Source organism: Falco biarmicus, chromosome 3 (genome assembly GCF_023638135.1).
Source record: "Falco biarmicus isolate bFalBia1 chromosome 3, bFalBia1.pri, whole genome shotgun sequence".
Lineage (NCBI taxonomy): Eukaryota > Metazoa > Chordata > Aves > Falconiformes > Falconidae > Falco > Falco biarmicus.
Window position 1 is genome coordinate 110,359,233 of NC_079290.1, and position 55,592 is coordinate 110,414,824.

At 54.1% G+C, this 55,592-nt stretch overlaps 2 protein-coding genes across 3 annotated transcripts; both read left to right on the forward strand.

Annotated features, from left to right (window-relative positions):
* The first annotated feature begins 4,490 nt into the window (after positions 1–4,490).
* Positions 4,491–47,123, forward strand: IGSF21 (immunoglobin superfamily member 21). 2 transcript variants are annotated; one of them, XM_056333366.1, is made up of 10 exons: positions 4,491–4,739; positions 26,276–26,388; positions 34,231–34,352; positions 38,507–38,625; positions 39,019–39,134; positions 39,393–39,840; positions 43,111–43,196; positions 43,413–43,605; positions 43,705–43,743; positions 45,745–47,123. In XM_056333366.1, exons 1-10 carry the CDS (start codon positions 4,676–4,678, stop codon positions 45,756–45,758), a joined length of 1,314 nt encoding a protein of 437 aa, XP_056189341.1. In that variant the 5' UTR covers positions 4,491–4,675; the 3' UTR covers positions 45,759–47,123. The 2 variants fall into 2 exon arrangements, with proteins under 2 accessions (XP_056189341.1, XP_056189340.1); XM_056333365.1 differs by lacking the exon at positions 45,745–47,123 and adding an exon at positions 44,184–44,442 and having other exon boundaries at positions 4,493–4,739.
* A 21-nt stretch (positions 47,124–47,144) lies between these two features.
* Positions 47,145–55,276, forward strand: KLHDC7A (kelch domain containing 7A). The gene has a single exon (XM_056333364.1). It carries the CDS (start codon positions 49,599–49,601, stop codon positions 51,966–51,968), a length of 2,370 nt encoding a protein of 789 aa, XP_056189339.1. The 5' UTR covers positions 47,145–49,598; the 3' UTR covers positions 51,969–55,276.
* The last annotated feature ends 316 nt before the right edge of the window (positions 55,277–55,592 follow it).

The window sequence follows — 55,592 nt, forward strand, 5'->3', positions numbered from 1 at the left end:
ACTGGGATGGATGGGAGGGCCACGGCAGGGCACGTTTTCAAACAGGGGTAATTAGCCAAGGGTAATGCTAATGGGAATGATCTGAGGCCAATTACCCCTTCGCACCATGGCTTTGGTAATGGGGAAGCAGATGGGAGAAGAGGAGGCTTAGCTTTCCAGGCGGGAAATAGCTCCGCTCCCTCCCGGTGGCTCTGCAGTAGGGACCGTGGGATGTGGGCACTGGGATGCTGAGGGATGTGATGTTCATTGATGTTGCTTTAGCTCATTAAGCAACGGGGTTTTGCAGATGGAGGACCAGAGATGAGCACCCTCTGCATCATCCTTCACCGCACAAGTTAACTTCTTATTTTAACTATAAGCAAGTATTTTCCAGCGCCAGGGATGGTGCAGGATCCAGGCATCAGGGACCAGGTGAGGTCCTGACTGCGTTACGGAGAGTTTTCCCACCTACAGGGAAAATTTAGGTTATCCCAGGGATAATGGAGACTTTCTCCATCAACTCGCTTTGCTGAGGAGCATTCCCCCAGTTTGGGATTCACCCCATTTTGGGAGGTGCTCAGCTCCCCGTGAAGGGCAGGGGGGAGCCGCATGTTGCTCTTTGCCTGTTTCCTCATTAATCTTGATTAGGGAGCCCTCGCGCCCGACTTAATTTTCTTGTAGATGCATATCAGTCATGTAGCTGGGAATCTCTCAAAAGCTAATGAGGAATCGCATCCTCGCCACATTATTACTTGGCTAATTAGTACACAGGCTTCTTCTGGAAAGGTCAGGAGAGAGGAGCTGAGAAATTTTGCCTTTTGGATCTTTTTTTTTTGTGCCAAATCGGGGCCACCGAGGACAGATGGAGGAGACTTGCCCACAATACGCTGCCCTGGATTTAAGCTGCTCCCAAAGGATGTCAGGGATGAGGCTTTGGAACTAGTTTTCCAGGCTGGGTCCATCCCTTGTGAGGATGGGAAGGACAGGAGGACGACAGCTCCATGCCAAAAATAGCGTTTTGGGTTGGGTTTTTTTTTTAGGGTGGGATGCTTGGAGGAAGGATCCGGCCTTTGGCAATGAGATGGGGCTGTGGGAGAATGCTTAATGATTAAAAAAAAAATGGAACAACCACCCTCGTGGTCTGGATGGCCGTGTTTGGCCAGGAAAGGAGCATCGCTCCGCACTGGCCTGGCTCATTTTGTGCCTTTCCAGGGGACCGAAGCCCTCGGGGCTGTCGATCGAGTTGCTTTTACCAGCCGCTGCATTCACATGCAATTAAAACCCAGGCAAAACCCAAGTGAGCCAGACACCCCATCCAAACGGCAATATTTTTTTATCCAACAATTTCCATCACTTACTGTCTCCTTCAATGTCCCAAGAGCCGGCTGACGGCCCACGTGCTTCTCTCTGGGTTCCCCAGCACTCGAATGCTAAAGCTGGAGGCTGCCAAGGAGGCTTCATCGCAGGGAGACGGGTCCTGCTCAAAATGTTCCAGGATATTTAGTTTCTGCTTCTCCCACCAGGTCATCGCTTTCGCATGAGGGGAAGGTTGCGCAGCCAAAAGGCAGAGCTGCAAGAGGCTAAAATTCAGGTTGAAAAGGCATGGGGAATTTTTTTTTAGTAGTATTTATTTTACAAGGGAATGCTTGCAATTTAATAGCAAATGCAAATTTTTTATTTATAAATAAAATATTTATTTATTAAAAAAAAAAAAATGCAAAGAGGGCAGCTATTAAACCTCTTCCTTCCCTGGGTTTCTCCACTTCCCAGCCTAAAATCTTCACCTCTTTACACCCCTCACCTATGGGTTACCGAATCAGAGGGTGGAAAAAAACTGCTCTGTGCACATCCGAAGAAAACCAGTCGTATTGCTGGGGATGGGAGCGAAAAAGGGGATGGGGAGTGATGGAGCCGGCGGTGTGTGGCTCGGGAAAGGAAGAGGAGGATAAAAAAAACCCCCGTCTCAGCAGAGGCATCGGGGAGCAGCGGCTCTTACAGGAGCTGACAGCACCGTTTGGGTCGAGCATGGGCTGTTAACCTGGCTAAAACGCCAGCAGCACGCTGGGCTGGGCTGAACAGGGCTTCACTCGGGGCCGCCCGGTTAGGCTGGAGCTTTGTTGGGGTTTGCTGGGCTATGGCACCGCCAGCTCCGGTTCTTCCCATCCCTATCCATTATATTCCCAGGAGAGTAAAGAAAAGGCGATGTCTTATGGGGGCGAGGGTCGATCAAATCCACGATCAAATAAAGCGAGATCCAATTTCCAGACATCTCCTTGCGAGGACAAACCCTGGCTCTTCCCAGCGGACACGAGGCAGGGGGAGAAGGGAGAGAAAATCCAGCTTGCTCAAAGGAATTTCAGCAATTGATTTTATTTAATTTTTATAAATTTTTTTTGCACTGATCTAAGCAGAGCCTGATTGCTTTCTGGGTGGTTATTTAAGAAACAAGTTGTTATCAGCCTGGTGTCGCTGGCTGTGCTGAAATCTCGGCACAGGGTCTGTTCCCTATCCCCATCCCAGGAAAACCTTTCGTCCTGATGGTTGTTTTTTTTTTTTTTTCTTTTTTGCAAATACAAGCCCCAAGAGAGGATGCTGAGCTGTTTTGGGGTGCGTTTTTTTCATATGGATCCGACGGTGTGTGGACATGAGGCATGTTTGTGTGGTTTCGGGAAGTGGCAGGGTTAAGCTGGGCTTTGAGGGTTCTGAGAAAAAGCATCGGGGAGACAGGGCGACCACGCTAGACTGGGGAAAAAATGAAAAGCAATTGCAAAAAAGGTGATTTTGCATAGGAGGGAGGCGTGGGTTTGGGAAGCACTGCTTCTAAGGTGGAATAGTGACAGAAAGAAGCCTCCAACCTGGAGGAAAAGCTTCCTCCAGCCTCCTGATCCCTTCTGCCGTGGGGCTGCTGCCGGCTCCCTGCCTGGGTTCTCCCTGAGGAATTCTGGCGTCTTCTCCGGGGCCCAGGCACTCCTGAAATCTGGGGGCCTGGAGGGAAACAAGGGCGGGTGTGAAGCAGCGAAGCTGGGCCATGGAGGGATGCGCATCCCCAGCCGGCCAGACCTTCTGGGGCTGGATCCTGCTGCCGGGGGGCTGCAGGGAGTGGGAATTGCTGAAGGAAGGGGCGTCAGGTGGAAACGGCTGCCCTGGGGCTCCCTCTGCCTACCTGCGCCTGCACCCCACATCCCTGACTGCATCCTGCCGGCTCCTGGACCCCACATCCCTGACTGCATCCCAGCCCCCTGCTGGCTCCCGGACCCCACATCCCTGCCTGCATCCCGTCCTCCTGCCTACGTCCTGCCAGCTCCTGGACCCCACATTCCTGCCTGTATCCTGGCCCACTGCCTGCATCCTGCCGGCTCCTGGACCCCACATCCCTGACTGTATCCCAGCCTCCTGCCTGCATCCCACCCACTCCTGCACCCCACATCCCTGCCTGCATGCAGCATCCTTCCTGTGCCCCCCTGCCTGGGTCGCACATCCCCTCCTGCACCCCCTTCCTAAGCCACCCTTCCCCTCCCGCCCCCTTCCCTGCGCCCCCCAGGCAATGTCCCCCTCCTCCCCGCCACCCCCCCAATACACCGTGCACCCCCTCCATATACCGTGTTAACCCCCCAACACCATCCTGCACACCCTATACCGTGTTAAACCCCCCGACACTGTCCTGCACCCCCTCCATATACTGCGCATCCCTTATTCCTTCCTGCCTCCCCCCGTATACCGCACACTCCCTCCTGCATCCCCCTTCGTATCCCCCCCCCATATATCGCGCACCCATCCTGTCCCCCCTGTATATCGCACGCTCCCTCCTGCATCCCGCTCTGTATCCCCCCGATACACCGCGCACCCCATCCCGCGCCCCTCCCCGGTACAGCGCTCCCCCCCGGTACAGCGCTCCCGCCTCCGCTCCCCGCCCTCCCCCCGATACAGCGCTCCCGCCCGCACTGCCCCGTGCCGCGCTCCCCACCCGGTACATTGGCTCCCACCCCACCCCGGTACAGCGCTCCCCCCCGGTACTGCTCTCCCCGCTGCTCCCCGCGCCCGTATAGAGCTCACACACACACCCCCCTCCGGTGCCGCGCTCCCCCTTGCTCTCCCCCCCCCCCCCCCCGGTACAGCGCTCCCCTCCGGTGCCGCGCTCCCCCTTGCTCTCCCCCCCCCCCCCCCCCGGTACAGCGCTCCCCTCCGGTGCCGCGCTCCCCCTTGCTCCGCCCCCCCCTGCTCCGCCACCCCCTCCCCGGTACAGCGCTGCCCCCCTGCCCGCCACCCCCCGGTACAGCGCTCCCCCCTCCCCGGTACAGAGCTCCACTCCGGTGCCGCGCTCCCCCCTGCTTCCCCTCCCCTCCCCGGTACAGCGCTCTCCGCTGCTCCCCCCCTCCCCGGTACAGCGCTCCCTCCCCCCCGGTACAGCGCTCCCCCCCGCTCCCCCCGGTGCCGCGCTCCCGCCCTCCAGCGCCTGCCGGGGGCCGGGCCGGGGCGGGCTCAGCGGCGGGGGCCGGCGGGGGCCGGGGGCGGGCAGCCGCCAGCTCGCTCCGCTCTCGCTGCAATAAATCGGCTTAGGGCGGCAGCGCGGCGGGTGCGGGCCGAGAGCTGGGGGGTGGGGGGGGCACGGAGCCCCCCGCCGCGATGGCCGCCTGCCCCCCGGGCAGGGGGCTGGGGCGCCGGTGAGCCCCATGGGGCTGCCCCCCCCGCGGGCATCATGCGGACGATGAGCCCCCTGCCCCTCTGCCTGCTGCTCTGGGACCTCCTCGACCTGGCCCTGGGTGAGTGTCATCCCCCCCCACGCCCGGGGACGGGACCCCCCCCCCCCCAAATGAAATAACGGGGTGCCCAGCTGCACCCCAGCGTGCGTGCGGAGGCTCTGGGCTGCACACACCCCCCCCACCTCGGGGATGGGGGGCGATGGGGGGGTCTGGAAGATGCAGGGTGGCGGGCACTTATGAATAAGAGACTGGATTTGGAGCTGGTACTGGGGTGCTTGCTAATGGAGCCCCTAGTCTGGACCCGTTACCGGGGCACCCCTACAAGGGTACTGGTTTTCAACCATTAATAGGGTACTGGTGTTGGACCCGTTACTGGGGCAGCCATTAGTAGGGGAGCCAGTACTGGGGCAGCCATCATGGGGCACTGGCTTTGGAGCCAGTAACTGGGGCTGGGAGACGGGGTGAGAAGATGGGGGGCTGCTCATCCCTGCCCCCCTGAGCCAGCATCAACGGGGGGGCTCCCGTATCCCTTCCCCGCTGCTCCGTACCAGGGCTCCATCTGCGAGTCCCAGCCCCGCTCGCTCTGTACGGGGGGGGTGGTGGGGGGTCTGTGCTAAGCTACGGCTTTGATTTGGGGGTGTCGCAGCAACCTGGGGTACCCCAGCCCACCCTGCCCCTTGGGCGTGCAAGGGGGTGCCCCAAAACCCATCGGTGGGAGGGAGGGGTACCCAACGGGGAGAAGCAGCCCCCCAATCTGCGCTGTCCGGGGGGGGGGGTTGCAGGGGGCTGAGCTCCAAAATGAACATCCTGACTCCCCAGTTTGCTCTGCAGAGGTTTTAATAAAAGCACACACACACACACCCCCAACCCGACAGGGGGGTCCCAGGAGGTAAAAATTAACGGGGCAAGAAACTTTCCCCTCCTGGCATGCCGGCAGTGGAGGGGGAGCCGAGCGATTTAATTCCGTGTGCATTTGCAAGCGTTCTCCCTCCTCTCTCCCCCTAATTCCCCGCACGCCCTGCTCCCCATGCCCCCCCAAATGACCCGCTGTGGGGTCTCCTGCTCTTCCCTCAGCACAGCAAGCCCCAGCTGCTCCCCGCAGGGACAGCGGGGGGGGTGAGCAGAGCTCGCTCCATATCTCCTTTTTCTTGAATTTTGTGAATATTTTTACTTTTTTTTAATTTTATTTTATTTATAATGTACTTTTTCCTCTCCGGAAAGCCGGCGTCAGCTGCTGCAGGGCGCGGGGAGGGGGAGCGGCGGCTGTTCTGCGGGGTTGAGCGGGGAGAGGTTGACACAAAGGAGTCAATTCTTCCCCGGCATCGTTGAGCAGCTCCCAAAATGTTCCCTCGGGGATCACGGACCACTGAGGTTAGCCAGAGCCCGGCTTGGATTTGGCCAAACCAGGCTTGGGCAGGCAACGTGCATCTCCTGCATCCCTCCTCGCCATCCCCCTGATGGGTTTTATGAGCTGCCAGGCTGCGGCTGCTGCTCTTTTCCCCCTCCCAGCTTTGCTGCCTGCATCCCGAGCATCCCACCGGCATCGTGCAGCTGAACACGTGGTCGAGAATAAAACCTGCACGGCTCAGGGTTTGGGGGGGTGGGGGTGGAAACTTGTGCCAAATCCAGTCCTGCCTCCATCCTGGATCTCCTCTCCACCTCCACCACGTTTTAAGGTCAGGGGGAGATAATTTTCAAGGAACAACGCATCCCCCCAGCTTTTCCCCAGCGGCAAGCTGTCCTTCACTGGCCCATGGATCATTTTTCCTCCCTTTCTCCCGTTTTTTTATTGCTGCAAATTGGGTGATTGCTCTGCTGCTGCTGCTTTGTGAGAGCAGGTGAGCGCCTGTGGGTAAATCTGTTAGTGATGTGTATTTTTCTTTTGGGGGTGGGGGAAGGGGGAAGACCTAAAAGTTGGTTTATGGTGGATCTAGAGGAAGCCGGTGGCCCCGGGGGGGGGGTTGTGGGTTACAAAGTGATGCGGGAGGAGGATCCCGGTGTCTGACAAGGTCTGGGGGGCAGGTTGGATGGGCAGCGCTTGGCTTTGGGCACCCACGAGCTGCTTTTAGCACTTAAAACCACGCTGGAACTTTGCTGCTTTCCCATATCCTGAAGGATCAGCTGCATGAAGTACCTTCTAGCCCTCGGCAGAGAAACGCTTGTCCCAAAAAAAGCTGTTTTGCGCTCTGCTTTCTCAGCGAAGTGCTGAAAATCGTTGCGACAAGCCTGGTTTTGGGGGGGAGGGGGCGGGGTGCACCCCGCCTGATGCCCCTCTTTGCTCTGGGCGGCAGGAGGCTGCGGAGGCCGAGCGCTGCTCCTGGAATTTGGTGGGCAGATGGCTTTTCTGTGGCTGCCGGCTTCCTTGGCTGGAGCTGCCAGCGTCGTGGCGGCGAGGGAGGACGTGCCCGCGGCGATCCATCCCCTCGCCATCCCGGTGCTGTGCTTGTAACGGGTCAGGCAGGATCCGGCCGTGTCGCCGGGGGTGATGCAGGGGGACACATCACGCCAACCCCCACTGCTCTTCCCTACAAGTGCATTTGCCCTCGGTGTCTGCCATATGTCCCCGAAGCCATTTTGGGGGGGAATGTCGCCTATTTTTATTATCCCCTTATATATTGCCCGGTGCTGGTGTGGCGGACAGCTGCCCCCAGCGCTGCCGCATACAGGAGGAGTAAAAGTCCCGCTGCCAGCATGGAGGGAGCTCCGAGGATCCATCAGAAACGCTTCCCGTTCTGCAAAGCATCTGCACTTTCGCAGAAGCCTTTTGGGGGGTTTCCATCCATCGCCTCGTAATGAAAAGCCTTTTTGTTCACCTGCCCGAAGCCGCTCGCTTCCGTGCTGCGCAGTAGGTCAGCTGGAGCCTTCCCAACGTGTTATACATCCCTTCAGGGAGCATCGCCCCTTGTAATCCAGTTGGTTTTTTTTCTCCTTTATAACAAGCTCAATCTCTCCTCTTGGCCAGAAAAAGCTGCCTAGGGCAGGGCTAAGTGGGTTAAGGAGCCGTCAAGATGAAAAAACGAGGGCATGCAGAGGCAGTGGGCGGCTGGACCATGGATAACGATCGAGCCGTAGCCTGAGGGCCCCCCTTTCCCAGGTTTTGGAAGCTGGGAAGCCCCATCTGCAAGCACGGGCGATGGCTTCTTGGCATCGCCAGAGTCAGGGCTGGCTGATTAGCTGGCGCTCAGCTTGTCGCCTGAAATATGTTGCCATAAAATGTTCATCGGGGTTTGTTTTACAGCTGTGTAAAATCAGAGCTGTGCTTTGCAAACATGAAAGGGAGGGCTAAATATGTCGAGTTTTGATCTTGATGAGATATTTCTATAGTCCTTATCTGAGCAGTTGGTTTAGCTTCTATATTCCCCCACCCTGTGGCACCTCCTGCAATGAGAAAAAGGGGGAAAATTCAAGCGCAGCATCTTGTTTGAAGCTGCTTGTGGGTTTTCTGGGCTTTGCCCCCAAAGGGCAGGTTTGCTGGGGCTCAGCTTTGCAGGGAATTGCCCTTAGGGATATCCCCGTGCCAAAACACTGCTTGGAAAAATCCCTTTCCAGTTATCATTTTTATCAGCAAACTGAATTTCTGTCACCTCTCCATTCCCAGGGACCCCTCCCGAGGCTTTTCCTCGCAGGGATTTTCCCAGCTTGCGTGCAACCCCCGCGGTGGCTCCTCCTTGTAAGCCTGGAAAAGCTCCTTTTTTTCCTTTCCGTGGGAAAATAATGGCGTGTGGCTTTTACCAGGGTGATGGGAGCCACCTGCTCGTGTCTCTGCTGAGCTCATTTAAAGAAAAGAGGAGTTTGGTGGGAGTTTGTGTGCTGGGGGGGTGAGGGGAAAGGAGGAGCATCCTCTGTGCCACGTGGGAGCAAAAACCTGCTTTAACTCACCTGCAAATGAATGGCAGTGGCCTGAAAAGCCAGCCCATGCTCCCTCCGTCCTTTTCTACTCATGCATTTCCCTGGCAAATCTCGCATTTCCATGTATTCTGCATTTCCGTGAATTCTGCGTTTCCATGAAGCCTGTGCTTTGCTCTCCGGGTAAATCCAGGCCACGCAGGCGGCTGAAGCCCCTGCTGGAAATCCTCCTGACCATGCTAATTGCCCTTCCCCAATTAGCCCAATTTTTCTCTTCCCACCAGCTGCATCTTGTAGCAGTTTAGAGCTGCCAGTTTGAATCCAGAGTTCTTAAAAAAAGGCTTTAACACGGGCAAGACTCTTCCCCTCGCCTTGTACCTTTCCAAGCTAATAAGCATCTCTGTGGTGCAGAGATACTCCGGGCTTCATTCCTCTGTGGAAACCCTCATCTGTTAAATTGTGGCTGAGCCCTGGCTGTCACTGAGCGTTTCTGCAGCTCTGGGGCGTGTGTTGGAGCACAGTTTTGGGGTATTTACCTTCCAAAATTCCCTTGCTGCAATGAGTATCCCTTGGTATTGCCCTCTCCCCCCAAAAAAAAACCCCAAAAAACAGCTTAGGGATGCTGTAGGGTTTGGGTTGAGGATGTTGGTCCTGAAATAAGGAATTGTGTTGCAGGTCCTGGGTTTGGTGCTAAGCAGCCCCTGCTAAGTGCTTTATGTGATGTGCTATATGCTAAATGTGATGTGCAGCATGCTACATGCTAAATGCAAGGTGCTACGGTCTATAAGCTATGTGCTAAATGCAAGGTGCTACGTGCAGCGTGCTAAATGCAATGCACTATATGCAACACGTTAAATACGTCACAGCCCTCATATATGCCCTGTGGCTTCTCTGGTGGCTCCAAGCCCTTCCAGGCGAGGTCTGTCCTGGCGTTGCATCCAGGCTGGAGCAACGTGGAAGGGCAGCTGGGCTCCTGCATGAATGGTTTTTTTATGGAGCATCCGGACATGGTGTTAACCATGTTCTCCCCTTCCCGTGGAGATGTTTCAGGTCTTCACGTGCCCCACCTGCCCTTTTTTTCCTGGTGGTTGTTACACAAACGGTCTTTTTCTGTCAGAAAATCCTTCACTGGGAATGCTGGACCGGCTCTCACCTTGCTCCTTTCGCCAAGTGCTTTAAGATTTGCTGATGAAAAGCTCTCTGCGATGTCGGGATAAGAGCAGGTTTTATTTAATCCAGATGTGCTAATGGCTTGGGAATTAAGCTGAGACGGGGCAAGGATCATGCTAAGGCTCCTGCAGCACTTGCCGAGGGAAAAGCCTTCCAGGGAGGTGGGGATGGAGCTGAAACCTCACCCTGACAAGGATGGAGATGGCCGGGACCTGCCTGGGACCCTGGGCAGGGAGGATGAGGGTGATGGGATTTCCTCGCTACCGTGGGGTTTTTTTCCCTGCCTTCTAAGAGAAAACCTTGATTTCAGTGACGCCAAGTCAGTCTCTTTGCTCAGACGTTGGCAAAGAAGAAAAGCAAGGGAAGGAGCCCCCAAATCCCTATTTTTCGGAGGCAGGAGGTGCAGCTCTTGCCTTGTAAACTTCCCGGCTGATAAATCCCTCTGGGAAGAGCCGAGCGGGGAGGATGCAGCTGATGTGGCTGGTTTTGTTCCCTTGCCAAGCTGCTCTCTTTGCCCTTTTGTTTGCTTTCTACCAAGGCACTTGGAGTACTGATGGGCTTGTTTTTAACTAATGACTGGCGCTCACATTATCTCTCCCTGGCATTATCTCCTTCCCACTTTTCCCCTCTCCTTCCTAAAATAAACTGTCAATCACGGGCTTGTTTTCAACGCTTTTGGGACTGGATTCACCATGAGTGCCAAGGGCAGGCGGGCTCATAGCAAAGTGCAGGCACAATAACCCACTGCTGTGGTTCCCTCTGTGGATTTGTTATATGAAATTAGGGTTTTAGGGTGTGCAAAGCCATTTGGACTGGGGAAGGCGTGTGCCCTGCTAGTTTCTCCTCTCGGCTGGCTGAGAAACGGGGTTCATCCTCCCCTAAACACTGGTCAGAGCCCTCCCAATGTGCTGGTCTGGTGGGGTGACCTCGAGCCCTTTTGGGGTGACCTGCCTTACTTCATCCCTGTGGTCTTGCAGGGTTATCACCTGGGGTATGCGGGCGTTTGTGGCAGAAGCCAGTGCTGGAGCCGGTCCTTTGAAATGCAATTAGTGCTCATTATTAGCTAGAAGCAAAACTTTATTAATAGGGTCCTACCAGCCCTGGTGAGGGAGGTTTGAAGCAGGGAAGGAGTTTTTTTTCCAGCACTGGGCTGAGTCCAAAGCAATCCTGCCTGCCAGGGACCTCCAACGAGGTTTGGGGAGCATCAGGAAAATCCCCGTTTCCCAGCAGAGGAGTGTTACAGCCCAGTGGAAGGGGGCTGCGGGAGGTGGAAACGTGGCATCGCCGAGCCCTTCCCAGCCTCCAGACCACACATTTAGTCTCTTCTGGTGCCAGGAGCGCATCTCCACCTGCAAAATCCTTCTTGGCTGAAAGACTGGGTGTCTTGGGGACATTGCAAAACAGAGCAGGGGTGGCAGGGATTTAGTTCGTCTCCTGCCCAAACCTCTGTATAATTTCCCATTTATATAATGCCTTCAACAATATACTTCAGAGGGGAGGGCGAAGGGGATTAGCAGGCGGTTATTCCAGCCCCGCTCCGCCTCCCTGTGCTTGTAGAGAAATCCTGATGCTGCATCCTATCTGGCCAGGGCACGGAAAACAGGAGCTGGAGAAGCCTCCATTGGGATGCGCCCGCTTTGCACGTGTATTTATACTTACTTGTTGAACCTTTCTTGTTCTGCAAAGGGATCTGCAGCAACGGGGATGGGCTGGAACGATGCAGAGATGCTCCGCGATGGAGGTCTGGTTCTCTCCAAAGGGAGCAACATGATGGGTGGGATGCAGGGGGATGTGGTGGGTGGCGCTTGGGATCGCTTCTAGGTGGACTGCCATCCATGGAAATGCTTTTTGGGGGGATCGGTTTCGCGGATAACCCTGGATTTGCTGGTAGGAATGTTGCTTTTGATGGTGCTCATGCTGGGGAGGACACCAGCTGGTCCCCAAGGTGTGTTTTGCTCTTGGTGCTGATAATACTTGAAAAGAGGAAGGTGATGAAAGGGATAATTTTGGCTGGTGGTTGTCATCATCATGGGTGCCAAGCAATGGCTTTGGGAGCCGCTGGCTCCTTGCGGGGGTCTGAGATGGACCATTACAGCAGGAGAGGGTGAAAAAGGCTCAAGCCCAGAAGGTACCACCAAAAGCATCACAATCACCCCAATTTTGAGGTGGGGGGGATGTGGGCAAGCTGAGCTCCTTGTACCCTGGTGAGCCCTCTTGCAGAGATGAGCACCTTCTTCATCACAAGTCGGCTGTTGGCTGCATCTGTCCTGCAAAAAAAAAAAAGACCCTGTTTGGTCAGAAATGGTCTGGGAGGGGATTTTGATGGCAAAGTGATTTAGATTTCCATCTCAGCTTTGCACCTCTGGAGAGTGGGTTTCAAAGCTTGGCTCTAGGTTGTGCTTAGGAGGATTTCCAGCCTGAATTTGGGCAGTCCTTTGACATACTGCCATCTGAGATACTTTTTCTGCTCCATCAAGCATCTTTCTCATGTTTCTAAGCCCAGAAAAGCCCCGTTCCCTGCAGATTTAGCTTTTGCACGAGCTGTCAGCAGAGGGAAATCACATGCACAGGCTTTGCCATCCCACCCCCGTGCCCCCTTTGCAGCACTGAGAACATCCTAGGAGGCGGTGGCTGAATTTGGCTGGGTTTCTTGTTGGGTTTTTTTTTTCCTAAAGATATACCTCCCAATTTGTATTGCAGAAGGACGTGGTGATTCAGAGCAGGGTGGGAGGATCTGGGCAACTTCGCCTTGCCCAGCACCCCAAAATATATACAGCAGGCTGCTGGGGAGGGGCGTTTTTTCCATGTGGGTTCACTAACTTTAGGTGCTGCTGGAGAAGCACCATATAACGAGTAGATATTGCTCCAGAAAGGAGGCAAAAGATGTATCAGCACCAGGAGCAAGGCTGGGTAGGAGTGCTGCTGGTTCAGCCTCCAGACAGACCATCATTCATGGAGACAAACCTCCAGCGTTTGGTCTCCATTTGCGCCATCCTCCCTTTGCAACTTGCTGATGAGATATTTTCCATTAGTGCTGGCTGAGGTGGCTCTTTTTAAGCTATATTTGTGTCTCGTTGTGTTATTATGGCTTTTTTCTTTCTTTTTTTTTTTTTTTTCCTTCTCTAAGGAAGTTCTTTGCAAGCAGTTGATGTATGCAAACTGGCTGGAGATAGTTGGGTTTCCTCCTGACAGAGAGTGAATTTACACCACTGTAATTATAGCAGCGGCGTGGGAGCGGAGTGATGCTCGAGGAAACGCAGGCAAGCCCAGTTTCCAAATTAAACCCTTCTGCTCCTAGAAATGTGTCTTTAATTTTTTCTTTTTTTTTTTTTTTTTTTTTTTTGAGCAGGAAAATATATCCCGGTGATTTCATGGTGGGAAATGATTTGGAGGGGGCAAGATTTGGGACTTGGATGTTAGGGATGCTTGTGCCTCTGTGGTTGTTTGCATGGACCACCCTCCTCTGTCTCCTAATCTGCTAAAAGCTCCCCGCCACAGGAAAACAACACGCTTTTTAAAATGGAAAGGGCTTATTTAAACAATGTTATCTCTCTGGTGAAGGGAGAGAGCATATTGAATGGTTATATTTAGTGCCGGGTGTAGGACAAAGCAGATGCAGAGAGATTTTTAGCACAGGAATGTTAATCACTTACGCCACGCTGCCTCAGAGATGTATATATATAAGTTTTTATATATGCAACACGCACGGGCTCAGAAGCCCGTGGACTCCCTGAGGATGAGTTGAACATCCTTCCCTGATTTGCTTTTTGACCTTTTTCCACCCCGGAGAGCCCATCCTGGCAGGACAAAACGATGCGGCTCCGGGAGCGAGGGACCCCCCAACACACGCAGCGGGAGGGATGTGCTTTGGCTCTATGGGGGAGTGCACAGCCCCCCGTCTCTCTACCCCCCCAAAATGGGATGGGAATGGGAAGGAGAGCACTTACAGGCTTGCAAATGGGCTGTTTAACAACCCCAGAGTGCTCTCCCCCTCAGCGAGCCGCGAGGAAAGCCTACCGCATTACCCAGCCTCTATTACCCACCCTCACGGGAGCACTGAATTAAAGGAAATATTTTATGATCCTATGCTTCGTTATGTTTTATTAAAAGCAGAGCATCAGCCTCCCCTGCCACATTCATCAGATCAGAGGCTGTGCCGGGCTTTTTTTTCCCTCCCTCCCAAGCTCTTGCTGCCGTCGCTGTTGTTCCCAAAGCATCTGACTGCTTGGGTTGGCTGTAGGGCTGGTCCAGGGTCTCCCAGCAGAGGAGGAAAATATGCAACAGGGTGAAAAATGTGGCTGTTTGGTTTATCTAAGGATGCTCGGTATCCAAACGGGCTTGGGGGGGGTGAAGTCATACTGCAGAAATAGCCGGTGGATGCAAAGTCATGAGGAGATGTCACCCCACGGAGGTGTTTGAGTCATGGATGGAGCTGAGCACATCCCAAGAAGATGCTCAGAAAAGCCTCCCTCTGTTTTTTGGCTTTGCTGCATCACAGGGCGAGCAAACCTGGGGAGGGGAGGACCTCTGAGATATCACCGTCTGGGGGGGAAACACCCCAAAAATGCCAGCATTCCCTCTGTACAGGTGAAGTAGCAAGCAGGGCTGCAAGTTTGCCCTATCAGCCTTTGAGATCAGTGGGAAAAAGCCAGACAAATATTGATAGCTGAGCATATCTGGAAGTGGTGAGGAGACAGAAAGGTATTAATTAGCAGTTATTTCTCAACGGTGCAGAGATGGATAGGGATTAAGGTAACAGCCATGTGCATCCTCTCCGTGAGAGCGAAGAAGTAACGGTAAATCAGTGTTATGAATCGGTGCTGTAAGAGGAAGATATTTTTTAATCTTATTAGCAGTGTGGCATTACTGGGAGAGCAAAGGGATTATTAATCACAGAGCGTAAATCGGGGAGAAGAGGGTAGCTTCAAATTAGCAATCCTGCTCTGTACAGGGGGGGCGGGGGGGTGGGGTTGGAGGGGAAAAGGCAGTGGAGGGGGGACTGAAACAAGGGAGAGGTACCGAGGGAAAGGGCAAAAAGTCTGTGCCAGCGGATGAGGATGGGGTTGGGATGCAGCTGCCCTTTGCCTTGGCCAAATCGGTGCCTGGGAGAAGCTTCTCCAGGCCAGTGCCACAGCCCAGAGCTGGAAATCCCAGTAGGTTGTGTCTGGTGTAACGCAGGGTGTGCAGGTGTCTGTCCTGTCAGCCCAGCTGCCTGCCTGTCCCTCCATCCCTCCATCCTTCCCTCCATCCTTCCCTCTATTCCTCCTTCCCTTCATCCCTCCATCTCTCCCTCCATCCTTCCCTCTATTCCTCCTTCCCTTCATCCCTCCATCCTTCCCTCCCTCCCTCTCCCTCCCTCCCTCCCATACCCCACCAGTAGAAGACACCAGCTGCCTGGGGTGTCACACCAGTGGTGGGTGAAGGAGCAGCGTGGCTTTAACTGCCCTTTAGCACCCAACCCAGCTACCGGTGGTGCCGATCTGGCTGCCCCAGGCTCTCCAGAGGTTGTTTTTGGGGTAAAAAGCTGCACATCGTGCTCTAAATTGAAAAGAAAAAAAAAAAAAGAAAAAAAAAAGTGGATTTTGTAGCACTTGGGACTTCTGCCCAACACGGGGCTTTATTTTCCCCCTTTCTCTGCCTGAGGCCGTGCCTTTGGAGAAGTTGTTCAGAAGGAAAATGGAAAAAAAATTAAAATATTAATAATAATAATAATCCCTTTCCAGTTACACAGCACAGGAATCAATGGTGCGGGCAGAGATTGCTCACGGCAGACACCCAGGGAGGGAGGGGGAGAATCGATGGCTGCCTCATTTGTCACCAATCCAAAATATGGGATAATTGGATTTCCTGCAAATAGAGAAATAAATAAGCAAATTCATCATCTGGGTCACGGTCACCTACTTCTCCTGGGCCACCTTGGCATGGCAAAACCCCGCTGGTGCCTCTCTGGGACTCTTGATGGGAAACCCAGCGGCGGCACCTAAACCTAAATCCTTGTATTTGCTCTTCAGTGAAATTAATGATTTTTCCCCTTTTTGCCCACCCCCAGCCTGCATATGTCGCGCTAAGCGGGGAGAAGAGAAGGTTTGGGGTAGATTGTGGGCTTTCAGAGGGGGACATTTAAAACTGCGCTGATTTTCTGGAGGAGCAGCATCTCTAATAACCCCTTGCTGGGACTCTGGGGTGGGATTTTTGCTACATCTCAGATGGGTTTGTAAAGGGTTTTGCTTTCCCCCTTCCGAGTGGGGAAACTGAGGCAGGGAGTGGGACTCGCTCCAAAAGGCATCCTTCAGGCAGCTCCCTGCTACTTTCAGCTCCACTAATTAGCCCTGGCTGGGATTATGCTCCATCCTAGATTAACGCCACAAACCGTGGTTTCAAATAATTAGCCGCCAGTGCTGTAATCCTCACCCCGACGGAGGGCGAAGCAGCGGCAAAACCATCGGCTGGTGCCAGCAGGTCCCTCCCCAGCTGGCCCAAGAAGCAGATCGGGCTCTGCCGGCAGCTCAGCATCTTTTTTTCTTAGGTTTCACATCTGTATCCAACCCATCAGCTTCACTTTGGGGCTCTAACAAACCAGGCTGGGTACCAGTAATTCGCTTTTTTACTCCTGAGTTGCATCTCTGGGATGGTTTTTGCTCAGCAGTGCTTTCAGCGCTGGCTGGAGACAGGACCCTTGATCCCAGGTGAGGTTTTCCATATTCCCCAGTGCTCGGGGGCAGCATCCAGATGTTGCATCTCCCTGCAGCCAGTATGGGGAGGGATGCCAGAAGGGATCCGGCTGATGGGGAATGTCAGGATGGAAAGCTGAGCCTGTTGCTGGAAAAAGGGGGTCTGGGCGTTTGCTGGTGTGGAGAAAAAACCTGTTTCCAATCCTTTGCAGCGCAGGATTATGATACGGTATCTCCTCCTGCCGCACTTAATTCCGGATTAAACCCTGCGTCTGGGTGGGGAGGGTTCTGCTGTGCAGCCAGTGGAGATTAGCAGATCCCACCACACTCGCCATGATGCTGCTTGATTAAAACTGCTGGAAAAGCAGAGGAGGATGTGAATTTTTAGCACGCACAAGGCGTGGGGCAGCTGCTGAGGTCGCAGGGCACCTGGGCATCCCGGCCCTAAGCATTAACCCAGGTCGTGCCCAGGCAGCGGGAAGGCGTCGTGCTCTGTTGCAAGGGTTGTGGGGGGATACTGCACCATTCCGGAGGCATTGCATTGAATTTGGTGATCGGCAATTGCTCCTGCTCTGCAAAAGTGGGGTTGTAGGAAAATTCCTTGTCCCGTGAGCTCAGGATTTGCTGGGGAAAGACCAGACCCCACTGCAAGTCTCCACGGAATTAGATGCAATTACTGCTCTTGGAGGAGCCGTCCGCAGTGCAGCATGGTGGAGAGCTGGTAAAGTGGTAACGGGGTAAAATGTAAAAGAATTGGGGTTTTTTAGCAGGTCTTGAGGTTAATTGGGAACTGCAAGGAGGCACTACTAGGAAAAGGAGAAAGCAAATCTCTCCTGGGAGTTAGTAGCAGAAGTGGCACGCAGAAGGGAGTTATTGCTCAGTAGTTGGGGGGTGGCAGCAGTTTTGGGTGGAAAGCTTGAAGGAAAATCCGGCTGCCATGGGGGAAATCTGCAGGAGAGCAAGAAATCCTTCAGGAACTGTGTTTGCTTAATTGGGGAAGGGGAAATGTGGGGCACGAGGGGAGGGGTGCATACATGGAGCTGGTGCAATGCAGCGTGCACGGGGCTGGGTAGCTTCTCCCACCTGTTGTGCCTCGTTTCACCAAAATCTGCTGGTTTCAGCTCATGGCATGGGAATACAATTGGGGTGCAATTGCTTTAGAGGACTCTGCCTTAAATAGATGGTGCAGGGCTTTTCAAACAGCATAAAAGATAGGCTGTGCTGCAGGCAGTGAGCCCCTATTTACATATATATGCATACATGCAAATGAAGAGCATGATCTCCATTGAAGAAATGGGACATCTGAGGCCCAGGTTGACCCAGGCGCGTTTTGGGCTTCATTTTGGCCCTGGCAGCTGCTTGCGCAGCTGGGGAGAGGCCAAGAGGTGCTAGCAAAGCCATTGCTCTGAATCAGTGGTGCCACTGGGGTTTTGAGGGAATTTGGCTCCGCCGGACTCTGTTTCCCTCCTCTCCTGTGATGAGACATCATTTAACACTCTGAAAACCCAGAAAAGCACCCGGCATGGCCAAATCCTTAAATAACCTGGAAATGGGGATAAGGGAACGAGATCAATGAGCAATGTAATGATGACAAACATCCTCCCCTTCCAAAAAAACCAAACCCAACGACCCATCGCAGGTCATGGCCGCCAATTTTAGCAGCTATAAACCAGAGCCGGACGCTTCAGCACTGTGCTAAAGCATTATATTTTAATGGCAATATCAGTAGGGTGAAGATGTGGTAGTAAAATATACTCCTTCCCCCCCAGCATCGTTAGGAGACGGAGGTGCGCGTTGTAAGCTGTTGGCTTTACGGTGATGCGCTGAGCACACTGGCAGCAGAGGAGGGGGGAGAAATTATAAATAAAACTTTACTGCACTAGAGTAAATGCTGCTAAACATACTTCACGTCTGCGCAGCGGCGGGAGATAAATATTCAATCTATAATTTATGTACACGGCTTCTCAGCCTGTGCAGGGTGGGTCTGGTAGCAGCTAATAAAATACAATATATCACAAAGAGTTATCAATGCAGCAAGCGCAGCCCTGCTGATAATCTGCGTGGGGTGGTGGGACCCCTCTTCTTCATGTTGACTGCTCTTTTGGGAGGTTGATTTAGGGAGGGGTGGGGTTGGGTGTGGGGGGGTTCCCAAGTGGTGGTTGGTTTTGGTTGGGTCTCTGGTCTTTCTTCGTGTGTGTGTGTGTGTCGAGAGATGCTCACCTAGGGGTCACCTCGGTCTTCAGCCTTGTGGGTGTTGAAATATTATCCAAATGGAAGATACTTCCCATTCTTCCCAGTAAGGCACCCCCAAAATCCTACTGGTCCCAGTTTTCCAGTGCCTGTTGCTTCCCTTCTCTTCTCTGCATTCACCCCCAAATCGGTGCTTCTCCCCCATCTCCCGCTCTGTAGCGGGTGGGTTTGGCTTGGCTTTGTCTCTGGGGGCGGGGACCTTGGCTTCATGACTTCAGGATCTCCCCGAAGGTTTATGCTGCCAGCATTGCATCCCTGAGGTTTGCTCTGGGAAATTGCCTGATTTTTAGGTTGAGGGATCCATTGAGCATCCCAATGATGCATCCAAGGTCATCCAGCACGTTTGTAGCAGAGCACGGGCTTGCTCCAGCCGAACGCTCTGGCCATTTTGCCTCAAAACTTCCATCTTTTTACTGGAACGACTGATTTCCCAAGGATTTCAGGCAGACGCCTTGACGGAGATGTAGTACAAGCACTAACTTGGTGTGGCGAGTCAAAGAAGCCAGGCTAGAAATGGCCTTTCTCATCTTGTGCTCCGGTGAGCTGGAACAGCCTCGCCGATGAGCCTTCGCTTAGGAAAGGCACAATGAAGATGTTAAAGCGGGTTTTGTTTCGGTCCCTGCCCCAGCTGCGTCACTGATATGGATGGCTCTATCTGCCACGGATTTGTTTGTCGGGAGACACGCACCAAAGGTGGCAATGAGTTTGTAAAAAACCGGTGTTTACAGCTATTTTATTAGCCGGCGGTTGGCGACAGATAGAGCTGGCGCTGGAGTAGCGGGTAGAAGGGAAGCAGGAGTCAAGAAAAGTGGAAATGTGGGAAGGAGGAGATGGAGAAGAAGCAGGAGATGGGCATTGGGGAGGGAGAAGGAGGCACTGCAGCATCCCAAGGCTCCCACAGCCCCAACCACCCATTGCATTTGCATGCATGAAGTGTCCCAAACTCTCCCTTTCTGTGTCCGAGGTCGTTTACCGTACCGAGGTTTTTCCATGCTGATGCACCTGAAAACCCCACTGGGTCGAAGTATTTGGAACATGTTTTTAGCCCAGCATGATCCATTTTGAGCCTCGCTCTTCATTTCTCTGCAGCCTACGGTGTTACTGCACCATACCAGGGCTTAGCTATAGGTGTTGGTAGATAAGAGCCACTGTCTGCCCTTAAGAATGTAAAAATGACTGCAGTGTTCATAATGAGGACAAAACTGGTCTAACAATTGATTTTTCTTAAGGTATATTGACATCACTTTTTGGGAAGCCCTTCCGTGATTGCTCAGAGCCGAAGATGCTCTGGGTGATGCTGACGGCTGCACACAAGTGGTGTTGGGTACGTTGGCAGGACACAAAATCAAAAATTTCTTTTTGACTAGGATATTTTTTTCTAGGAGAAAGCTAGGATTTAAGAAAAAAAAGGAAAGCTGTGGGCAGTGCTCAAAAGTCCCGTCTCAACTGGATTTTGGCACCAGCATTGAAATCGTTGGGGTCTGGGTTTTGCGTTATACATTTGCATTACAGAAAAGCTTTGGATTGGGGCACGGTGATAAAATTTGACCAGTAAAGCTTCATCGTTTTGTAGCTCTGACACATTTTGATCGTGAAATCCTAACTGAAGCAGTCCCCTCAGGGGCTGCCTGTCCCCAGCAGCCCCAGTGAAGTGCTTTTCTCAGTTAATCTTGATTTAAAAGGGGTCAAAAGGCCAAACCGGCCACCCTCAGTCGATGTATTGATTAAAATTATTGATTTACATTACAAAGAGCTAACAAGACACAAGATACATCCATGGGATCTGTCAGGTGCGGTGTGCCTATTGCATCCTGTTCAGTTAGAGAAAAATGGACCCAAGAATATTCTATATATAGTCCCTGTATATTCTGTGCATCTCCCTGGTGCTGCAGTACGTATAGATTTAGGGACTGGTTTGGTCCAGCAACCCCCATAAAGAGTAATTACAGGTACAGCTGCAAAGTGTTTCCTCCCACTTATGCAAATGGATGAGGTAAGAGGCATCTAATTAAATGTTTGTACTTTAATACACCGTGGTGTGAAGGAAGATGAATTTTAATTACCGGCTCTTAATTGTTTGGTCGGCCTGTTAATATCCTATTTACACAGTATTAATACAATTTGCTCTCCGCCAGCAGGGCTCTTCCTCGCGATGGGTGATGCCGGGTTTTGTGGTTTTATTTCATGGAACAACCCCGTTTTGCAAAAGCCAGTGCAGTTTGGGGGGGACAGTGGTGGGTTTGGGGATGCTCAACCCTGCTGCTGTTTGGCTTTTGGTTTTCTTGAAGGAAAAGCTGAAAATGCAAGGAAAACTCAAGCAGTTCATGCTTTTAAAAATACAAATGGGCTCCCCCAGCCCATTTTTTTCCTTCACGACATGACTGTCTCTTTTGGAAGCGCGATGCTGAGTCCATCTGTCACATCCCATTCCACTTGCTGTGGTTGAACCTGTATTAAAACACTTATTCCTGCATTTGGAAAAAAAAGCTAATAATCCATGCAGCAGCTCTCTAGGAGGAAAAGCTCAAGATTCAGCAAAATTTGGCCATGCCAGGTTGGGACAGATGTGAATCCTTCACCGGTTCTTGCCCCTTGCAGCCCTCTTGGGTTAGCGAGGAGAGGTAGCACCACATTATAATTGTAAATCGTCCTGGAATATCATAAATAAGGCATTGCCGGAGCCGGAGAGGGAGGGAGAAGGTATTTGCTGTGCTCACAGGAACAGGAGCAACTGCTGGCGTTTAATCTTTAATGAACAAGATGTTGCAAAGTGCTGCAAGTCAAAGCGCGTTTGTTTAATGGTCCTCAGCCCTGGCGTGCGGCGGGTGACATCCCTGTCCCTGGGGCTTCCTGCATGGCTGCGAACCTTTGCGTGCTGGGGATCTTCCCTCGAGCTGGCCAGCATCTTCCTCGGGTGGCTAATGGGGAGCAGGATCGCTCCCTGCTTTTTCGGGGGGTGTTTTGCAATGCTGTAGCATCCCAGCTGGCTCTTTTGCAAGGGGCAAAATGCCTCTTGGAGCAGCAAATGCCTTAAATCCTGGAAAAGGATGAAAATCAGCCCTGCGCCGATTAGGGGGGTCCTGGTCCCTTTTCCCCCACCCCCCTCCTTGTGTTTGCACCCTGAATTACCGTCCTGGCCCTGGCTCGGAAAAGTGAGTGCTGGAAAGTGGTGGAGAAATTGATGTGAATTATGTATGAGCCCCACTAATCACAGGCTGATTAAAATGATGATGTGTTAATATTATCTCTCCCTGTCGCCTCCACTGAAGGGGACGTGTCAGCACCTGAAGGGTGGGGGGGGCACAGCGGGGGCAGATGGGGCAGCTGCATCCCCACGTGTCCTGTCCCCGGCTCCATCCCGAGGCATCGCTCCTCTCTGGTCCCTGGGAATGCCGTTGCTGCTCCAAATGATCATCCCCAAGCGCAAGGATGAGGACAGGTTGAACCTCGAGGACACGTCCCGAAGGGGTAAAGCCCATTGTTGGTTTGAGTTGGCAATTTGGGAGGTGAGAAATCAGGAAAAGGAGCTCTGGTTGGTTATTAATAAATGAATACTTATTTAGATGGAGGTTAGAAAGTATCAGGCACATGGAGAAGATGCGGAAGGGTCGCTTTGCAGTGCTGGGACATGCTAAAAAGCTCCATCTCTCCGAAGTTTTCAAAGACACCCAGGGGTGCTGTGGTGGGCTGCCCTTGGGTGACTGCCAGCCACCCACCCAGCCGCTCTCTCGCTCCTGCTCAACAGGACACGGGGAACCTCAGCCTGTTTGGGGGGTTCAGCCACGTGTGCTGCATCCCAAGAGAGCTTTCTGTGGGGTGCTGAGCTGCTCTCACCTGCACAAATCCCCAGCAGGATGCTCCCGTGGGGCAGGGACGGGGCTTTCTGCCAGCACCTTGGTGGAAGCCCCTGGCTGTGCCCTCTGCTTCCACGGCCGGGGCGAAACCTGCCTCCTCCCTCGCAGCTATTTTGTAATTGAAAGCAGTGAGCATGTTACAATGTGCTCCTTTTATTAATGTGTCACTCCTGATTTAAAAGGACATTTCATTTATCTCTCCCTTCCCCCCTCCCCTCCCCCCTCCTTCTTTTTTTTTTTTTTTTCTCTTTTTCTCTTAAACTGGATGTCGCAAGAGTTCCCACTGCTCACTAGCAAAAATACTCTTTTCTCCCCAGGGATGCGATCTAATCAGAGGGCTGAATTTCCATAGGTCAGAATCTAATCAGAGGGTGGCCCGGCACAGCTTTTTCTATGAAATATGTCTTATTTAAAAAGAGCAAAGGGGAAGGAGAGGAGCCTCGGGTTTCGGAGCTGCCTTTGGGATGCTGATAATGCAGAGGATGATGGAGATGTTGGATTGGGCTCCTCCTTTGGAGGTGCAAATCTGATGCTCAGCCCCATTTAAATAGCCTTTAAAATTCAGCAGTACCTGTAACCGCTGGTTTCTTCTACCCATAAAAATCCAGAAAAAGGACCAAACTGGGGATTTTGAGGAGTGGTGACACTTTGCAATCCTCCACTGTCGGAAAGCAAAAGGCAGGGGGGGGATGGGGGATGAGATTCACACAACCACAGCAAAACAGCAGGTTTTGGACAGCTCCATCTGGATTCCTGCTTTATTTTTTGGCACCTGGCTTTATTTTCCCTGCTTTTCCCCCGCCCCTACGCACATCCTTAGCATTTGGGGGGCTGGCTCTTCTGGGGACTGCGCATCTGTTTCTCTCTGCTCTCCTGATCATGCTCTTTCCTTCCTTCTTTTCCCATCTTCTGGGATGGTTTTGCTCAGCATTTGGGCAGCTGTTGCTCTTCAGCTGGGTGAATTTCCACCTTCCATCCATTTCCAGGCATTGCTGGGGCTCCATCATCAACCCCCTGTCCCATCCCTGTCCCCCACGGCACTGGTGCAATAAATCCTGGAGCTCCAGAGCATCGGCTTTGCCGTGCAGGATCTGCTCAGGAGAAGCTCAGGAGCATCCTGTGGTTACACTCTGGTATTGGTAAGGACCAGTGTCCTCCCAGCACAGCCGAGCCTGCATTACTTGGTGGAGCGGTGGGAGCTGGTGGGCTGCAGCCCCATTGCCATCTCAAAATGGATTTGCAGCATGCGGAGGGAGCAGAGCAAAAATAAAAAAGCCCTTTTTGATGTTTTTTTGGGCCATCTAGAAGGTGCAGGTTGGGGATGTGTGTGGGGAATTTGCTTGGATAAATGCTTGGGCCAATGCAGCTGCTGCACGTGAGTGGAGGTTGGTGGCTGGGACCACCCCAAGCTTGGCAATTTTTTACTTTAAAAAGCCACCAACCATCAGAAGATGGTCTAAACACTACCAAATCCTGGCTGGACGGGGGTGGGGATGCTCCTGGCTCCCCACTGCTGTGCACAGGGTCTGAAGGACAAAGCCACAGGAAGAGGGATGGGGAACCATCTGGAGATGCTGCAGTTAAGAGCCAGGTACTCCTGTATCTCGGTAAATTGCAGGCACGAGGGAAAATGCAATCTTAACTCTGTCTTTGTCACCCATCGCTTCTGCCGCCAGCTTTATTTAATCGCCCCGCTGATCTGCGCCGGGGGCAGGAGGGAGATGTAATCTCGCCCAGAGGCTCCCAGCGCTGGTTGATGAAGAGGCAGAGCTTCTCTGCACACATGGGAGCTTCATCCCCGGCATGAATCCATCCTGGATTTCCTTTGGGCAGATGCCATTGTGCTGCAAACTGTTTGCTCGTCCCCCTCCCTTTGCTTTCATGCCTGTTGCTCATCTCGCTTTTGGAAATGTCAAAAGCGAAGCGGGGGAATTGGGGCACCCGCTGCGAGACCTCACCTGACCTTCCCCGCATCCCTCCCGCTCCTCCTCTCGCTCCGCTCACCCACCGCAGCCTCTCCATATCTGCAAAGCCCCCCGTTTGAGGGGCCCGCGTGCTGCGTCGGCAGCCACCAGGAATTAATCCCCACTTTAGCCTGCTAAAATAAACCCTGTCCAGCCAAGGAGAGAGGCTGGAAAGAAGCTGGTCCCGAATGAGGGTGGTAGCTGCTGGCGAGGATTTGGATTGCTGTGAGCAAGGAGGAAGGTGTCAGGCTGGGGTTGCAGAGGTGCAATATTAAAATCCATCTTGCTGTGCACTTTTTCAGGGCTGAAAACAGCCTTTAATTTACTCCCCATCCCTGCTTGGTGCTGCTGTTCCCCGTGTGCATGCTGTGTAGTGATGCAAAGCACTCTCCAGTACTCCCCGCCACCCCAAAAAAATCCCCTTTTTCCAAATTTCCTTGAATCCAGCCGGTTGCAGCAGCAAACCTGCTGTTGCAGCCCCCCCAAAAAGCAGCACAAAGAGGGCTTCTTCACTTTTAGAGCCCCGTGTTCAATATGCTGGGCCACGCTGCCTTGCTGTTGCAGTAGGCACGTGGGCGTGCAGCGTGCTCTCCCACAGGTCGTGGCTGAGATTTATTGCCAAAACACCGGCAACTTGTTTTACAAGTGATGCAAGCCTCGTATTGCTGGCAGTGGGTTGTATAAAGTCACCTTCCCCTCTTTTGGGGCGTCTTCTGCAAAGGAGCCTCGGTTCCTGCAGCCCCATTTCCAAACCTGCTGCCGTTTTCCAGGTGCTCTGAGCTTTTCCTATGTTGCTGTTCCACCTGATGCAAGCAGTAATTAAAAAAAATAATAATAATATGGATTTCTGCAGTGGGTTAAGGGCTGTTTTGGGGTTCCTTGGTTGCAGATGGTGTGGAATGGGTGCGGTCTGGGCGATGGTGCTAAAGAAAGGCTGGGATCTGGCAGGCTGTCAATCTGGCATCTTCGAGCAGCAGAGGAAATAGAGGAAAATAAAATAGAAATGCAATTGCCTGCCCTCCCGACCCCGGCTGCTCTGTGCTCCTGCAATAGCTTTGCAGCAAATTGAGGGGAAACAGGGAGAAAACGGCCAGACGGAACCACCCGGGCTCTGATTTTCCCTCTGCTGCAAGGACAGATCCTGCATCCAGCGCTGGGGGAGATGGGGAGGGGGCAGGCTGTCGGCCAGAGCTGGGCTGTAAAACCACAGGTTGGGCTTTGCACATCCTCTGATGAATCTGTTGGACCCGTTCCCGTAAGGAATAAGTCATTTAAGAGGGTTTTAAAGCAAGCGCGGGGTGGAGGACCTTGGTCTGCGATGGGGAGGGAACCGGTGTGGAGCGATGATGGTGGAGGGGAAGTGGAAGCCAATATTTTCATAGGAAGGATGGGCTTGAGCTTGCAGGCAGGAGAGGGGGGCTGGGGGGCTCAGAGCTTTGTGCGTGGACCAAGACGAGCCTCAAAATCCGGCCGCCCAGGGTGTATTTGGGGCCAACATGGGCAGTTTTTGCAAAGCTGGGGGGAGAGAAGCAGCAAAACCGTCAGTCCTTGCAGTTTGGTGCCATAAGCTGGTAAATTAGGTCAGGAAGGATTTTCTCCAGTTCGTACCTTGCTGGTGCGTTGGGAGCAGGCAAAATCCATCGCTGCAAGGGGGCAAGATGCCACAGTGATGGGCTTGCCCATGTGTTACCTCTACGTGGATTGCAGCCAGCGTTTGCTCCCCATGGCAGAGTATTATTAATCCTGTAAAACTATAGGAGAACAGTGTTTTAACCCCCTGCACCATTCTTACCCAGCAGCTCACATCTCTTTTTTTTCTCCTTTTTATTTAACTTTTCCAGCCTACCTGACGGTCAGCATCGAGCCGCTGCCACCCGTGGTGGTGGGAGATGCCGTCACTCTGAAATGCAACTTCAAGACAGATGGGAAGATGCGGGAGATCGTCTGGTACCGGGTAAGCGGTGCCGGTGCCTCTTCCCTGCCCTTGGGGACAGGGACACGAAGCCACCCGCCTGCTTTGCTCCTGTACAACAGAAGGTCAAGGCTGGATGGTGGAGAGAAAGGCAGACGGCGCTCTCGCTGACGGGAATATCGATGCGGTGGAGCAGGCTGGCAGGCTGGCCTTTGAAAAACCTGGGTGGGGAAAGATGTAAAATGGTTTTGCAGTCATCTGGAGGGCTCCAGGAGGCTTTTTCCAGGTGTTCTGTTACCTTTTCTGGGTGGATTTGGGGTTGGCAGGCTCAGTTTGGTGCTGGGGGCTTTGCACCCAGGGTTGGTGCTAGTTGGGTTTGGGGAGCCAGGGGCTGGGGTCAGCACCGCTGTGCAAAGAGAATTTGCATGTTGAGTGTGAAACGATGTAAAAAAGAGGGTGGTTTTCGTGCAACATGGGAAATGATGTGAAATTGAGGGTGTTTGGGGCTTGGGAGCAGTGCTGGGCTCTTCAAGCCTCCCCAAAAAAACTTGCCCCTTCCCATCCCTGTCCCCAAAACACTCACAGATGTAGGATGCTGATCTGGACTTGGAGCATCTGGTTTTATCTGGGGAGGGGGGCGTTGGAGGCTGTAGCTTTTCCCCCCTACCAGTATCGCTCCCATCTGCACCAAGCCTGGATCCAGCCTCAGCTATAATGGTCCAGAGCAGTGGGTTTGGTTTTTTCTGGGGAATTTCAGGATAAGCTGCCAAACAAAAATAAAACCCCCATGGTGGTCTGATCGGAGACAGCTTGAACTTTTCCAGGATGAGAAAAACTCGGCTCTTTGCTTGCACGTTTGCTTACGGAGGAGGCGAAGAGCAAGCTAGCTGGGCTGGTGGCGTGGGATGAAACGGCTGCCCTTCACCAGAGGGTATTTTTTCATGGTTTTACTGTCATCTCTCTGCTCCCTAAACAAGGAGCATCTCTGCCTTAAAGCTCTTCCTTGCATCCAGGCAGGTGTATAAATAGGAAAAGGTGCTCTCCGGACTGATGTATATTCAGTTCCCGGAGCGTGGTGCATGCACGGGAGTATTTCCATCGAGTCCTGGCCATTGTTTGCTATAAATACCTGTGTTTGCGTGTGTAAGTGATACAAGCAGGGAAATATGAAAATATAAACCAAACACTGTCCTGAACCCTGAATTACAGCTTGCAATTGTCTTTGTCTCCCCCTTATTTTGGCGAGGAGTTTTTTTGCCTGGTGCTCCTTCTGCTGGTGCTGCCGTCTCCACCAGGTTTTTCCTTCCCTTTTCCACTCGGTAATATTGGATTAACCCACTTTCTTGCAAGCTGGGGCTGGATTTGCATAATCCCCCCTGCGCAGAGGGATGCTGGAGCCCTCGGCGAGAGGATGACGCGCCGGGGCGGCCGAGCAAATTACGCTCTGAGAAAGCACAGAGAGAGCAGGAGGGGAAAAAATAACCCAGCTTTTCTTTTTCTCACCGCAAATCCCCCTTTCTTCCAGGTTTTTTACTCCCTCTCCTCTTTCTCCTTTCCCAGGGAGCTTTCCGCATTCAGAAAGTTGGTGTTTTCATAGAGCATCTCAGGATTTCCCAAATTCCCTCCTGATTTTAGGGGGTTTTTGCCTTTTTCCCCCCCTTTCTTGTCTCACACAGGGAGTTTTGCAGCTGCCCAAAGTGCCAGTCACAGCTTCCCCATGCAGGAGGTGATGGATGGTCTCGGCCAAGCCAGGGTGGAGATGCTGGGGCTGCAGAGTTATATTTATACCATTTGTAAATCATCCTAACGGCGTCTTTGTGCGTGGTGCTGGAGGAGCGGAGCCGGGTGGTGTGGGGACCCGCTGGGGCGCCGGTTTCCCTTGGTTTATTTTACGGGGAGCAGAGTCAGCTCATTGAGTTTGAAGGTGCAGAGCTGCTCCAGGGATGCACATCAGGTTGCATGGAGGGGAGGAAGGCAAAAGAGAGGGAGTGCAGCAGCAAACTTGACGGCAGCAGTTTGGTGTAGGGCATGGGATGCATCCATAGCCCTTGGGGTGCAGCCATAACCCATCAGGGTGCAGAGTGGGCGCATAACCTGTGGGGTGCTTGTGTTAACTCAACAGGAGCATGCATAATTCATCAAAGTGTGGGCACAACCCGTCAGGAGCGTGCATAACCCATGGGGTGGATGCATAACTCATCAGGGTGCGTGTATAACCTATCAAAGTGCGTGCATAACCTGTTGGGAGCGTGCCTAACCCGCAGGGGTGCACGCATTAACCCCCAGGATGAGTGCATAACTCCTCAGGAGTATGTATAACCCATCAGGATGCATGCGTAGCACATCGGGGTGTGTGCATAACCCATCAGGGTGTATGCGTAACCCGTTGGGATGCGTGTGTAACTCATCTGGGGCATGCAGAACCCATCAGGATGCGTGCACAAACGGTTGGGGGGTGTGCATAACCCATCAGGAGCACGCATAAGCCCTGGGGTGCATGCCCAGCACATCGGGGTGCATGCATTAACCGACGGGGAGGGCGCACAGGCAGCGCAGCTGAAGGCTGTGAGGCACGGAGGGGCTCCTTACCACGGGTAAGGTGGGTAAAACCCTGCCGAGCAGCACCGTGCTGCAAACCAGCACCCCCAGAACCCCTCTCCAGCAATTCCCCTGGAGCCCCTGGGCCAGCGAGCGGGGGTGACAGCAAGGGACAACCTTTTTCTCAGGCCAGAAAACCCCCTGGGCTTGAGCCGCCACTCCAGGTCACTTGAAATGCAGAAGACTCAAGGAGACCCGGGATGAGCAAAGGGGCTTTTTCACGGTGTAAACAGCAACACCTACCATCTGCAGAGGTGTTAATTAATATTCAGCCACCCCCCTCCACGCTAAATTCATCTCCAGAAGGTGTGATTTGCCTGAGAACATGTGCAGACATGGGTCTGAACCTCTTGTGCCTTAGTCAAGGGCCCGAAAACCCTTGCAGGAGACAAGGGTGGTGGCATCCTTGCAAACGAGCTTGTAATGAGTCCGGGAAGCCTCGGAGCTGTCAGGCTGTTAGCTGCCTCCCATCGCAGGCGTCTTGGGGGTCGTGCTCGAGACCTGATTAGTATGGTCACTGCCACGCCGCGGCAAAGGATGGGGAGGGAGAAAATTACTTTTTGCAGCAGTGCAGAGCTCTAAAAAAAAAAGAAATCATAATACAGGAGCGGGAGAGGGAGGGTAAATCCTCTGAGTGTCTGTTCTGGCTCTGTACAGACATCTGGCAGTGCCAGGGAAGCAGGCAGCCGGCAGCAGCCAGCCTGTACACGCAGCCGGGGGCTCGGGCAAGGTGGTGGTAATTGCAAAAAAGTGTTTTGCAGATTTTTGGTGGCAGGCAGGGGTCGAGCGTGGTTCCCTGGTGGAGAGCCGTGCTCCCACGCTTGCCGTCCCGCTGCCGGGTGGGGGCTGGGGGCTTGGCGTGGGGATGTATGGCAGTGAGAGCCGGGGGTGGAGGGGAGCCCTCGGGTCTGGGGGCAGTCACTCTGCCTCAATTAATTAGAGTTTGGTGCTCAGTCTAATTAGGAAGAAGGAAAATAACCGCAGAACTGCGGCTGGTGTTGCTGTCGGCAGTGCCCTTGCTTGGGCATTGCTGTCTGTAGCAGCTATGGTGCGTTGGCATTGCTGTCTGTAGCAGCCATGGTGCGTTGGCATTGCTCTCCATAGCACCCATGATGCGTGGGCATGGCTCTCTGAGCACCCATGGTGCATGGGCATTACTCTCCGTAGCACCCATGATACACAGACATTGCTCTCCGTAGTACCCATGGTGTACAGACATTGCTCTCCATAGCACCCGTGGTGCATGGGCATTGCTCTCCGTAGCACCCGTGGTACACAGGCATTGCTCTCCGTAGCACCCATGGTGTGTGGGCATGGCTCTCTTGAGCACCCATGGTGCATGGACATTGCTCTCTGTAGCACCCATCATACACAGGTGTTTCTCTCCATAGTCCCCATGGTGCACATTGCTCATTGTAGCACCCACAGTGCACAAGCATCACTTTCCGTAGCACCCATGCATGAGCACTTAGCTCCATAGCACGCATTAACGTGGCCTTTGCAGGTGAGGGGATGCACCCCAGGACCCTGCAGGTCCCCCGATCCCCCCTGCAAGCCGTTCTCCCCATCCTTCATGCAACAGCTCCTGGTTTTTAAGCTCCCCGGCTCGGTGCATGGGGATTGCAAAGCGTTTTGCTCCACGGAGGAGCTCATCAGGCTGGTCCCCTCCTGGCGAAGGCCAGGGGGCCTCCAAAACCCGCGGCAACAGCAAGTGGGGGCTGATGCTTTACAGATGTCGGCAGTGCCACTTGGAGCCGCCTGATCGATGGTGACAAAGTGCAGTCCCCGCAGGGGCTTCCTCTGCCACTGCCCATTAGGGGAAATGAGACGTTACAGCTCCGGCCGGCGTCTCCCACGGTGGCTCCGAGTGGGAAATGTTGCTGGTGACAGTGATAAAGTCACTGCTCAGAGCAGCATTGGCTCCAGAGGGGGGGGAAGACGGGGTGGAGGAGCCAAGCGAAGGGCACCCGGCACACTGAGGCTGTTGCCAGCCCTTCCTGCACCGTCCGGTGCTGCTAGAAGAGCCCGGAGCCTTGGCAGGTTTGGGGGTGCTGGGTCGGGGATGCTTGGGAGCAGCCAGGCTGCAGGCACCGGGATGCTGCTTATCACCTCTCGCTCCTGCACAACATCTCCCAGAAATTTGCATCCCCCCTCCAAATTTTCAAACCAAGCCAATTTACAGGGGATTGTGCCTCCAATTTATAAACCTGTTTCCCTTTAGGGAAAAAACTGAAGTTTTACAGCTGGGGAGAAATTCTCTAAAATCTGAGCAAAGCTGCTGATGGAGAGATCTCGGGCCGGTGGCTGCGCGAGGTCTGACTTGTGCCATTCATCTACACGCCGGCTGGGTCGTCTCTGCGCCTCGGAGATGATAATTTAAATGTCAGTATGGGGAACTCTCTTAATTCCTCATGCTCAGGCAGGGAGAGAAGGTCACAAGCATCAGCAGAGTTTATTGAGCTTTCTATTACCGCTGGGAGAGGGCATCGCTCCGGCGCGGCAGTGGGGAGCTCGGGCTGCGCCTCCCAAAATTGCACAACCCTCGTGCAATATTGATTTGCTCGTGCACGTGGTTTAGCGATGCTGGAGAGGGGGGTGTCGGCGTGGGTGCTGCCCTTTGGGGGATGGAGTCAGGTTGTGATCTTCATTCTGGGATCCAAAGCATCTGGGTTTGGGCAGATATATGAACTGCTTTGTATTTTTTGGAAAGCAGATTTGCCAGTGGCAGCGTTTGGGGTGGCTCTGAGCAAGGTGGGACTGAGTGCTCCAGCCAGGGCAGGGCAGGAGGAGGGATTTCAACTAGCCAAGCTAAATGCAGGTGCTCAAGCGGGCTGGGGGGGAATGAGAAAAAAAATCTAAAAAAGGGGTTTTCTAACATGATGCGTTTCTCTCCATGGCTGTGGCATGGGCTTGGGTGCAGCCAGGGGATGCTGCACACGCTGGTGCTGCCCACTGAAGCACACTGAGCGTTGCAGCCACCCCTTGCAGCGTTGCAGTCGCCCCTTGCAGCACACTAAGTGTTGCAGTCGCCCAGTCGCCCTTACAGCGCACTAAGCGTTGCAGTTGCCTGTTGCAGTCACCCCTTGCAGTGTTGCAGTCGCCCCTTACAGCACGCTAAGCATTGCAGTCACCCTTGCAGCATTGCAGTTGCCCCTTGCAGCGTTGCAGTCACCCCTTACAGCACGCTAAGCGTTGCGGTCACCCCTTGCAGTGCTGCAGTCGCCCCTTGCAGCCCCTTCAGGGTATTTTCCCTCTTGCCATAGCAAGTGCTCGTTGCATTTGCTCGGCAAAGGGGCTGCATTCAGTCCCAGGGCAGGAGTGGGTACAGGTGGCTGGAGCAGAGCCCAGCCCTGCTCCCCAGGGTGCTGTGGAGTCCTCCTCCTCACCCTCCAGAGCCCCTCCCCGCCACCCCCTCGCCCTCCTGTGCATCGCTCCCCAGTGCTTATGCAGCCCACCGAGCATCCCGGCGAGAGGCTGCGGCGACACGAATGGTGCCAGCGTTATCTGGGGGCAGCAGGTCGCCGGCCAGCTGAAGTGCATCGGGGGGAGAGGCAGGAGGGGGCTGCCCCTGTGGGGGTGGGAAGGAGCCGGGGGTTAAAGTATCCCTGCGCTGTGGCAATCGCCGGGTTTGTGTCAGAAATAAGATTTTTACTGGGGTTTATAAATAATGCAGCAGGCAGCCTCGCGCTGCTTAAACGTGCCTTTTCTGCTCCCCGTGCCCCTTCTCCTCCCACTCCTCAGGGTGGGCGCAATCTGGGGCAGTCACCGTCAGCTGCTGCTGAATTCTCGTCCTTTTTTTTTTTTTCCCCAGCAAGAAGCGTTGGGCTTGGCTGCTCCCCCACACCCCCCCCCCCCATGGGTTCACCTGCAATTTTGTATGTAGCTCCTCTCCAAAAAAATCGACCCCAGGGCACAGATAAAAGGCTAAAAGTAGGTCTAATCCCTGGGAAGAGACTATTTTTTATGTGCCTTTTCATAGGAGCCTATTAACTGCCTGTAATCCCCTGAGGATGCGACAGGGCTGGGGCATCTTCCCTTGCTGTGCATCCCTGGGGGGATGCAGGGGGTCCTGGGGGGTGAGCAGTGGCAGGAGCGATGCTTGGAGCTGCATTTTTGCACTCCCATCCTTGGATCTGGCTCAATGTTTCCTGGCGTTGCCCACAGCTGTCCAGATGTGCCAGGGAACCGTGGCTTGGTCCATGGGGCATCACCTCCACCGCTCCCCTTCCCCAGAGCATCCCTCCGTGCAGCAGCTGGCTCTGTTGCATCCCCAAAATAATCCCTGGAAAACTCTTTGAGATGATCCACAAATTGCTTCTCGATCCGGGAGCAGCTTGGAGGCTTCTCCCCAAACCCACCCCAGGGTGTAAATAAAAGTCGGGAAAAATCAGGCGCGTCCTTGAAAACTTCCCATCGTTCCCAAGGCCAGAGATTTACAACTACGATAATTTGTCTTGCAATTCTTTATCCCGCATCCGTGCCAGTGTGTATTTTCTTTGCAATAAAAGCCTCAGCCTCGGCAAATAAATCTGAAGAGGTGGTTTTAGTGTCAGCTTTTTTCCTGCCCCCTGCCCCTGGCCTTTTTGCCATAAAAAAAAGGGGGAGAAAGAGAAAATCTGGAATCAAAGTTGGATTTTGCCCAAGTGGGGTGAGAAGCGCTGGGTGGGGAGAGGGGGGCTTCTCCCTGGGAGATGCTGGGTTTGGGGGAGTTAATCCCCCAAATCCCTTTTTTCATGCACCTGGTTTGTTTTTTTAAAAAAATGACTATTCTAACCCACTAATGGATCAATCTGAGGTGGTTTAGCCCCAAAATGCACCTCTCCCCTCTGCGTCGCTGCCCTCTGCCTTTGCCTCCTTGGTTTTGTATTAAACTTTGCACCTCACAAGAGGGGGAGATAAATCTGAAGGCGCTGAGGGACACAGGGAAGAAACGAGCCTTCCCTGCTCCTAAAAAGAACCTTTTTCCACTTAAAAATTACAACCCTGGTGAGTGGCTGGAGAGAGGGGTTGGTGATGCGATAACCACGCAGGTTTTAGTCTCAGCAGGGTCATAATAATGAAATAATATTTGTTGGCTCTTAATGAAACTATTAAAACTATTTTTAAAGTTACAATCTATTAATATTTTAAAATACATTTAAAAAAAAATGTGTAAAAATAAAGATAGTAAAATTTAAAATAATTTAGAACTTTAAAAAGTGGGTGCAGAGCTGCTCCCGTGTTTGCAAGGGTGACCGTGAGCATCTCATAGACGAGTTGGGGTTGGGTTTTTTGGTTTTTTGGCAGGTCACCGATGGTGGGACCATCAAGCAGAAGATCTTCACCTTCGATGCCATGTTCTCCACCAATTTCTCACACATGGAAAATTATCGGAAGCGGGAGGATCTGGTCTACCAGTCCACCGTGCGGTAAGTCACCCTATGTCGCCTCCTTTGGATGCCGGCTGCTTTTTAATGCCAATTTTTAGGAATTTCTGATTTTTAGGAATTTTTTCCCCATGTTGGGGTAGTTGAGGGTGTTAGGGCAGTACTCAACGTCTCGCCTTTGGCAGTCGGCGGGGATTCATCGCATTGCAAAGAAATTATCATCACCAAATAGCCCAGGTCTGTCCCCAGAGTCCTGCTTGTCCCAGGGGAAAAGGTGACATTGGTGGAGATTTCCAGTGGTGAAAACGGGCAGAGAAACACCAGACTTGGGAAAACAAACCAAAAGAAAAAAAAAAATCTATATATATATAAAAGAGGCAGCATGGAAGCTTGTCTTTGCTTTTCTTCCAAGTGCGAAATCACTTGCAGGAGTGTCAGCTTTATTACTAATTACACACTTGCTTTATTGCCAGTGTTATAAAAACAAAACTGGAGCCTGAAAAAAAAAAAGTCACGGGGAGACTTAATTCAAAGCAAAAAAAGCTGAGGTGAAGTATTTATTTTTGCAATTTTTTTTTTATTTGTTCCCTTTTTAAATTAGAATTTGCTAATCGGATTTCAAAGCTCGTTTTTCCCAGCATGGGATAATAAAAATTCTGTGTACGGTGGGGGAAATGCAGTTGTTTCCTCGAGGTGATGTGATGCTTTGCACCTGCAAGTGTCCGTGGATGGATTGGAAAGGGCTTGTCCCATTGCATGAGCATGTGTGCGAGTGCTAAATTCTTTCTAATTCTTGGAAATTTGAATTTCTGGAGGTTTTTTTGTTGTTTTTTTCTGCTACACTCAGAGCTATTGTTTTATTATAAGAAAGGGCAAGGGTGTTAGGTGGGCTGCATGGGAATAAACGTGAATATAGAGTGGAGAAAAGCAGGAAAGCGGGGCTGGAGAGGAGATGCTCAGGGGAGGCTCAGAAGATGCTCAGAGGATGCCCAGGAGTTGTTTGGGATGTTCAGGAGGATGCTCTGAAGGGTCAGGAGATGCTCAGAGGTTGCGCAGGAGGTGCTCGGGATGATCAGGAAGATGATCAGGAAATGCTCAGGGATTTAAGGCGTGCTCAGAGGTTGCTCAGAGAGGTCTCAGGGGTTGCTCGGGCCAGAATTAGAGGCTGCTCAGGGGGATGCTCAGAGAATGCCCAGGCAATGCTCAGAGGTTGCTCAGGGCAATGTTCAGGCGATGCTCAGAGGTTACTCAGGGCAATGTTCAGGCGATGCTCAGGGACTGCTCCGCTCCTTGAGTTTTGTTTCCCCGTGTAGCACAGGATCCACTCAGCTGCTCGCTCGGATGATGTACAAATTTCTGACACAACTAATTATTGTTCAAAGAACATTTTGGCGGCTTCACGAAGGGATTACACATCCCCTAACCCAACAGCCTCGCTTGCCTGCCATAAACCCGGTGGTTTCGCTCGGCGCTGGGTTTGGCCATTGCTCCTCTCTAGCAGGGAGCACTAGGAAAGCTGGGAATTAAACCGGAATAAAACATCCCCTGTGCACGGAGCGGGAGACCACGAGCATCCCTTGGGCATGGGACGAGGACGTGCCACGTTCATGTTGCACCGTCCTGGCAAGGCAAAGCAGCTGCTTTATTTTTTGGGGCACAAAACCCTCTGGTTTTCTCCCTTTCACCACGTATTGTAGAACTAATAGAATTTGTGAGCAGAAAATTTCACTGCCCTAGGACCAGGCACTTAAAAGCCTCGGTAATCGTCGGCACGGTGCCGACAAATCGTCCGTGGAGCCGGGGATGTTCGCGGTAAAAAGTCTTTTCACGCAGTAGCCTTTTTTCAGAGGAAAACAGCAACTTGCCTGCGGAGAAAGGAGATATTTCTCAGAGGGTATGAAAAAGAGCTTCTTTTCTGAATCATTGGCTTGTTGCTTGCCGGGGGTGGGGGGGGTCCTGCCTTATCTCGGCTCTGGTGAAGAAGAGGAGCAATATCAGGAAGGGTTTGGTGATAGGTCAGTCACTTCCCAGCCGTTTGCACTCAGCTTTTCTCTCCCCTTTCATTTTACCCTTCTGTATTTTCCTTTTTTTTTTTAATCTTTGTAATGGCACGGTCACGTCAGTGCCGTCCCACGGAGCGTTATCCCGGGCGGCGCAGCCCTTATCTGCGCGGCGCAGAGGGCTGCCGGCGCTGCCGCTTTTCATACCGGCTTTGAACGCCGCCTGCTCAGATGTGAAGAGCAAAGCCGGGAGATATCCAAGCCTGGATTTTTTTTTTTTTTTTAATTTTTTTTTCCTCCTCCTCTGATTAAAAACGCACCCTCGTCGAGTAAGGCATTGCTTTATGCATATCTATATAATTTTCTTTCCTTATTTCCAGCGTGTTTAGAGGACACAAAAGGACACGACAGGCGGCGGTTTGCCTTTGCGGGGCTGAGGGTCCCCTCTCCCTGGTCCTCACTGATGGTAGAAATGTCAAACCAACCCCATTAGGACCATTTTACACCCAAATCTGCACACAGACCCAAAGGGCTGGTCCTTTGTGGCAAGGGGCAGCTGCCGGGATGGAGACGGTCCCCAGCTTGGCAGGGACCGAACGCTCCTGCGCCCCACTAACGAAGGGTGTGGATGATTTCCCGCTCCGTGCGTGGGTAATTAGAGGCTGGAACAGATGGCGGAGGCTGAGTCGAAAGCGTTGTGGCCATTCAGAGGAGCTGCCAAGCGACTGTTCACTTCAACAGGGGCTTGTTTGTGCTGGCGGGGGGCTCGCGCGATGAGGAGACAGCGTGGGAAGGCGGCCAGGGGCTTTCAGGAAGGATCCGGCAAACCAGCACTGGATTTCCCCCCGGCTGGGGAAGCCCCGCAAGTCACATCTGGGGTTGCCTGGAAAAGCAGGGGTGTAAGCTGGGAGTGGCTTGCCCGGTGCTCCGTGCAGGAATTGCCCCCATCCTTATTGCTGTGGTGGGATGCTTCTGGCTGGCAAGGCAGGATGATGCTGCTGGCCGGTGAGGCGGGATGCTGCTGGTCAGCAAAGTGGGATGCTGCTGGCCGGTGAGGTGGAATGCTGCTGGTCAGCAAGGTGGGATGCTGCCGGCCGGTGAGGTGGGATGCTGCTGGCCAGCAAAGTGGGATGCTGCCATCCGGTGAGGTGGGATGCTGCTGACTGGCAAGGCAGGATGCTGCCAGCTGGCAGGGTGGGATGTTGTCGACCGGTGAGGTGGGATGATGCTGGTCAGCAAGGTGGGATGCTGCTGGCTGGTGAGGTGGGATGCTGCTGACGGCAAGGTGGGACACTGCTGGCCAGCAAGGCAGGATGCTGCCCACTGGTGAGGTGGGATGATGCTGGTCAGCAAGGCATGCTGACTGGCAAGGTGGAATGCTGCCAGCTGGTGAGGCAGGATGGTGCTGACCGGCAAGGTGAGATGCTGCTGGCCAGCAAGGTGGGATGCTGCTGGCCAGTGAGGCAGGATGCTGCCGGCTGGTGAGGTGGGATGTTGTTGACTGGTGAGGTGGGATGATGCTGGTCAGCAAGGCAGGATGCTGTTGACTGGCGAGGTGGGATGATGCTGGCTGGCAAGGTGGGTTGCTGGTGAGGTGGGATGCTGCCAGCCGGCAGGACGGGATGCTGCTGCTCAGTAGAGTGGCTCCTTTGCAGCCAAAGTGAGCATTTCCACCTCCAGCAGCACTGATCCTTTTGCATGTCTCTTCCTCTCCTCTGGTTTGTTTTTTTTTATAGCTATATAAAGAATGTAGATAATATATTGATCGAAACATGCTCTGGAGTTTGGGCTTTTGATGCTTTTCATCCACCACGCTTTGCTACAGCCATTGCATCACCCAAGCGGTCTGTAATGTTTGGTGCTGAGCCTTTAACATCGGCGTTTCGCAGGCATTTACTGTCCATGCTTCGTGGGTTTTTGCTCTCGGCGGTGCCTTTACCTCCTGCACACTTCTCCTTTCAATAATGCAATTACTTACCCTCCCGAGGAGCTGTCAGTGCCGGTAAACTCCAGCTGCTAAACCGCATTACACAGCTCTCTCCTGCAGCCTTTGCAGTTATTAATAGTTTATTGATCCCCGTCGCTGGCAAAAAGCAACCCCATCCGATGCCTTGATATCCGGATGCAGACCGCTGCATCCCCCGGGAAGACAGGGTTGGGATGGAGCGAGTGGTGAGCCCTGTCTCTCCTCCCCAGGCTCCCCGAGGTTCGCATTTCAGACAACGGTCCCTACGAGTGTCACGTGGGGATTTACGACCGAGCCACACGGGAGAAAGTGGTCCTGGCCTCCGGGAACATATTCCTCAATGTGATGGGTGAATGCAACCCCCGGCTGGGTGGGGCGGGAGGGGAAACAATGGCGGGGGCGCAGGGTGGGGGGAAAGCAGGGATTTGGCTCATTTTCCTCTCCCTGGGGATGGAGATGGGGACAGGGATGGGGACAGAGGTGAGAATGGGGATGGAGATTAGGATGGGGACGAGGACAAGGATGAGGATGGAGATGGGCGTGGTGATGAGGATGGAGATGGGCATGGGGATGAGTACGGGGATAAGGATGGAGACGGGCACGGGGATGAGGATGGAGATGGGCACAAGGATGAGGACGGGGATGAGCACGGAGATGGGCACAGGGATGAGGACGGGGATGAGCATGGAAATGGGTGGCTGTCAAGGATTCTATGCTAATGCCCCGGCTCTGTTCCTGGCAGCTCCTCCGACCTCCATCTCAGTGCTCGCCGCTGACACACCGGCACCCTTCAGCCGCTACCAGGCGCAGAACTTCACCCTGGTGTGTGTGGTCTCTGGTGGGAAGCCTGCCCCGCTGGTGAGCCCCTGGGGAGGTTATCTTCCATATGTATATATGAAGCAAACATAAATATAAAAATATACAAAATATGTGCTGCTTTTGGAGGCAAAATAAGGTAAATAGCTGCCTGCTGCCGAAATCTTGCCCTGCAGCATCTTTCCACGGGGACTTTGGGAAGGGGCTCCATCCAAAGCTACCCAAGGGGATGGGATGCTGAAGATGTATGGGGTAGTGGCTGTCCCCACCGGGCTCACCTCCCCTTTTGTCCCCATGCAGGTCTACTTCAAACGGGATGGGGAGCCCATCGAGGCCACCCCACTGCCGGAGCCGCCGGCCGGCGCCGGGAGCTGGGCACCCCGTAACCTCCTTCACCGCGACCTGGATGACACCAAGGTGCCGAAATCACTGGCAGCCGAAGGAGAGGTGGGAGGCGGGCGACCCCCAGCCACGGTGGATCCCCCCCGGGGGCTGGCAGCCGAGCGGGGTTCCGTCACCGAAACCATCCCCGAAACGGTGGTAAGCCGGGAATTCCCGCGGTGGGTGCACGTGGCGGAGCCCATTTACTATTTCCGCCACACGCACGCGCCCGTCAGCGATGGGACGGTGGAGGCGCGGGCCACCCTCACCTGGACCCTGAACCCCCAAATTGACAACGAGGCGCTCTTCAGCTGCGAGGTGAAGCACCCGGCGCTCTCCATGCCCATGCAGTCCGAGGTGACACTTGGTAAGCGCAGCCACCGCGAATAAATTTGGGGGATTTCTTGACTTTTTTTTTAAATTATTTTATTTTTTGCAGATTTTTTTTAGCAATGGGTTGCAATGGTTTTTGCAACATTTTTTTTCCCCTCTTTTATTTTTGCTTTTTTGCACTTTTGGTTTTCTCTTCGGGGGGGTTTCAGGCACCTTGCCAGCCAAAGCAGGGTGCCATGTTGGACTGCACGATGAGAGGAGGCAGCGCTGCCAGGGCTCCCCAAATGTAGGGTGGAGGGCAGGGACTTTTGGGGGGGGTCCATCGGGCAAGAGAAGGGTTTTGCTGTGTGGTGTAGGTGAGCCAGAGCATGGTGGAGCTGTGCGGGGCAGAAGGGGGTGCTGGAAGGCGAGGGCAGTTTTGGGAGGTGAGCCAGAGGTGGGTGCTAGCTGTAGGGGTGCTTGGGGGGGGGGGGGTCATGGGGTCTATGGGGTGCAGAGCCCTTGTGCATGGGGGAAGGTAAGTAAAGAGGCTGTGGGGGCTGCTGCCACCCAAGTCCTTATAGCCTCAGGGTGCCCTGTAAAGGGCAGCAAGCCCCCTCCCTGCAGAAGGGGGTGCTGAGGGCCCCCCAGCCATGGGGGATGCTATAGGGTGGGGGTTGTGGGTTGACGTAGGGCTGGGGTTGGGAGGGAGGGGGCTGTAGGCACAGGCAGTGGGGGTCCTGGGGTGGTGTGTGGGGCTGGGAGGGGGGAACTGAGGGTCCTGGGGTATCGGAGCAAGGCAGCAATGTTAGTGGCAGGGGTTGATGTGGACACAGCCCTAGCTTTTGGAGGGTCTATGCTGGGAGAAGCCCCCTTGGTGAGAAGGGGATGAGTGTTTGGATACAGGGGGATGGTGCAGGACCAGGGCAGGGGAGCTGGTTTTAGGGGGAGCCAGGGCTGGATGTAGGGATGAGCGAGGAGCTGGGGGGGCTGTGTTGGGGGACCTGGTGTTGGTGGTGCCTGCAGGGCAGGTGGGGAGGTGGTAGCTCCTCAGTGTTACCTCCTGTGGGGTGTAACCCTGGGAGGGGATGGGATGGAGGAGCAATTCTGGACCGGGATCCTGTTGTGGGGAGGGGGGAGCCACCTTCACCCCATAGTAATGTCACCTCCATTTATCTATACCTGGTCCCGGAAGACCTAAGGACATGCCATAACCCTTGCTGGCCATCACCACCCAGCTCATCCCCGTGGGGAGGGGCTAGGTTAGCCCTGCAGAGGGGCAGCTTGTGGGGCTGGTGGGGCCCTGTGACAGGGTGGTGGGATTGAAGCCAGGGTCTCCCCGTTGGCTCCCAGCGTGCCCAGGATGCTGGAGGAGCAGAAGCTACTCAAGAGGCCACGGGAGCCAGTGAGCAGGTTAGTGGGGACCTCTCATTTTGCCCCACACAATCTCCTACCCTGGCTGGGGCTCCTCTACCTTCTGCGGGTTCCCCGCCCGAAGAGGCTGAGCTGTCCGCAAGGGATTGCCTCAGCTTCAGGGCATCCTCCTGGGCAGGCTGCTCCAGCCTTCCTGCCCTCGAGCCGGGTGGAGAAGACTGGGCTCTGCTCCTGGCCAAGTAGGACACTCAGCTGGCTGGCTCAGTGGTGACGCACCAGCTCCCGGTGGCCTTTGCCCCGCTGGCTTTCCACCTGTCTTTGGCACGGACTTCAGTGCGCACAAGCCTCTCGGTGCTGGTGCTCCTTCTCTTCAGCTCATCAACCACCTCAATCAGTGGGAGGCTGGCAGCGATGAGAAGGTCAACGGGAGGTTGGCAGTCAACAAGGAGAGCAGCAGCTCTCTTGCTAATAGAGGGCCCTCCATTATCTGTTCCTCCCCTACGAGCATTAAAGCTCTCTCCCAGAATACAACCAGCCAAAAAATTACTGAAGTCCTGCATTTTCACACCTTCTGCAGCTCGTCGGGCTTCGGTGTCCACCTCTGGGTCTCCCCATGAGGCCAAGACCTTGATGGCTTGCTAATTCTTCCCCAGTGGCTCCAATAGCTGTAGCGGCAAAGCTTTCTCCACACCACCCCTTCCAAATCCACAGCCCCCCTCATCCCCTAAGATGCCTCCAGCCTGTGCCCCTCACCACCATCCACACCCAGAGTTTTGGCAGCAGATCCTCCATTAACCCCCTCCCTATCTATAAGTATATATACACTATATATATAATACACTCTCAAAAAAAACTGCGTTGAAACTAAGACAAGCCACTTGCTTCGGTCCAAAACGCTAACCTTCGGTACAACCCCTAGCACAGTGTAATCCTCTGCAGTCCATCCACCCTGCTCCAACACCGGAGGGCCGCATCCTGCATGGATGTTGCAGTCAAGGTGCACAGCCACGGCCTCTGGCGCATGTCCCTGCAGAACATCCAGGGGCATGGATGCTCTTTCCAGAGGCCAGTGTCCACCACCACAGACTGATGTGCTTTCTGGTGGCTATTTTTCCCTTTGTGTCATGCCAGGGTGACATCCAGGCTCAGCCTGTCCCCTCCATGGCGGTGCTTAGCTAGGCAAAGGGTGACACAGCCAGTTTTGGTGATGCACAGCCTCCCTCCTGCCCGTTTTCCCCTTCAAGCATGCAAAAAGCTCCTTCCACGCAAAGACCGGGCAGCTCCTGGGGCTGTCCCATCCCACCCATGGCCAGGAGGGACATCCACACAACCCCCACCCAGCTGGGAGCAAGGAGCAGACCTGGCATGGTGTCACCACCTCCCCACGGCTGGCTGCATCACTGCTTGTCCCCTCACTGCACCAGCCAAGGGCACCCCAAGTCTAGCATGGGAAGAGGGGTCCCCTCCTTTTTGCAGGGCTGTGTCCTTGGCATTTGGTGTCAGCAAGGCGCTGGGGCTGTCTCCCATGCTAGTAGCACTTGGGCACGATTCACCAAGGCCACCTTGTCCTGGGGATGCTTTCCTGAGGAGCCCATCTCTGTGGCTTCAAACCAGCCTGACCCCTCTTGACCCCTGTTTGTGAGCAGAGGAGGGCTTGACGAGTCAGTATGTCCTTCACCATCAACGCATCCCATTACAGTCATCCATCAATCTCGCAGTCTTCCCGTTCATCTGCCTGTAGGGTCCTTTCGTACCTGTCTATCAGTCATGTGGACATCCCTCAGCCTGTCCATCAATCACCGAGTCCTCAGCTCCCCCGGGCCGGCACACGCTGTGCTGCCCCCCCACCCCCCAACCGTTCATCAAACCACCATTAATCCCAGCCAAGGGCACCCACCGGCAACAGGATACTGGGCTCTGCTGACATCCCTTCTTGTCACCTTCCTTGCAGTTGCTCCCAAGGGCCCGAAGATCACAATGACCCCGACGAGAGCCCGCGTCGGTGACACCGTGCGGATCTTGGTGCAGGGCTTCCAGGTCAGCTCCCCCATCCATCCCCAGCGCCGGGGGTGGGGCAATGCTGTGCCGACGGACAGCATCGCATCCCGCCAGCACTTGATGGGGTTGGCTTGGTGGCCTTGGGTTGCATCCTGGCCCCTACATCGGTGCACCCCTGGGCATTTTGGCTGTGCCCAGCCCTTGCTCCAGGCACGGGACAGGGTTTGCTCACTCCCTACGCCCGTCTCCCTGCAGAATGAAGTCTTCCCTGAGCCCCTCTTCACCTGGACGCGGGTGGGGAGCCGGCTCCTCGATGGCAGCGCCGAGCATGATGGCAAGGAGCTGGTGCTGGAGCGGGTGCCGGCCGAGCTCAACGGCTCCATGTACCGCTGCACTGCCCAGAACCCCCTGGGCTCCACCGACACCCACACCCGGCTCATCGTTTTCGGTATGGTGGCACCACGGGGGGCACCCCTCCCTCCATAAATCCTCACTCATTTCCCCTCCACCCCCAACAAAACTGTCTCTGCTGTTTCTTTCCCATTAGAAAACCCAAATATTCCCAGAGGAACAGAGGACTCCAATGGTGAGTGGCGATGGCACTGGTATTTCAACCCAAAATCCCCCAGGGAGGGAAGGACCATGCAGAGAGCATCTCTCCTTGCATCGCCCCAAGCCCTTGGCCATCTCTTCTTGCCTTGGCCATCTCTCCTTGCATCGCCCCAAGCCCTTGGCCATCTCTCCTTGCCTTGGCCATCTCTCCTTGCATCACCCCAAGCCCTTGGCCATCTCTCCTTGCATCGCCCCAAGCCCTCGCCCTTAGCAGCAGGGATGTCCTTGCACCAAAAGAGGCCCTGTGGACGCTCTCCACACCATCCCTGACCTGCCGCCTGCCCCACGCAAGCTCCATAGCAAGTTTAGGAGGGGATGCCCCCCCACAAAAAGGTGATGACTCCATCCTGCTTTGAACCCAAACACCAAGACACAGCCCCCTAAACTCCCCGTCCCTTTTCTCCTCCTGCCTAGGTTCACTTACCGGCCACTGCGGCTTCAGACTAGTTTTGGCACTCACCCTAACAGTGATCCTGGAGCTAACGTGAAGCTTTGCCTGCCTCTTCCTCCTCCTCCTCTTCCTCCGTACGGCTCCACCCAGCATTTACACCTCCGTCAATCGGTTTCTCTTGCTCTCTTTTTTTTTTTTTTTTTTTTTTCTATACTATTTACAGTCTCAGTCTCTTTCTGTCTGTGTCTTGGCTTCCTCAGACAATTTAATTAAAAGGAAAAAGAAAAATCTCCCCCAGTAGAAGGCTGTGCTTAATGTTTTGCCTTGTGCTGGGGTAACCCAGCACCATCTTGGGGTACCCAGCGGTTTTGCAAGGTCTTTGAGGGGGCGGGGGACTGTCTATGATGCAAAGACCAGATTTCCCCTGGAAAATTCTGTTTACAACATTCCCACTGCACCGAGCTGCTCAGGATCTCAGCTCCCCGGGGTAAGTAAGACACATGTCCCCAGCATGAGGGATGCTGGGGACAAGCCCTGCTCAGCTCGCACGCACGCGGACAGCGGTGCTGGGAGCCCGAAAGCCACGGATCACCGGCCTTATCCGGACCTCGGTTGGGGCAAATCGGCTCTGATGGAAGACAGGCACTGTGCACACCACTTGTCCCGGGCTGGACAGTCAATCTCTAGTGACAGGCAGCTCCCAACCCAAAATGTCAGCGCTCACGCATGAGCAGGCAGCACGTGTCCCACCAGGCAGCGCCGGAATGGAGGCATCAGCCAAGTTTAAAGCACCGCACCCGTGTCTGGTCTGTGCCACCCTCTCCATCCCTCTTGGCTAATTGTCACCATGGAAACAGATAACGGTCCAGCACAGCCAGATCCTGGCCATTCCTACGGTACCCGTGCGCCGGTGTGGCATTAATCCTGCTACAAGACAACTCTTTGTAAAAACCACATGGGTTTGCCCCAATCCTGCCCAGAGCTGGGAGATGCTGGTGGTGTGCCCAGCTGCTTTCCCTGCCCCTGGTGCCCAGAAAGCATTCCAGCCCCAGGCCAGGATCCCTGGGGAGTGGGTTGGGGGGGAGAGAGGAGCCCAAGGACAGGGCACTCCCCCGCCTTTCCCTCCAGGAAACTCTTAATCCTAAAGGATTAGCCAGCAGCCGTGTGGTGCTTCGTCTTTCCAAAGCCCTGTATGAGTGCTAAACATTATTATTACTATTATGATTAATTATTATTAAGCAGATTCAGTCCCTACCACGCTCTGTTACCAACCTCGCTGTGAGCGATTTCCCAGCCTCAAAGGAGCCGAACAAACGCATGATGGGATGGCTCGGGAGTTTCTTCCCATAAGCAAAAGCACATGGGTTTATAATTTGGGCTGGAAGCAATGCAGGGACAGCTTGGGGCTGGCTGGGGTGTAGGAGGATCAGTGGCTCCACTTTCATCCTGAAGCAACAGCATCCAAGCATCCGGATCCCTTGGAACCCCTGCTCCCTTCCTGACCGCTTTCACTGCTCCAGCCCATTGCACCTCCCTGGGCAAGAAGAGAACCTTCATTTTTTAGAGAAATCTTCATTTTTTTAGGGAAATCTGCATGACTGTTTACCCCCATGCTACGGAGCAGGCAGGAGAGCCCCTCACCACAGCAAAGATGCTTCTCACCCTCCTCACTGGATTGAAGATGCTCCGAGGGCCTCATCCCAACGTGATTAAACAACCATTAGGCATTCTCGCTTGGAAAAATGAGGATTTACAGATGCCCAAACCTCCATTTAAATGCAAATGTGGCAGTTTTAGCCCGGAACCATGGAAATGAGGAGGATTACAGCAGCAGTGCCACCATCCTCCAGCTCTGCCTGGAGCATCCTGACCTCCACGTCCAGCGGCTGGGAGAGGACCGGTGGGTTCAGTGGTCTTGCATCCCAAACCCACCCCTTCACGTGCATTCGGGATACTTAGCTCTTTCCCTGGGGATACTGGCATGGTGATGGATCAGGCTATAGGCTGGGACCTTCTCAGCATCGGCACAGCCAAAGCGATGAGTGAGGGGACACAGGAGCCTCTCCCCATCCGGGCAGGGATGCTGCCTGCTTCCTCAAGCTGCCAAGGCAAGGGACACAAAGTGATGCCATGCCACCAAGCAGTGATCCAAAGAAAACCATCCATGCCGTGCTGGACCCTGCCTTCACCTCCTGTCCACCTCATCCTTCACCCACCACCGCCTCCCCATCCCCATCCCCCCTCCTACAGGTAATTACAGAGGACATCAATTAAATCCCTGGCTCCCCCCTACCACACCCCCCCGTTGTTTGAGGACCTGGCAGTGAATAATGCAGGAGGCTGGAGGGGGAAAGAGCTGCTCAGGTTGTTTCATTATTGATGAGAGATGACAGATCCACTGCTGACAACCTGCCTAAGAGATATGATTAGCTTGTAAAAAATTAATCACGCTTCTTAGGGATGACGCGAGCTGAAAACCCCAAGGAGCGGCGTTATCGATGTTCCCTAATTTCAGGGGACTTTGAAAAGGTTTTAGCAAAATTTGGAAAAGGCAATTACATTCAATTAGAGTCACAAGCGCCGAGACGTCACTGCTGCTCGGAGATACCACGGCCGCATCCTTGCTCCCGTACGCTGCCGCTCACCCTCCTCACCGCAAGGCATAGATAAATATACACTTATACATTGGACCTGCATTTTTACTACAAAGATCCTCCTTCCTGACATCATCCCCTGCGGCTCAAGCTCAGCAGTTGGGCTCTGGTTCCCCCATCCTGCTATTTGTGAAGGCAACAGCCACCAGAGCACGCTGCCTGCTGAAAACTCCCTCGCCTCCCCCTGCACTCCATGTTTTGCCTTCCCAAAGTCCATAAAAACACCCCGATGATGAGGATAACCATGCCTTTCCCGGCACCCAGCCCTGCATCTCTCAAGGATGCGGCGCATCCAAGCAACCCAGCCCTTTGGGATATTGGGGGGGGGGAGGCAGAAAACCAGGGATACTATGGCTCAACAGGGTTGGGAATGCTGGCCAGAGCAAGAGTGGGCTTTGCTTGGTGCTTTCTCTGCCTCCCCCGCCTCATTACTGGGTAGTTACTGCCAGGGCCAGGTTCACAGGGCGGCCAAGTGCATGCATAATTCATCCTTCCCCGCTCGTGAACACAAGGATCTTTGCAGATCTACTTGCAGATTAAAAACCGGAGCAGTGAGAGATGGAGGAGCCCAGGGGTCACAGCCGCGTATGGGTGGCCAAGCCCTCTGCCAAGTACCCGAGCCCCGAAACACATGCCCAGCCTTGATGAATGTGCCTGTTACGCCACCTCTGGCCTCAGCCTCAGGACCCTCTGGTCCTGGCAGATGGGATACCCCTTTCCCTGAGGTTTTGGCCAGACCAAGCCTCCAGTGATAGATTTTGGGGGCCCCATCCAAACAGGGTGGAGGGGAACGGCGGGTGGGTCTTGTCTGGGGCTGCTTTGGCCCCTGGCGCAAGCTCAAGATACATCCGAGGGATGCATCGTGCCAGCACTTACCCTGTTCCAAAGTCCAGCTCCTGATCTGAATATCCTTCCTTCTCCTAACCTCTGCTGCACCCGTACGAGGCAACAGCTTCCCAAACATCCCCCTAAAAGCCGCTGGTGGGCTCTCCCCGTTCACAGCAGGGATGTGCACAGGGGTCCCTGACTGCCAAGCTAGCCTGAGTTCACCCCTCTGCTTCCTTCCCATCCTCTTTATATATATAGATATATAAATATTACACTATTTAGCATGTGGTCCTCCACCTAAGGAGCATCCCTGGCAAGTCTAGTGGCAGATACACAACCACCCCCATTGTTCTGGCACCACCACAGTCCCCGTCTGAAGCCATTCAGGTGAAATTCAGCATCTCAGCAGCAGCAGGGGCACATCTCAGTCCTTGCAGATGCTGGTGATGGTGGGGAACGTGCCCCAAGGAGGTTTAGATGCTCCTCCCCATCACAAAAGACCATGCAATGGCTGATCAAGGTCAGCTGCTCCATGGGAGGTGGTTTGGGAGGCTGTGGACACTGGGTATGAGCTCACGAGCACCCACCACCCATTAAAGACCCATGGCAAGACCTCCTCCTACCACAGGTACCCATCACCTGTGCAACTGGGACCCATCACACCCACACCTCGTACAAGGAGCTGTTTTAGCATCACCTGGGTTCATTTATCTAGCAAATCCCACCGGATCGGGACCAAGCCAGCATGGAGCAAACCCGTGCATACAAACAGGAGCAACCACCCACCCCCACCCACATTTTGGCTGTTCCTTTGCTGCCTCGTAGGGCCTCATTTCTTTATGCATCTCTCAGCATGAGAGATGTTCCCCTCGGGGAAAAGGAAATTAATTTTATCCCTTTGAATTCAGCTCGCTTAGTGCTTGTTGCAGGGGGATGTCATTCCCCAGGGCCTCTCCTCTCCATCTCCCCCCCCACCGCGGTCCAGGCGTTGGGACCTGGCTACCTCCAGGGAGACAATTCCCCTAAATCTTTGAAATTCAGATCAGGACCAGACACATCGCCAACATCTTTCCAGAGGGAGAAAAGCAAGCATGACACCGTCTGGCATCCTCCGTGACTCAGTTTCCCCCAGTGACTCCAGTCCCTGCAGACATCCCACACACAGCAGCGCATCACTTTGAAATGACGACCACACCTCTCCCACCGCTTCCCATCCCAAATTTCTTCCTGGTCCCAATGCTTTTGTTTACTTCTCTTACTTCATCCCTCTCCCCATGCACGGGAATGCAGGTCTCTGAACCGGCTGCACTTTAACTCCTGGTTTTATTTGCTCTTTGGTGTGGGATTTTCCCCCATCGCTCCTTTTCCACTGGCTCTTAATTCCCCTGCCACTTCCCAGCTGGCCTCAAAAAAGACCCCAGAAGCTTTCGGGCTATTTCCCGTCACCCTTTGTTAGCTAGCGTGCCACCAACGAAGGCTACCGAATTAGTCACCTGCCTCTGCCGCCAAGCAGCCGCTTGGTGTCAGACCAAAGGTCTGCCGGGCACCGGGCTGCTTCCCCTCCTTCCCTGCACCCGCACCGAGGGCTGGGGGACCTTCCCAAGCCAGAACAGCTTATTTCTCCCTGCCATTGCATGATCCCTTTGAAACAGCAAAAGAAACGAGGAGGCGGCATGGTGGGGCTGCTGGGCTGAGATACTTTTCCTCCCTTTGTGTTTCCTTTGGCTTTTCCGGGGAGCCTCTCTGTTTACACGGCTGATAAAGCCGGCTCCGTGCTGCCAGCTCCGGGCTGCACCTTTCCCCGCTGCCCAGCCCAGCCCCAACATGCAAAACTTGTCCGGAAACCTCCCGCCAGCTTCGCCCGCTCAAAGTCACCTTGCCCCAAACCTTCAGCTCCACGCTCCCTGCTCGCTCGGCAATCATTAATCGGCTTCTCCGCATTCCCGGCATGGAAAAATGCCCCAGCGGGTAACCCTGCCCTGGCAGTCCGACATGCAGCTGGCCGGCAAGCTGGTCCTCTCCGCCGCCGCGCTGCTCCTCCTGACCTTGGCGTACAGGTTCTATAAGTCCCGCTCGCTCGCTGGGGGCACAACCCCGCTGGCCGACGCGGGGGGAGAGCAGAGGGAAAACACTGCCCAGGATGGGGGTGAGGCGGCGGGTCTGCGACGGAGGAGGGTGGTTGGGGAGGGGGCGAGGAGGGGCGGTGGGGATGCACAAGGCAGCGGTCGAGGAAGTGCCACCGGGACACGGCACACGGCTCGCCGGGGAGACCAGGGTCTGCCAAGGGGGGAAGAGGAGGAGGAGGAAGAAGAGGCGATGGATGCAGCGCTGGGGCTGACTTGTGGAAGAGCGGGGATGGGTAGCAGGGGAAGCGAGCTGGGAAAGAGGTCAGGAAGTGAACTGGGAAGTAAGTCGGGAAGCGAGCCAGGAAACGGGCCAGGAAGCAAGTTGGGGAGCAAGCCAGAAAACAAGCTGGGCAGTGAGCTGGGAAGCAAGCCGGGAAGCGAGCCGAGCTCTTATCAACCTGGGGATGTGACCAAAACACCAAGCAGCCTCGGGGAGGAGGGCACGCGTGCCCCAAGCACCGGGATTTCCCCCGGGATTGCCAGTACCCAGACAGCAGGTGACGAATGCGCCCAGAGCACCGAGCAGGATTTGGCCGGTAGAACCATGAGCCGGGTGGCCGAGGGGATGGTCCAGACCCTCAGTGTCACCTCAGACCTGGGGCTAACGATGACGGCGAGCAACGCAGGGTCGGACTCCTCCTATTCTTTCTCCTCTGTTGCGAAGATCCAGGTGGAGGAGAACTACATTGCCAAGCAACGGGCGAAGGACGGGGCCGGGCAGCCGGTCCCCGGGCTCAAAGGCAAAGTCTACCACTACTACGTCCAGTCCGTTTCCCACTCGGTGTCAAAGAAGAGGTCTCTTCCCTACATCCCTCTGGGAACATCCCAGCACTGCAGCTCAGAGCAGGTCAACAAAGAGCTGCAGAGCTTTGCAACCCAGGAACCGGACCCGACTTTGACAACGCAGGAGCCCACCACCACCTCCATAGTTCCGCCACCTACAGGGAGCTTGGACATCTCTCCTGAGCCACTGTCTCCTGGCCGCAAGGGCAGCATCCTCCAGATTGCTGACAGCCCTCACCTCCAGCTGCCCATGGAGGGTTTTGGGGTCACAGCCCCAGCTGACACACCGTCTGCAAGCCCCGGGCCAGGGGTGGTGGCCAGTTCTGATCTCTTCCAAATGACACCACCCACCCACCTGGACCTGGGGAACTGCTACAAGGTCCTCTGCACAGCCAAGGCACAGAAGCTCGGCCACCTCCAGGAGGCTGCCTACAAGGTGATGAGTGACAACTACCTGCAGGTGCTGAAGACACCCTCCATCTATAGCCACCTCAACGCTGGTGAGCGGGAGCTCATCCTGCGGCGGAGGATGAAGGGGAGGATGTACATGGCCGTGGCAGACATCAACACGCAGGATCCTGGCCTCCACGCCAGCCGCCTCTGCTACTATGATGACAGAGGGGACTGCTGGCGTCACCTCAGCCACGTGCCACCAGAGGTGGTCTCCCGGGGGTGCGCCATGTGCAGCATGTTCAACTACCTCTTCGTGGTGGCCGGCTGCGAGGGCAGGGGCCAGATGCAGAGACCCTCCAACCGTGTCTTCTGCTACGACCCCCTGACCAACATCTGGAGGGAGATCTGCCCCCTGAACCAAGCACGGCCACACTGCAAGCTCGTGGCTTTGGATGGCCACCTCTACGCCATCGGCGGTGAGTGCCTCTACACAGTGGAATGCTACGACCCCCGGCAGGACCGCTGGACCTTTACCGCACCCCTGCCCCACGACACCTTTGCCGTGGCCCACATGGCCACGGTGTGTGATGGGGAGATCTACGTGACGGGGGGCACCTTGCGCTACATGCTGCTGTGCTACACCGCCCGCTCGGACAGCTGGAGGGTCAGCCTGGCCGGCAGCAGCAAGGACAGGACAGCCGAGATGGTGAGCGCCAACGGCTTCATCTACCGCTTCGACCTCCACCGCAGCACAGGCATCAGCGTCTACCGCTGCAGCGCCAAGGCCAGGCTATGGTACGAGTGTGCCACCTATGCCACGTCCAACCTGTCCGGCTTCCAGTGTGCCGTGGTGGGCAACCTGGTCCACTGCGTTGGCCGGCACTTCCACATACGCTTCTTGGCTGACCACATCTCACCACGCTTCGGGACCAAGGACCTGCAGCCCTTCCCATCACCCCACGGCAGCCTCCTCCCGGCTGTCCTGGTGCTGCCGGAGGGAGGGATGGCACAAACACAAGTTTGAGGAACCTGTGCTGGGGTCTCACACCACAACGGTGATGGCTCAAATGTGACATGATGGCGAAAGCTGGTAGAAGAACCCCACAGCCCGCTTTGGACCACGCAGCATGGGGTCATCACTACCAGGGCAACATTACCCACACCTACCATCAAGCAGCCACCCTCCCAGTCCCTGCAAGTAAGGAAAGAGACAAACTGCCCTCAGATAATGCCAGTACACCCAGCCTTGAGTACACAAGGAAAAGCAAAGCAGGAGCTGGGTGGACTCGTTTGCTTAGAGGTACTTAAACGTAGGCGTGCTTGCTCGGATACAAATAAGCCACGGCTTGCTGCAGGCTCCCAGCTGGGCACCGCTCCACATGTAGCTGCTTTACACACCAGGTGTTTAATATTGACCTGGACACACGGCACACGGGGGATTCTAGGGTGGAGGAACACAGCAGGGAGGGCTGATCCCTGAGGAGGTATCACCCAGAGGTCAGCTCCATCGGCATCAAGCCAACATTGAGCCCTCAGGCTTGACCGCGCACATCACCCCAGAGCTGGAGGCTGGGGGCCAGAGAGCTCCCTGCTCTTCCCAGGACCTTGTTATCTGTTGCCTTCTCCTCAGCACAGAATTAGATATATATATTTATATGCACGTGATATAAATAGGCGCTATAGATTTATAGACAGCTGGTCTTAAATGAAATTAAAGTGAACATTTGGTAAAATTAACCACAGGCTACTGTCGCGCATCATTTCAAGCCGTAACCAAGCCTAATGGGAACAAAGAGGCCAATGCATGTTTTACATGGCTAATTACTGCACAAGCGTCATCTCTGAGGAGGCAACCGAAAGTAAACCAGAGCCTTGGATGTGAGCAGCCGGTCTTTCATCCCCTTTTCCCCAGGTTTCACCGACCTCACTCCGCTGTCTCCGTGCCCTGCCAAAAGCCTACTTTGGGTAATTGCATTTTCTTCCCCTCAAACGACTTGTCATCCATCACTTGTCAGCCCCAGACAGACAAAAACAGCTCCCAGACGGACAAAACCCTCCCGTACCTGCCTCCTCGGTGGCAGCAGGTTATGCGCATGAAGTCGTGGGTGTGCTTGAAGGGCTGGGAGGAGGAGGAGGAGATGGAGATGATGCTGGCACAGCCCACGGTATCACCATTTACACCTTGCTGCTCACAGTGGTTTAGGAGAGCTTAGGTTAATGTTCTTTTAAAGCGCTCTCAAAAGTATTTATTAGTTCTCTCAGTCATTGCCTGGAGGCCTCACATTTCTGCCTTCAAGGGCTTCCTGCGAAGGTCAGTAGCATCCACCCATGTTAGGAAACCTTGGGAGGCCACGTTAATTAACTCTGCCTCTGAGGCTTGCTCGTTAGCTGCAGCACATTGCTTCTACTGACGGAGGGTGGGTGATGTACACGCTCTCTGCGCTAAAAGCTGACAAAGTTCAGCCTGTTTCACCCACCCTGGAGCCACCTATTCCTACCCCCAGAGGACCACCCCACCGACCGTGTGCCAGGGCTGCAGCCTCCTGCCTCCCAGCATCTCCCTATGCCGAGATACTCGGGCTGATAAACCTTATGAGCCAAAAACCCGCCACATTATCATCATTATTATTTAACTCCTCGTTATTTAGCTGTCTCCGTAGCCGGTGCTCAGAGCAGCACACTCAACGAGATGGGCTCACGCACACTGCAACACATTTCTACTTCTCCCCCAGCAAAACTCGGGTACTGGCTGCTTCACCGCAGCAGCCCAGCTCCTTTGCAACCTGCAAACACTCTTGTCCCCACCAGCATCCCGGCTTCATGCCCTTTGGCATCCCCGCCACGGTGTGCTGGGTGCTGGGGAGCAGAGGACACACTGGCCGGGTGGGAGCTGGGTAGCTGGAGCCCTTCCAGGTAGCAGCTTTGTTTTCATCCCCAGAAAAGCTTTCCTGGGATCCTGCCCTTCTCACGGTGCCTCTTTCCTCCCGCTTAATATTTCACCTCTGCTTTAACTCCTTGCTGCCGGGCTGCAACCTCAAACCCCAGCAGCTTTGCCTCGTCCTCCAGCATGACAGTGAGCAACGAATAACAACGACCAAGGGTGGGCAGCTCTCCCCCCGCTCCTGCACTCTCTAATATTAACACATATTGCCTGGGGAGGCATTTTGGAGATTAAAAGCACTGGGGACATCCCGTGCTGGAGCACTGCTTGTTCTGCAGGGAAGGACAACCCAGTCTGGAGCAAACAGCACACAGCGATCCTGCGGTTGGTGACAAAATGACTTGTGGCTGCGGTTAAGGGAAAGCAAAGGGGAAAGGACAAATGCAAACTGATACTTGGACCTGGATGATTTTTATTTTTTTTTTGTACTCCCAAATACTGGTGCAAGGGAGGAGCCTTTAAGGCTGGGAGGTGCAGTGGCAATGGCAGCGTCCCCAGCCAACTCCTGCCATCACCACCAGATGTTGGGCATTGATTTACAGCTGTGACGGACACCCACTTCCATGTTTCTGCTGCTTCAAACCACGGGCTTGCAGCTCTTGGGATGACCATAAGACCATCAAGCAGTTTTCAGTGCAGCTTGCGACATCAGAATATTATTTATTTTAACTGACTGGGTTGGCAAGGCTGCCATAATTTAGAGGGGAAAAGGTTGGGAGGCATACAGTGCATCCTAATAAAACTCTACAGCGTGTCCCATAGAGCTATAAACCACCCTGAGCAGGTTCAAGTAATGATAAATACTTAGAGGACACAAAAAACCCAGCTGGGCTGGGGGTTTACCCGGGTGCTGCTCTTGGGAGCCTCTTCCCCTGCTGCAAGGCTGGTCGCTGCAAGCCAGGACCCTCCCTGGGGCAGGGACCACCAGGACTGGCTGCTGGAAGAGAAAAGACAACCACTCTCAGGCTGGGAAAACCAATTTCCACCATCCACCAGCAATTTTTCCATCATCCCTATAATTCCTTCAAGGCTGCCTCTCCAGCAGAGAGCTCTTTCATCATCATCACCCTCTGAGCCCCCTCCCCCGCCTGGTTTATCTCCCAAAAGAAGGGTGCAACCGCTAAACCACACTGCTTTGCAACTAAATATAACCTTTGCACTAAAGTCAGTATTTTCTTCTAATCAGGAAGACCCATTATCTACCCCTGCCATGTTTATTTAGGCAATTACATAGTTTAGCGTACTTTGATTCAGATTCTTAATTTTTACATTTTTGATTATGATAAAAAACCAGGGAGTGACGCATTTCTTATTTGCTCTGTGCTCTTTTTTTCCTTTGCAATGTGCCAGACTGCATGCGAATGGAAATTGGAAGTCAATTAAAGAAGTGCAAAACCAGCATTTTAAAATCTTTTTTATTAGTTAAACACGGCTACCTTCAATAAGTTGGCTACAGCAGGGTGGGGAAAAAAAAAAACAAACCACCCAAAAAGCAAAAAAAAAGTGAGCTTATCCAGACATGTTTTGCATTTAAAACCGATGCGATACATGAAAGAAATATTAAGCGTAGCGAACTGACAAATTAAGTATCTTGTTCCTGACAAGCGGAAGCAAACTCGTGTCGATGGTTGAGGAGCCGGGTGGGAATTTAAAGCCAGGGGAAGGGAAAGACCCGTCACAGCATCTCTGGGTGCTGGAAGGGAGGTG

Excerpts from the sequence above, each read along its gene's own strand:
- IGSF21 (XM_056333365.1), top strand. The coding sequence starts at position 4,676 with ATGCGGACGATGAGCCCCCTGCCCCTCTGCCTGCTGCTCTGGGACCTC. Across the intron at positions 4,740-26,275 it reads CCTCCTCGACCTGGCCCTGG|CCTACCTGACGGTCAGCATC; the intron begins GTGAGTGTCATC and ends TAACTTTTCCAG. Across the intron at positions 39,135-39,392 it reads GTGGGAAGCCTGCCCCGCTG|GTCTACTTCAAACGGGATGG; the intron begins GTGAGCCCCTGG and ends GTCCCCATGCAG.
- KLHDC7A (XM_056333364.1), top strand. The coding sequence starts at position 49,599 with ATGCCCCAGCGGGTAACCCTGCCCTGGCAGTCCGACATGCAGCTGGCC.